General features: G+C 37.6%; 4 protein-coding genes across 4 annotated transcripts; all 4 read right to left on the bottom strand.

Moving 5' to 3' along the window:
* Window positions 1–16,605: 16,605 nt before the first annotated feature.
* Window positions 16,606–17,523, bottom strand: LOC122482716 (olfactory receptor 4A15-like). Its single transcript, XM_043579015.1, has one exon. It carries the CDS (start codon window positions 17,521–17,523, stop codon window positions 16,606–16,608), a length of 918 nt encoding a protein of 305 aa, XP_043434950.1.
* Window positions 17,524–32,595: 15,072 nt separating this feature from the next.
* LOC122482715 (olfactory receptor 4A15-like) lies at window positions 32,596–33,513 on the bottom strand. Its single transcript, XM_043579014.1, has one exon. It carries the CDS (start codon window positions 33,511–33,513, stop codon window positions 32,596–32,598), a length of 918 nt encoding a protein of 305 aa, XP_043434949.1.
* A 19,272-nt stretch (window positions 33,514–52,785) lies between these two features.
* Window positions 52,786–53,655, bottom strand: LOC122482714 (olfactory receptor 4A47-like). Its single transcript, XM_043579013.1, has one exon. It carries the CDS (start codon window positions 53,653–53,655, stop codon window positions 52,786–52,788), a length of 870 nt encoding a protein of 289 aa, XP_043434948.1.
* A 9,278-nt stretch (window positions 53,656–62,933) lies between these two features.
* On the bottom strand, window positions 62,934–63,878 carry LOC122484318 (olfactory receptor 4A47-like). Its single transcript, XM_043582282.1, has one exon. It carries the CDS (start codon window positions 63,861–63,863, stop codon window positions 62,934–62,936), a length of 930 nt encoding a protein of 309 aa, XP_043438217.1. The 5' UTR covers window positions 63,864–63,878.
* Window positions 63,879–72,089: the final 8,211 nt, after the last annotated feature.

The raw sequence follows: 72,089 nt of genomic DNA, 5'->3' as shown, positions 1-72,089 counted from the left end.
GCAAATATCGAATGAGCCCTGCAGTTCATTGACACTCATATTACACTAAAACCACAGGCAAGAAAAGAAAAATATATAAATTACTTTATCAAATTTAAGAACTTCTGTACATGAAAGGACACTATTAACAGAAAAAAGACAACTCACAGATGAGAGAATATATTGACAAATTTTATAGCTGATAAGGTGTTAAAATCCAGAATGCATAACAAATTTATTCATCTCAAAAATACACACATCAAAACACCATATTGATTAAAAATGAGCAAAGGATGCTATAAAATTTGAGGTCAGCCATAAGAAAATATATGGAAAGACCTCAGGACAATGGAGGTTAAAGAACATCCTGGTAAAGAATGAATTGTTAACCAGGAAATTAAAGAAGAAATTAAAAATACATGAAAACAAATGCAGATGAAAATATGACAGTCCAAAATTTGGGACACAGCCAGGGAAGTCTTAAGAGGGATGTACGTTACAATTCAGGCCTCTCTCAAGAAGCAATAAAGGTTCCAAATATACAACATAACCTTATACCTAAAGGAGATCAAAAAGGAACAGCAAATAAAGCCTAAAGCTAGCAGAAGAAGGGAAATAATAATTAGACTAGAAACAAATGATATAGCAAAAACAACAACAACAAAACAGTAAAACATATCAACACAGCTAAGAGCTGGTTCTTGGAGGGAATTAAAAAAATTGGTAAGTCCCTAGCCATACTTCTCAACAGTAAAAGAGGAAGGTCCCAAATAGACAAAATCATGAATGAAAGAGGAGAGATCACAATCAATACCACAGAAATACAAACAATTAGAAGAGAATACTATGAAAAATTATGTGCCAAGAAACTGGGAAATCTGGAAGAAATGGACATCTTCCGAAAAACTCACAAACTACCAAAACTGAAACAGAGAGAAACAGAAAATGTGAACAGACCTATAACCAACGAATAAATGGGTTCAGCAATCAAAATCTCCCAAAAAAGATGCCTGGGCCAGATGACTTCCCAGAAGAATTCCACCAGATATTTAAGAAGAGTTAATACTTGGGGCGCCTGGTGGCGAGTCGGTTAAGCGTCCGACTTCAGCCAGGTCACGATCTCGCGGTCTGTGAGTTCGAGCCCTGCATCGGGCTCTGGGCTGATGGCTCGGAGCCTGGAGCCTGTTTCCGATTCTGTGTCTCCCTCTCTCTCTGCCCCTCGCCGTTCATGCTCTGTCTCTCTCTGTCCCAAAAATAAATAAACATTGAAAAAAAAAATTTTTTTTAATTAAAAAAAAAAGAAGAGTTAATACCTTCTCAAACTGTTCCAACAAATATAAATATAAGGAAAATATCCAAAAAAATTTTTGAGGCCAGCATTACCCTGATTCCAAAACCAGATAAAGACCCCACTAAAAGGGAGAATTATAAGTCAATATCCCTGATGAACATGGATGCAAAAATTCTCAACAAGATACTAGCAAATTTAATACACGAGTACATTAAAGGAATTATTTCCCAAAATCAAATGGGATGTATTCCTCAGATTCAGGGTTGTTTCAATATTCACAAATCAATCAACATGATAATAAAAGGAAGGATAAGAACCATATGATCTAGTCAAAGGATGCAGAAAAAATATTTGGCAAAATACAACATCCATTCTTGATAAAAGCCATTAACAAAGTAGGGATAGAGGGAACACACCTCAACATCATAAACGCCATATGCTAAAGACTCACAGCTATCATCATCCTCAATGGGGAAACACTGACAGTCTTTTCCCAATGCTCAGGAATAAGCCAAGAATATCCACTCTCTCCATTAGTATTTAAGATAGTACTGGAAGTCTTAGCCTCAACAACAAGACATAAAAAGTAACAAAAACCATCCAATCAGCAAGGAAGAAGTCAAAATTTCATCATTTGCAGACAACATGCAGATGACACTATTTTCTACATAAAGCTTCTATGCAGAAAACTCAAAGTGCACCAAAAAATCACGAGAACTAATACATGAATTCACGAGAGTCGCAGGATATAAAATCAACCTGCAGAAATGTGTTGCATTTATATACACCAATAGTGGAGCAGCAGAAAAGGAAATCAAGGAATCAATCCCATTTACAAGTGGACCAAAAATAGTACGATACCTGTGACTAAACCCAAGTAAAGAGGTGAAAGTGCTATACTCTGGGGGTGCTGGGATGGCTCAATTGGCTAAGCATCTGACTCTTGATTTTGGCTTAGGTCATGATCAAACAGCTTGTGGGATCAAGTACACCCTCAAGCTCTGCACTAACAACAATGATCCTGCTTGGGATTCCCTATCTCTGCCCCTCCCCAGTGTTTGTTTGCACTCTCTCTCTCTCGCTCTCTCTCGTTCTCTCTCTCTCTCCCTCTCTCCCTCCCTCCGTCTCCATCTCCATCCATCTCCATCTCTATCTCTATCTCTTATTGCCTATCTCAAAGTAAATAATCATTAAAAAATAAAAGATCTATACTCTGAAAACTATAGAACACTGATGAAAGAAATTGAAGAGGACACAAAAAAATGCAAAAGCATCCCATGGTTATGGGTTGGAAGAACAAACAGTGTTAAAATGTCTATATTACCCAAAGCAATCCACACCTTTAATGCAATCCCTATCAAAATAACACCAGCATGTTTTACACAGCTAAAACAGACAATCCTAAAATTTGTATGGAATCACAAAAGACCCTAAGTAGCCAAAGAAATCTTGAAAAAGTAAAACAAAACTGGAGACATTACAATTCCAGAATTCAGGCTATACTAAAAAGCTGTAGTCATCAAGACAGTATGGGACTGCTACAAAAATAGATATATATATCAATGGAACAGAGTAGAAAACCCAGAAATGGACCCACAACTATATGGTCAACTAGTCTTTGACAAAGCAGGGAAGAATAGCCAATGGAAAAAGGACAGTCTCTTCAAAAAATGGTGTTGGACAAACTGGGAGGCAACAAGAAGAATGAACCTGGACCACCTTCTTACACCACACACAAAACTGAATTCAAAACGGATGAAAGACCTATGTGAGACAGGAAACCATCAAAATGCTAGATGGGAACAGAGTCAACAACCTGTTTGACCTCAGCCACAACAACTTCCTACTAGTCATGTCACCGAAGGCACGGGAAACAAAAGCAAACATGAACTATTAGGACTTTATCAAGATAAAAAGCTTCTGCACAGTCATGGAAACAATCAACAAAACCAAAAGGCAAACTACACAATGGGAGAAGATATTTGCAAATAACATATCAGTTAGTATGCAAAATCCATAAAGAACTTCTAAAACTCTACACCCAAAAAACAAATAACCCAGTTACAAAATGGGGAAAAGACATGAATCGACATTTTTCCAAAGAAACATCCAGATGGCTAGCAGACACATGAAAAGATGCTCAACATCACTCATCATCAAGGAAACACAAATCAAAACCACGACAAGATACCACCTCACGCCTGTCAAAATGGCTAAAATCAGAAACACAAGAAACAGAAAGTGTTGGCGAGGATGTGGTGAAATGGGTAGCCTCATGCATTGTTGGTGGGAATGCAAACTGGTGCAGTCTCAATGGAAAACAAAAGGTTCTTCTCAAAATGTTAAAAATAGGACTACCCTATAATCCAGGAATCACACTACTGGGTATTTACCCCAAAATACAGAAACACTAATTCAAAGGGATACATGCACTCCTATGTTTATTGCAGCATTATTTACAATAGCCAAATAGTGGAAGCAGCCCAAGTGTCCATCAATAAATGAACAGATAAACAAGTAGTGTAGGTGTGCGTGTGTGTGTGTGTGTACATACATATGCATGATGGAATATTAATCAGCCTTAAAAAGAAAGAAATCTTGCCATTTGCAATAATATAGATGGATCTAGAGAGTATAATACTAAGTAAAGTAACTCAGTCAGAGAAAGAGAAATACCATATGATTTCATTCATATGTGGAATTTCAGAAACAAAATAAATGAGCAAAGGAAAAAGAGAGTGAGCAGAACCAAGAAACAGACTCTTAACTATAGGAACAAACTGGTGTTTACCAGAGGTGGGCAGGAGGATAGGTGAAACAGGTAATGGGGATTAAAGAGTACTCTTCTCATGATGACCACTGAGTAATATATAGAAACATTGAATCAGTATCTTGAACACCTGAAACTAATATAACATTGTCTCTTAACGATACTGGAGTTAAAATTAAAAACTTAATTTAAAAAAGTAAGATTCAGAAAACTATGCAATACTTAAAATTGTTTTAATAATAAAGGCAAGGAACATGAAACTCCCTTGCTTGGAGTACTTGGAATGCTTTTTGTAAAGGCAATACAGGCTCCCCATAGGCAAAGTTCCCAGCAGACCCTGGAGTGCAGCCATGTTTGCTGATATTTGGACAGAATCACCAGACAGTGATAAAACTCTGCAGGGAGGTACCACCTGGCAGACAGACAGCTTGGACAATGACATTGTAGAGGCAGGGAGTGGACAGAGTGAGACAAATGAGGGGTGCTTGATTAGAGGCCAGTGACAGCACGAAGTTCCTGTGCCAGAAACTAGGGAGTTTGCTGAAGCATTTTCTACCTCTCCCATGTAGGTGCACAAACATGCCACACTTATCTACCCTGGTAAGGTAAGCAGCGCCACCTAGTGGAGAATGGAGACATCACACCAAGCCCCACCCAACTGTGCCCTCCAAGCACATCTCCTAGAATCAGCACAAGGACACCACCTGTTTAGTGTATGGACTGTAGACAGCTTCATAATTTCAGTTCAAGGGAAAACTGGATGTAACTGCATCACAGTTTCATTATGTTTTCTACTTCATTTATTCATTGTCTTTGCTTCTGTTTTTTGCTTAAACTGGTTTCTTTTTTTTTCTATCTTTTCTTCATTTGTGGATAGATAAATAAAAGAGGTTTTTTTATTTTTTTAAATAGTTTATCCCATTTTTGTTTATTTCGTATTTATATTTTATGATATATTTATGATACAATTTTTTATTTTTAAATTTTTTCTTACTTTTTTTTCTTCTCTTTCCCTTTTTTCTCTGTTGTATCGACCTGCCCTCAACAAGCAAACAAAAAGACGCCTAGGATCTAGCTTTCCTTATTTGAATTTTGTTTTGTTTCTAATTTTTTATTTTTAATTTTTAGTTTATTAATTTTTCTCTCCCTCCAAAATAAAAAAATGAAAGAATGCACCCCAAAACAAAGCACAGGAAGAAATGACAGCCAGGAGCTTCATCAACACAGATATAAAAAATATTTCTGAACCGGAATTTAGAATCATGATAAGTATACTACTTGGGGTTGAAAAAAGCATAGAAATCCCTCTCTGCAGACATAAAAGAAATAGAATCTAGTCAGGATGAAATTCAAAATGCTATAACTGAGATGCAATCTTGAATGGATGCCACAATGGCAAGAATGGAAGAAGCAGAGCAGCGAATCAGTGATATATAAGATAAAAATATGGAGAATAATGAAGCAGAAAAAACAGAAGGGAACAAAGGCAAAAGATCATGGTACAAAACTTAAAGAACTCAGTGACTTATTAAAAAATGAATAACATCCAAATCATAAGTGTACCAGAAGGTGAAGTGAGAGAGAAAAGGGGGCAGAAGGCATATGGGAGCAAATTACAGTGGAAAACTTCCTAATCTGGGGAAGGACAGAGATTCAAAATCCAGAAGCACAAAACTCCCATTAGATTAAAAAAAAGAAAAAAAAACTACGACTATCACTAAGGCATATCATAGTCAAATTCACAAAATACTCAGGCAAGGAAACAATCATGAAAGCAGCAAGGGAAAACAAGTCCTTAACCTATAAGGGAAGACAGATCAGGTTTGCAGCAGACCTACCCACAGAAACTTGGCAAGCCAGAAAGGAGTGGCAGGATATATTCTACATGCTGAATCAGAAAAATATGCAGCCAAGAATTCTTTATCCAGCAAGGCTGTCATTCAAAATAGGAGAGATAAAGAGTTTCCCAGACAAACAAAAACTAAAGGAGTTTGTGACCACTAAACCAGCCCTGCAAGAAAGGATAAGGGGGTCACTTTGAGTAGAGAAAGGGCACAACAAAACAAAAAAAGACCAAAAGCAAAAAAAGATTAGAAAGGACCAGAGAACACCACCAGAAAAACCAACTCAGCAGGAAACACAATGGTGCTAAATTCATATATTTCTGTACTCACTACAAATGTCAATGGACTAAATGCTCCATTTAAAAGACATAGGGTATCAAAATGGACACGAAAATAAGACCCATCTGCATGCTGCTTACAACAGACTCATTTTAGACCTAAAGGCACCTACAGATGAAAGGTAAGGGGATGGAGAATCATCTATCATGCTAATGGTCATCAAAATACAGCTGGTGTAGTCACACTTATAACAGACCAACTAGATTTTAAAATAAAGATTGTAACAAGAGATTAGCAAGAGACTTCATTGTAGTTAAGAGGTCTATCCACCAAGAAAATCTAACAATTGTAAATATTTACACCCCCAATGTAGAACCCAAAATATATGGGTACAAATTAATCACAAACATAAACTCACTGATAATAATACCATAATAGTAGGACACTCCAAGCATCCAATTTAGAGCAATGGCCATTGCTCATCATCTAAGCAGAAAACCAACAAGGAAACAATGGCTTTCGATGACACACTGGACCACATGGACTTAACAGATATATTCAGAATATTTCATTCTAAATAAGAATACACATTCTTCTCAAGTGTACACATGGAACATTCTCCAGAATAGATTATATTCTGGGTCAAAAATTAGCCCTCAAGATGTACAAAACGATTGAGATCATATGTTGCATATTTTCAGACCACACTATGAAACTCAAAAACAACTAGGAGAAAAAACTGGAAAGACCATGAATACTCAGAGATTAAAGAAAATCATACTAAAGAATGAATGGGGAGGCGCCTGGGTGGCTAGTCGATTAAGCGTCCGACTTCAGCTCAGGTCATGATCTCATGGTTTGTGAGTTCGAGCCCCAGGTCAGGCTCTGGACTGACAGCTCAGAGCCTGGAGCCTGCTTCAGATTCTGTGTCTCCCTTTCTCTCTGCCCCTCCCCCACTCACGCTTTGTCTAACTCTGTCTTTCAAACAATGAATAAACGTTAAAAAATTTAAAAAACATTTAGAAAAAGAAGAATGAATGGGTTAACCAAGACACTAAAGAGGAAATTAAAAATTACATGGACTCCAATGAAAATGAAAGCACGACAGCCTAAAATCTCTGGGATGCAGCAAAGGTGGTCTCAAGAGGGAAATATATATTACTCCAGGCCTTCTGAAAAAAAGGAAGAAAGATCTCAATAACACAACCTAACCTTACACCTAAAAGAGCTGTACAAAGAACAGCAAATAAAGCCCCAAACAAGCAGAAGACAGAATAAGAAAGAATAGAGCAGAAATCGGTGATATCGAAATAAAACAAAACACAACAAAACAAACAACATAAAAAAAAAAACAGTAGAACAGATCAATGAAACCAGGAGCTCATTCTTTGAGAGAATAACAAAATTGATAAAACCCTAGCCACATTGATCAAAAAGAAAAGGAAAGGACGCAAATAAATAAAATCATGAATTAAAGAGGAGAGATCACAACCAACACTTCAGAAACACAAAAAGTAATAGGTGAATATTAAGAGAAATTATATACCACCAAAACATGGGAAATCTCAAAGAAATGGATACATTGCTAGAAACATATAAACTACCAAAACTGAAAAAGGAAGAAATAGAAAATTTCAACACACCCATAACCAGTAAAGAAATTGAATCAGTTATCAAAAATCTCCCAACAAACCAGAGGCCAGGGATGGATGGCTCCCAGGGGAATTCTACCAAACATTTAAAGAACTCTTAACACCTATTCTTTTGAATATCTATTTCAAAATATAGAAACGGTAGGAAAACTTCCAAACTCATTCTACAAGGTCAGCATTACCTTGATTCCAAAACCAGACAAAGACCCCACTAAAAGGAGAACTACAGACCAATTTCTCTGATGAACATGGATGCAAAACTTCTCAACAAGATACTAGCAAACCGAATCCAACAATACATTCAAAGAATTATTCACCAGGATCAAGTGGGATTTATTCCTGGGATGCAAGGCTGGTTCAATATCCACAAATCAATGTGATACATCACATTAATCAAAGAAAGAATAAGAGCCACATGATCCTCTCAATAGATGCCTAAAAAACATTTGACAAAATTCAGCATCTCTTGATAAAAACCCTCAAGAAAGTAAAGATACAAGGATCATACCTCAAGATCATAAAAGCCATATATGAAAGACCACTGCAAATATCTTCAATGGGGAAAAACTGAGAGATTTTCCCCTAAGGTCAGGAACAGAACAAGGATGTCCACTCTCACCCCTGCTATTTAACATAACGTTGGATGTGCTAGCCTCAGCAATCGGACCACACAAAGAACTAAAATGTACCTAAATCAGCAAGGAGGAAGTCAAACTTCCACTCTTTGCAGATGACATGATATTATGTGTGGAAATCCCAAAAAAGATTTCACCAAGACACTGCTAGAACTGACACATGAATTCAGCAAAGTTTCAGGATATAAAATCAATGTCCAGAAATCGGTTGCATCATTTCTTCAATACGAAGCAACAGAAAGAGAAATCAAGGAACTGATCCCATTTGTGATTGCACCAAACCCCACAAAATACCTAGGAATAAACCTAACCAAAGAGGTGAAAAATCGATACACTGAAAACTATAGAAAGCTAATGAAAGACATTGAAGAAGACACATGCACATGCAAGCACACACACACATACACACACACACACACAGGAAAAATATTCCATGCTCATGGGTTGGAAGAGCAAATATTTTTTAATGCCGATATTATCCAAAACAAACTACATATTCAATGCAATCCCTTTCCAAATAACACCAGGATTGTTCAAGAGCTAGAACAAATAATCCTAAAATTTTATGAAACTAGAAAAGACCCCAAATTGCCAAAGCAATCCTGAAAAAGAAAACCAAAGCTGGAGGCATCACAATCCCAGACTTTAGCCTGTACTACAAAGCCCTAATCATCAAGACAGTATGGTACTGACACAAAAACACACATTTAGATCAATGGAACATAATAGAGAACCCAGAAATGGACCCACAAATGTATGGCCAACTAATCTTTGACAAAGCAGGGAAGAATATCCAATGGAGAAAAAACAGTCCCTTCAGCAAATGGTGTGGGCAAAACTGGCCAGCGACATGCAGAAGAATGAATCTGGACCACTTTCTAATGTCATACACAAAAATAAACTCAAAATTGGTGAAACACTGATAATAAGACAGGAAGCCATCAAAAGCCTAGAAGGAAAAAAAAGGCATTGAACTCTCTGACCTCAGCTGCAGCAACAACTTAATGACGTGTCTCTGGGGGTAAGGGAAACAAAAGCAAAAATGAACTATTGGGACCTCATCAAGATAAAAAGCTTCTGCACAGCAAAGGGAACAATCAACACTAAAAGGCAACTGACAGAATTGGAGAAGATATTTACAACTGACACATCAGATAAAAGGTTAGTATCCAAAACCTATAAAGAACTTACCCAACTCAACACCCAATACAAATAATCCAGTGAAGAAATGGGCAGAAGACACGAATAGCCACTTTTCCAAAGAAGATATCCAGATGGCTAATAGACACATGAAAATATGTTTAACGTCACTCATCATCAGAGAAATACAAACCAAAACCACAAAGAGATACCACCTCACACCTGTCAAAATGGTTACAATTAACAACTTAGGAAACAACAGATGTTGGTGAGAATGCAGAGAAAGGGGAACACTTTTGCACTGTTGGTGGGAATGCAAAATCGTGCAACAATTTGAAAACAGTATAGAGGTTCCTCAAAAAATTAAAAATAGAACTCCACTACAACCCAGCAAATTGCACTACTAAGTATTTATCCAAAGGATACAAAAATACTGATACGAAGGTTCACATGCACTCCAATGTTTCTAACAGTATCCAAATTATGGAAAGAGCCCAAATGTCCATCAACTGCTGAATAGATAAAGAAGATGTGGCATATATATATATATATATATATATATATGCATATATATATATATATATATAATGGAATATTACTCAGTGATCAAAAAGAATGAAACCTTACTATTTGCAGCAATGTGGTGGGAACTAGTGTATTATGCTAAGCAAAATAAGTCAGTCAGAGAAAGACAAATATCACATGATTTCACTCAATGTGGGATTTAAGAAACAAAGCAGATGAACATAGGTGAAGGGAAGGAAAAATAAGATACAAATGGAGAGGGAGGCGAACCATAAGATACTCTTCAATACAGAAAACAAAGTGAGGGTCGCTGGAGGGGAGGTGGGGGGAGAGATGGGCTAAATGGGTGATGAGCATTAAGGAAGACACTTGTTGGGATGAACACTGGGTGTTATATGTAAGTGATTACCACTAAATTCTACTCCTGAAACTATTACACTATATGCTAACCAACTTATACTTAAATTTTAAAAGTCTGACTATCCTGACTGTGGTCCTACATTTAACTGGATAGGGAGAAGGACCGGTGGGTTCTTTCCAGTCACCATTTCCAAGCCACTTTGAATAGGAATGAAGCTGCCCTGAATCCTGTAGACCCCTCAGTTATCTGTTGAATACCACAGAGGGACTCCAGTCCATGCCACATGAAGCAGAAAAAATACCCAGCTAACCTCTGCCAGAATTGCTGGTCCACAAGATTGTGAGGCAAATTTAAATGGTTGTGGCTTTAAGTCACAACATTTCAAAGTCTTATGCCATGTAGCAAAAGATAAGCAGAGCAAAGAGTGGAAGCTGGAACTGTGGTGCTTCCATAACAGAAATGTAAAGTACATGGCATTGACCCTGGCCCAAGGAGTTGCTGGGGCTGTAAGGGCTTCGAGGCATCTGTAGGTAAAGCTTTGTTGAAGGACAGGGTGGACTGTGCTTGGAGGCTGAAGAGAAAGTGATTCATGTTACCAAGTGCTAGCAAAGTTTGGTAATACCCTCACCTGTAGTAGTGTGGAAAATAGGAACAGGTGGGGGAGCAGGTGGATTTGACTGTGATTTCCAAGCATAATACTGAATATGCCAGCTGGTTCCTCAGCCGTGTATGATATGTTGAAGGATGGATAAAGAGAGGTGAGGGGTGCCTAGGTGGCTGTCAGTTGAGAATCTGACTCTTGGTTTCAGCTCAGGTCATGATCTTGTGGTTTTGTGAACTTGAGCCCCATGTTGAGTCTTGGAATTGTCTCTCTCCCTCTCTGCCCCTCCCCAACTCATGGTGTCTTTGTCTCTCTCAAAAATCAATAAATTAACCTCAAAAAAAGAGATAGAGAGGTGAGTTAAAAGCATAACGGTTCTCAAGTTCTCAAGCAGAATTCAGGAGAAACATGTAAGGATTCAAGACCTGCTGGGTTCTGGTATAAAGCTGGTTCTCATCCATAGCGTCTCCAAAGAGCAAAAAAGCTCTCAGAGTAAGAAATGGCACCAAAAGAAAAATCATCTCAGTGTTGTAGATGTAAGACCCTAGTGAGACTTCGGAAAGATTTAAGGTGTGTCTCATAAATTCTCTTAACTAGGTTGTCCACCTCCAAAACATATGCAGGACACAGGGAAGAAAGAGCAAGTTTCTAGTTCTTAGACTTTCTTTTTTCAATTCACAAAGTCTAATTTCATTTACTTGTGTTTTCACAGGGTTATTCGACACAACTGATATACAACCTTGTGTAAGTTTAAGGTGTACAACATGTTGATCTGATATATACATATATTGCAAAATGATTACCACAATAAGGGTAGTTAACACGTATGTCACCTCACATAACTGTAATTTTTGTGGGGGATGAGCACATTTAAGATTCGCTTGCTCAGCAACTATTTCTATATAATACATTATTAACTACTGTACCCTGCTATACATAAGCTCCCCAAAACTTATCCAACTTATAACTAGAAACGTGTACCCTTTAACTAACATTGACAAATTTCCCCCACCCGCCAGGCCCTGGAAACCACCATTCTCTTGCCTTCTACAAATTGGGTTTTTCAATACCACATATAAATGAGATGATAGAGTATCTGTCTTTCTCTGTGTCGCTTATTTCAATTAACATAATGCCTTCAAAGTCTATCATAGTGTTGCAATTGGCAGGATTTTCTTCTTTTTTACGCCTTAATATATTCTCTTGTATGTATATACCACTGTTCTTTTCCATTCATCCATCAGTGGATGCTTAGATTGTTTCCATGTCTTGACTATTGTAAAAATACTGCCACAAACATGAGAGTGAAGATATCTCCTCAAGATTCTGATTTCATATCTTGGATATATGCACAGAAGTGGAATTTCTGGATATTATGGTAGTTCTATTTCACTTTTTGAGGAATCTCCATACATTTTGAATTGCATTTCCATAATGATTAATAATTTTGAGCACGCTTCCATGCTCCTATTGGTCATTTGCATGTCTTCTTTGGAAAATGTCTATTCAGATCCATTGCCTAGTTTTTAATCAGTTTTGTTTTGTTTTGTTTTTCCTATTGGTTCTAAGTTCCTCATACATTTTGGATACTAACCCCTTGTGAGGTATAAGACTTGCAAATATTTTCCCCCATTCCATAGGTTGCTTTTTCATTTGGTCAGATGCAGTCTGGATATAGAACTTGAGATTCTGAACTTCAAGGATGGGATGAGATCTTAACTGGCTTAAGACCTTCTGTGTCCTCCCTCCGGAAGTCCTGAACTATCTTTTTACAAGTCTGAAAAACTCACTGGAGAGACAGGCCAAATGGAGAAGAAGAAGGGGCCAGAAGAGCCTGGTCGGCTAGCTATCCCTGCCAAGGCACCACTCAGATGAGTAAAGTCATCCTAAATACTCGCTGAAAGCCCATCTATCCACTGAATACCAGCGAGGGACCTCAGTCCATGCCACATGCAACAGAAGTATTCTTCAGTCAAGTCCTGCCAAAATTCATACGTGCTCAGATTCAGACCTGTGTATGGCAAGATATAGCTCTGTGTGTAGACAGATACAGGCCTGTGTGTGATCAGATCAAATGCATATATATACACGTATGCATTCATATGTGTAGTCACATACTGATCCATGGTCTGTCAGATACAGGCCTCTGTGTGTTCACATACAGATACATGTATGAAGCTGCATACGACCTACATATCATTGAATATGTACCTACATGAGTTCAGATACAGATCTCTGTGGTTGAATATATACTTGTGTATTGTCAAATGTAGGCCTATCAACATTGCATACAAACAAACACCAATGCCTTTGAGGACTGTGCTATAATTCATGCCAGCAAAAGACACTCAGCCCTTTCCAGTCAGCTCTTTGAAAATGTGAATTAGGGGCGCCTGGGTGGCACAGTCGGTTAAGCGTCCGACTTCAGCCAGGTCACGATCTCACAGTCCGTGAGTTCGAGCCCTGCGTCGGGCTCTGGGCTGATGGCTCAGAGCCTGGAGCCTGTTTCCGATTCTGTGTCTCCCTCTCTCTCTGCCCCTCCCCCGTTCATGCTCTGTCTCTCTCTATCCCAAAAATAAATAAACGTTGAAAAAAAAATTTAAAAAAAAAAAAGAAAATGTGAACAAAGGTAAATAAGACAAGCCACTTTTTAAATAAGAAAAAGAAAAGGCAAGGTTCCTGTATGCTCTATGGAGATGATTACAAATTTTTATTGAGACATTGATCAAGCCTTCATAATACATGTCTCATTCTGAGTGGGAAAACAAGATATTAAAACATCCATTTTCCTCAAAATCAATGTGGAGGGTCATGAAATTTTAAATATATCATTATGGGAAGCTTTCAGACTTAAAAAAAATAATCCTAAAGTGTATCAGGACACATAAATATCTAGAAATTGCAAGAAACTTGAAAAGGGTGAGTATTTAAGAACAATTATCCCCATGAGGTATAAAACACATGAAAATCCTTGACTACTGACAAGGATGTTGGTGGTAGGCAACGACACCAGAGAAAAAGGGGGAGGAGGTGGAGGACACAACAGCAGAGGAGGGGAAATGGCCCCAAATCAAACCTACTATTTGTATAAAGTTTGACATATTACATACATAAATTGAAATTATTACTGAAATTAATAATAACATTGGCAGATTACATATCCTGTTTGAGGAAAACAAGATTAGATGTGTCTCATCACAAATAGAAACAAATGGTGGATAATTTTAAAAGAAAGATTTTCTGAGCCCTTGGGTGGGTCAGTTGGTTGAGTGTTCAACTCTTGATCTTAGCTCAGGTCTTGACCTCAGGGTCTTGAGTTTAAGCCCTGCATTGAGCTCCACACTGGGGGTGGAGCCTACTTTAAAAAAAAAAGGTAGTAATCTTGAAAAAACCTTTTTCCAGAGTTATTTTTTAGAAAGATGTTAAAATGTATAAATTCACTGACAAAGATGTATATGAAATTTTCCAAGAGTGATGGGATAGAAGAAATCAAAAAGTAAAAGAATAATACAATATAATGTCTTTATAGCAAACACACATAATGCTACCAAAGCAACATATTTGTAGAAAATATCAAAGAAGACTAAATATCTATAGAAAAAATATATATTTAATGAAGAAAAGACTCAAAATCCTTACTCCAATAGATCAAGACTTCAAGAATGTAACTAATAGACAAAGTTCATGGAGTGAATTCTATGTCCCTCACACTGCACAAATACAGACTACATAGACAATTAAGTCACTGTTCCTGACTTAAGAGAACTTACAGACCAATGAACACAGACAACCAAGATTTTATCTCCTCACTTGAAATAACAATACACGTTGGAGATAACATAAAATATGTCTAAATCCATTTGAGCTGCTGTAACACAATACCACAGCCTGAGTGGCTTCAACCACAATCATTTATTTCTCAAAGTTCTGGCGTCTGGGTAGTCCAAGATCAAGGCACTGGCTGATTCTGTGTCTAGTGAGAGCCCACTTCCTGGTTCATAGCTAACCATCTTTTCATTGTGTCCTTACATGGCAGAAGGGGCACGTGAGTTCAGACACTCTCTGATTCATAAGAGCTCTCCTCTCATGACGTAATCACCTCTCAAAGGCCTCACCTCCAAACACCACATATCATAGAGGACATAACATCTGAACATTGGGGGGTGGGTGGGGAGACACAAATATTCAGTCTAGAGCAACATCCAAAAGTTGATGACTTAATTATATAATTCCCGCTAAAATCAAATGTTTAATCTTATTTAATGAAAAGCACTATGTTGGGAAGTCTTTGAGATGACATAAGGAATCTTCACATAATAGTAATAGGGATAACACTCAGGATATAAAGTCTCTCATACACTGTGATTTACCAGGGAAAAGGCTCCATGCCCCCATAGCCTGGGCACCTCTTGAATCCAGAGTAACTGAAGGAGGCAGAACCATGAATTTCTTTGACACATGCTTCCTACTGTAGTAGAGGCAGATTAATATTTTCTTTGAAGCCTAATTCAGAGAAAGGAAAGCTTATGAAAGAGGTCTCTGTTAAATAAATCAATATATATTATGGCCTATTTATTACTTAACAATCTGTATTCCATTAACAGCAGAGGTCAGAATGGCATGCCATATTGTCAGCACCTTTCCTACCAATGATATCACCCAAAATATCTCATCTCAGGTTCTGTGTTGTATATGTAAATCTCATGGATTATGGATTATGGTAATTTTATATATGTAAGGAGGGCCTAGGTCCCTTTAGAAGGCTATGAAACACTACAGGCAAAAAAAAGAGATGGGGATAATGAAAAATGGCAGAGATATTATCAGATATACTAAGCTATCTGGGAAGATTAATTAATCATTTTATGAAAATATAACACCAAAGAAAGTTGTTTCTCTTCAGGAGGCAATAGGATCCCCCACTCAGAAATATGAGTAGGTCTTACTTACTATATCTATCTCTTTTGTTCAGATTTTTTTCCTACACTTAGCTTATGATTAATATTCAACCTTGGAAGCAGCATTCCTCCTCAACCTTAATGTGTTAAGCAATACGAACAAAATTATATACTTAAAATTGTTTCTGATATAAAAATAAGATCCATACTTTAAGTATTAATATGGGTTGTCTTTGTGTGGAAGGAATGAACCAAAGGTTTACGTCCTGTTTCAGAAACATGGAATGAGCACTATGATTTCTGAAAGTGAACACTTATGTAAGAGCGAAAAGTGAAAAATGTCAACTAACAAAAATAAATTTATAGTATTAACTATAGCATGACTGATCACATAGAACTTAAACCTATAGTTTCAATAGAGACATTTTATATGCAAAAGGTACACATCTACTTTCCTAAGAAATTATGAAAACCTTAGAAATACATTTTGACCATTGGAAATACTTACATCTTTAATGCTTTTCATAAGGCACAACTTTAAACCTCAGGAGAAACTTACTATCAATAAATAATTCTTTACTGGATGGAGCAACTATTCACTGAAAAGAGGTGATATATTTCTCTTCTGCCTCATTTTCTTCTTCTGGTCCAGAGCTTCTTCATGGCATTTTTCATCTCTCCATTTCTCAGAGTGTAGATTAGGGGGTTCAACATAGGTGGGATAACAGTGTAAAATACAGTCAAGGATTTATCAATGGGTAAGGTAGAAGGAGGTCTCACATACATGAAGATGCAGGGGACAAAGAAGAGGACCACCACTGTAATGTGGGAGCCACAGGTGGATAAGGCTTTGCGCCTCCCTTCCTGACTAAGGTTCTTCAGAGAGTGCAGAATGACCCCATAGGAGATGAGCAAGACCGTAAAGATGACCACACAGATTGCCCCATCATTGGCAACCACAGTGAGGCCAATAACGTAAGTGTCAGTGCAGGCAAGTTTTAATAATGGGTACATGTCGCAGATGAAGTGGTCAATGACATTGGGACCACAGAAGGGAAGGTTGTAAACAAAGACAAGGTGAACAACAGCATGCAAAAAACCTCCAACCCAGGCCAACAGCAGCAACAAAACACACACCCGTTGATTCATGATGGTCGAATAATGCAAGGGTTTGCAGATGGCCACATAGCGGTCATAGGCCATGGCCACCAGGAGTAAAATCTCTGAACCACCAAACAAGTGCCCTAGAAAGAGCTGGGACATGCAAGCTTGGAAGGAAATGGTTTTCTTCTCACAGAGTAAGTCTATAATCATATTTGGAGTGACTGTAGTAGAATACACAGCATCCATAAATGATAAGTAACCAAGAAAGAAATACATAGGGGAATCCAGGGTTGGACTGACCACCACGGTCACCACAATGAGGAGGTTGCCCACCATTGTCACAATGTAGATGAGCAAGAACACAACAAATAATATTTTCTGACCTTGGAGGCTCTGAGTGAGCCCCAAGAGGACAAACTCAGTCACATTGATCCTATGTTCCATATGTCCTTTTGCATGTCCTTATTTCAGAGTTCAGGACAAAATTAGTTACAAATGTAATTATTATTAGTGACTTCCTGAAGCCTTAATAGAATCTGTTTGTTAATTCAACAAATATGCATTACAATTTATTATCTTCCAGTACCCTCAGAAATTCCAAGAATTCAAGGCTGATTAAAAAACATGCTTAGTAAGCTCAGCAATCTGCAGACCAATAGAGAGACAAGAAATTAAAGACATATGTGGGAAAAAAACATATTAAAAAAAATAGTTTGCTGCAACCAGCTTTCCATCTGGAAGTTAGTACAATTGTACCTATAGCAGATTCTACATATAACATTTTTTAATGGACTAAGGTTTAATATAAAACTAAAGCAAGATTTATATTTACTCCCCAGTTAATAAAAGAAATGACTGGCTATATTCAAGAATCCTTTTAACTAATAAATTAAATCCCAAATTGATGTATTTTACAATTTCAAAACATCTTAAGGATTTAAAAAGGATATCATAACATCGATAGACAAAAGTACTTAGGGAAAAGATTTACATTTTATAAGACATACACAGAGTTAATGTCAAAATGAACACAGAACTCTAAGCATTTAAATAAAGGACAAATGAATCAATGGCAAAGTTAGTAAATGATATAAACAAGTAATAAAAGGAGTGCCCAACACAGGTATGCTCTCATGCTGAAACTCACTTATGAACAGAAGCACAGGAACTGAAGTCACACTTGGGTAATGAAATCGTTACTTGGACGCTTCAAAATCACTCTTTCAAGACGTGTGGTTGCTACATCATCCTCTAAACTTTCACAGATTAGCAAGCAATGTTCAGAGAACATATCAGTTGAAACTATCATGAGATTTACAAGGATCTGCCCATTAAAATATCCCTAAATAGTGACACCTGAAACTAATGTGTAGAAACACTGATGTTAGAGGAAGAAAATTTATTCTGGATCTTGGTATGTGAAAATAACCAAAAGAATATTACAGAACTGAGTCAATCCTCATATATGTTAGTAATCACAAAGAATGTCTAACATGGATGATTATCAGAACCACACAGAGGAACTTTTAAAGGACTGTGAATTCCCTCACGACCAAAATCGAAAATGTAAAGCCTAGGCTGCAATCTTACATCTAATTACCCTTCCTGGGTTACCTGCATACTAAGACAGCCGTTCAGTTCAACGTGTGGGTTGCAGTCCACTCTCCCTTGTCTTTGGTACACGGGTGCCACCTCTGTGCACACAAAGCAGGAAAACAAACGCACCATCACTGGACCTTGAACCATTTCCGTGTAAACAAGGCTTTCCATGCTCTCAGAAAGCCATGCATTCCAGTCTTTCAGAAAAAGGCTACCTCTTAATTGCTGGGTTTTTCAAAATGACTACAAAGTCCTGTAACCTAATCAAGTTTGGATCTTGACTGGGATAAAAGAGACCCCAAGTCTTCATTGTTGGCAGAATTTGTCCTAACAACAAATGAATGTTACACCAACATTGTGAGCTTACACAAAAGGGAGGGTTCAGCTGTATGGAAGAGAAAATTGTGATTTGTTTAAACAAAGATTTTTATATGGTTTGGTTGTTATGTCAATGTAAGTAAAATAGTGAAATATCCTTGACAACATTCCACTCTCAACCAATTATACTGACCTGTCTTCACAAAGTACAGTTAAATTTTGGATTCCCTTAATGATGGAGAATAACTTAATATACATACTTAATTATGTTCTAAGTCCATTGTTTCACATCCTGAAAGAGCCAGTTGTGTGAACAGTGATACAAACACTCTCTGAGGTCAAGACAAAGGTCCGTAAACCACCCCTATCTGGGGATGGACTACCATACATATGCATGAGTCATTCAGTTGGTACATCTCCAAGAGTGATGCTTTCCTAATTAAATTCATTGGGACCTTCTTCTAACTTTGATCTCCAGAGATGCCACCTGCATCTCCAGAGATTCCAACAGGATAATCACCATGTACAACAGGACTTCCAGAAACATGCCCTCTGGGGGTGGGATGCAGGGAAATCACAAAAGAACAGCCTGAGGTTGAATCATCAAAAGGGAAATGTCCAGTATGGGCAGAAATAAAATACGTTAAGAACTCTCTTCTTTAAAGCATGACTTTCAAAATAGGCAAAGCTATATCAGTTAGCTTTTAGCTACATCTTTGCACACTGGCACCTGAACTGACTTCCAGAAGACGATGAATTTCAGAACAAGATATTTAAACTAGACTTGGGGCACCTGGGTGGCTCAGTCAGTTAAGCGTCCAACTTCAGCTCAGGTCATGACCTCGTGGTTTGTGAGTTTGAGCCCCGCATCGGGCTCTGTGCTGACAGCTCAGAACCTACACTTGATTCGGTCTCACTCCCTCTCCCTCTCTCTCTCTCTCTCTCTCTCTCTCTCTCTCTCTCTCTTAAAAATAATAAAACATTGGGGCACCTGGGTGGCTCAGTCAGTTAGTTAATCGTTCGACTTCAGCCCAGGTGATCATCTCATGGTCTGTGAGTTCAAGCCCTGGGCCAGGCTCTGTGATGACAGCTCAGAGCCTGCTTCAGATTCCGTGTCTTCCTCTCTCTCTGCCCCTCTCAAGCTCATGCTCTGTCTCTCTCTCAAAAATAAATAAAAATGTTAAAAATGTTTTTTAATTTAAACTTGTCTCAAATGTAGATAAAACAAGCTTCCCCCAGAAAAGGAAGAGTTTGTCACATAGTGGCACACAGGCAAGTTGATAACATCTGTGTTAGTAAGGGAGGAGGGAGGGAGAAAAGAGTGTGGGAAGATTCCAGTATCTCTGAGTGCTCAGGAAATGCTCACAGAAATGGGCATTACAGGAGCCCAGAAAACAATTGGCAAAGCATTTCAATGGACTGATGTCACAGACTTTGAGTCTGGAGTTCTCTCTTGCCCAGCAAGAGAGCAGATGCAGAATTGAATATAAGAGAGGCTAATGTCAGGGAAGAGATAAGAGCCCTGAGTAAGGATCCTTGCTCCGTATTTATTGGATCAGAAGGCTTACAAACATGATGGACGTGCAGAATGAAACACGTGAGACAATGAAACAGTGATCATTAACTCAAGTGTGCGAGAGAAAGGGGGTTTCGAAGATATAGGGTGTTAGGGGTTTGGCTCAATACAAGACAAAATCCTGACAAGGAGCAGATAGCTGTTTACAGCAGGCACCAGGCACTGGGTCTGTTCATCTTAACTTGCCTAGGGGATAAGACAGATAGAGCATGCTACCTCAGGGTGAACAGGTCACTTTTTTTTTTTTTTTTTGCTAATTAGCTCCAGGCAATTTCACCCTGCTACGGCAGTCTATTTCCCTGTTTCCCTATTCTGGACGCTTTCGTCCTGTGGAAGGAGCTTTCTGCTCAACGCTTTAGTTCTATGCCGAGGCGCTTTTGCCTGTTTACTGATTCTCGGATACTTCTGCCCTAAGCCTTGTCAACCTATTGGTGCAAGCTCAGGGAATTCCTAAACGTATTTCCAACAGATTTAAATCATCCAGAATATATATAACAAAGTTCACTTGGGAATTGATAAGAACAATATAACAATGTTTCCTAATTATTTACAAATTAAGCAACGTATATATGAATTACCATAGATTAAAGAAGAAATATCAGTGAATAGGTTTTTAAATAAATTTTAAGCAGAGATAATGAGGGATGTGTGTGTGTGTATGTGTGTGTGTGTGTGTGTGTGTGTGTGTACTGGATACAGCTTAAGGAGTGCTTAGAAAGAAATGTATAGTTTCAATAGAAGTATTATAAGACAAGATATATGACAGAAATGAAGTAAGCTTACTAGAAACCTAAAAAATGGAAAAGCAAAATAAACACAAAGAACATTGTACAATGGAAATAGTAAATAAAAGAAAGAATCCAAAGAGAAATTAATTAAATAGAAATTAGCATAGTATTAAAATAGAACAGAGAAAAATCTATAAATCCAGGAATTTGTTCCCTGAAAGATTCATAAAATTGACGTTCCTAGCAAAATGGATTAAGATAAACTAAGAGAAAAAAGAGATCAAAATCAGAATGAAGGGAGAGTCATTACTGCATTCTACTGACATGTAAAAGATAAAAAAGAATACCATAAATGGATTTACGTTGGTAAACTTGCCAATTTAGAAAGTGGACAACTTCTATGAAAGAAACAACGTGCAGGTGTTGACCATGGTAAGTTCTTTGTAGATTTTGGAACCTAACCCTTTATCTGATATGTCATTTACAAATATCTTCTCCCATTCTGTCGGTTGCCTTTTAGTTCTGTCGATTGTTTCCTTTGCAGTGCAGAAGCTTTTTATCTTGTTGAGGTCCCAATAGTTCATTTTGCTTTGATTTACCTTGTCTTTGGAGACATGGAAAGTAAGAAGTTGCTGTGGCTGAGGTCAAAGAGATCATGCCTGTTTTCTCTTCTAAGATTTTGATGGTTTCCTGTCTCACATTTAGGTCTTTCATCCACTTTGAGTTTATTTTTGTATATGGTGTAAGAACGTGGCCCAGTGTCATTCATCTGCATGTTGCTATCCAGTTCTCCCAGCACCATTTGCTAAAGAGACTGTCTTTTGTCCATTGGAGACTCTTTCCTGCTTTGTCAAAGACTAGTTGGCCATACATTTCTGAGTCCGCTTCTTACTTCTGTATTCTATTCCACTGACTATGTGTCTAGGTTTTTGCCAATACCATACTGTCCTGATGATTACAGCTTTGTAGTACAGGCTAAAGTCCAGGATCGTGATGCCTGCAGCATTGGTCTTCTTTTTCAGGACTGCTTTGGCTATTTAGGGTCTTTTGTGGTTCCATACAAATTTTGGGATTGTGTTTTCTAGCTCTGAGAAGAACGCTGGTGCTATTTTGATAGGGATTGCATTGGATGTGTAGATTGATTTGGGTAGTATTGACATTTTAACAATATGTGTTCTTCCTATCCAGGAGCATGGAATGTTTCTCCATTTCTTTGTGTCTTCTTCCAATTTCTTTCACACATTTTCTATAGTTTTCAGAGTACAGAACTTTTACCTCTTTGGTTAGGTTTATTCCTAGGAATTTTATGCTTCTTGGTGCAACTGTAAATGGATAGATTCCTTCATTTCTATTTATGTTGCTTCATTATCGGTGTATAGAAATGCAACCGATTTCTGGACACTGACTTTATATCCTGCGACTTTGCTGAATTCATGTATCAGTTCTAGCAGCTTGCAGTGGGGACTTTTGGGGTTTCCATGTAGAGTATTATGTCATCTGTGAAAAGTGAAAGTTTGACTTCTTCTTGCCCACTTTGGATGCCTTTCATTTCATTTTGTTGTCTTCTGATACTAGGACTTCCAATACTATGTTAAACAACAGCGGTGAGAATAGACATCCGTGTTATGTTCCTGGTCTCAGGGGTAAGCTCTCAGTTTTTCCCCCTTGAGGATGATATTAGCTGTGGGCCTTTCATATGTGGCTTTTACGATGTTAAGGTATGTTCTTTCTGTCCCGACTTTCTGAAGGGCACTTATTAAGAAGAGATCCTGTATTTTGTCAACTGCTTTTTCTGAGTCTATTGACAGGATCATGTGGTTCCTATCGTTTCTTTTATTAATGTCATGTATCACATTCATAGATTTGCAAATATCGAATGAGCCCTGCAGCTCATGACACTCATATTAAACTAAAACCACAGGCAAGAAAAGAAAAAATATATAAATTACTTTATCAAATTTAAGAACTTCTGTACATGAAAGGACACTATTAACAGAAAAAAGACAATTCACAGATGAGAGAAAATATTGACAAATTATATAGTTGATAAGGTGTTAAAATCCAGATTACATAACAAATTTCTACATCTCAAAAACACACACATCAAAATACCATATTGATTAAAAATGAGCAAAGGATGCTCAGTGATATAGAGGACAAACTTATAGAGAATAATGAAGTAGAAAAAAAGAGGAGATTAAGGCAAAAGAGCATGATTTAAGAATTAGAGAAATCAGTGACTCATTAAAAAGGAACAACATCAGAATCATAGGGGTCCCAGAAGAGGAAGAGAGAGAAATAGGGGTAGAAGGGTTATGTGATCAAATCATAGCAGAAAAATTTCCTAACCTAGGGAAAGACACAGACATCAAAATCCAGGAAGCACAGAGGACCCCCATTAGATTCAACAAAAACCGACCATCAACAAGGCATGTCATAGTCAAATTATCAAAATACTCAGGCAAAAAGAGAATCATGAAAGCAGCAAGGGAAAAAAAGTCGCTAACCTACAAGGGAAGAGAGATCAAGTTTGCAGCAGATCTATCCACAGAAACTTGGCAGTCCAGAAAGGAGTGGCAGGATATGTTCAATGTGTTGAATCAGAAAAATATGTAATCAAGATTTCTTTATCCAGCAAAGCTCAAAAAAGGAGAGATAGGGGCGCCTGGGTGGCTCAGTCGGTTAAGCGGCCGACTTTGGCTCAGGTCATGATCTCACGGTCCGTGGGTTCGAGCCCCGCATCGGGCTCTGTGCTGACAGCTCAGAGCCTGGAGCCTGTTTCAGATTCTGTGTCTCCCTCTCTCTGACCCTCCCCCGTTCATGCTCTGTCTCTCTGTCTCAAAAATAAATAAATGTTAGGGCGCCTGGGTGGCGCAGTCGGTTAAGCGTCCGACTTCAGCCAGGTCACGATCTCGCGGTCCGTGAGTTCGAGCCCCGCGTCGGGCTCTGGGCTGATGGCTCAGAGCCTGGAGCCTGTTTCCGATTCTGTGTCTCCCTCTCTCTCTGCCCCTCGCCCGTTCATGCTCTGTATCTCTCTGTCCCAAAAATAAACGTTGAAAATAAATAAATAAATAAATAAATAAATAAATAAATAAATAAATAAATGTTAAAAAAAATTAAAAAAAAAAACAAAATAGGATAGATAAAAAGTTTCCTAGACAAACAAAAACTAAAGGAGTTTGTGACCACTAAACCATCCCTGCAAGAAATTTTAAGGGGACTCTCTGAGGGGAGAAAAGAATAATATATATATTCCAGTGAAGAAATGGACAGAAGACGTGAAAAGACACTTTTCCAAAGAAGACATCCAGGTAGCCAACAGACACATGAAAAGTTGCTCCACATCACTCATCATCAGGGAAATACAAAGCAAAACCACAATGAGATACCACCTTACACTTGTCAGAATGGCTAACATGAACAACTCAGGCAACAACAGATGTTGGCAAGGATGTGGAGAAAGAGGATCTCTTTTGCACTGTTGGTGGGAGTGCAGACTGGTGCAGCTACTGTGGAAAACAGTATGGAGGTTCCTCAAGAAACTAAAAATAGAACTACCCTATGACCCAGCAATTGCACTACTAGGCATTTATCCACAAGATACAGGTGTGCTGTTTTGAAGGGACACCTGCACCCCAATGTTTATAGCAGCACCATCAACAATAGCCAAAGTATGGAAAGAGTCCAAATGTGCATCAATGGATAAATGGATAAAGAATATATGGTGTATATACATACAACGGAGTATTCCTCGGCAATCAAAAAGCATGAAATCTTGCCATTTGTAACTACGTGGATGGAACTGGAGGGTATTATGCTAAGTGAAATTAGTCAGAGAAATACAAATATCATATGACTTCACACATATGAGGACTTTAAGAGACAAAACAGATGAATATGAGGGAAGGGAAACAAAATAATATAAAACAGGGAGGGGGACAAAACATAAGAGACTCATAAATATGAAGAACAAACTGAGCGTTATTGGAGGGGTTGGGGGAGGGGGGATGGGCTAAATGGGTAAGAGGCACTAAGGAATCTACTCCTGAAACCATTGTTGCACTGTATGTTAATTTTTATGTAAATTTTAAAAAATTAAAAATAAAATTAAAAGAAAAATGAAGACCCCCCCCCCAAAATAATAGCCAAAGTATGGCAGAGCCCAAATATCCATCAACTGATGAATGGATAAAGAAGATATGATATGATGTGATTTTATATATATATACATATAGAATGGAATTATAGTATATTATAATTATATATATTATATAATGGAATATATATACATATATATATATAATGGAATATTGGTGAACAAAAAGAATAACATCTTACCATTTGCAACAATGTGGATGGAACTAGAGTATATTATGCTAAGCAAAATAGTTTAGTTAGAGAAAGACAAATATCGTGATATCACTCATATGTAGAATTTAAGAAACAAAACAGATGAACATAGGTGAAGGGAAGGAAAAATAAGATAAAAACAGAGAGGAGAGCAAACCCTAAAAGACTCTTAAATACAAAGAACAAACTGAGGGTTGTCGGAGGGGATATGGGTGAGGGTAGGGCTCCATGGGTGATGGCCATTAAGGAGAGCACTTTTTAGGGTGAGTGCGGCATGTTATATGTAAGTGATGAATCACTAGATTCTACTCCTGAAGCCAAGGAGAAACATACTGTATCGAACATACACTGTATGTTAACTAACTTGAATTTAAATAAATAAATTCTTTAAAATATATAAAAATAGTGTGTATATATATATAAATATAAATACAAATAAATATCTGTATGTATAAATAAATATACAAATAAATAACTGAAGATCTTTCTTACATGCTAAGCCACACAAAATTGCTTACCTAAGTGTATTCATAGCTTACCTAAAATGTATGTATAGCTTTATGCTTGCGTTAAATATAAAGCTCAAAAAGCATCTAAGCTTTTATCTTAAGAAGCTAGACAAAGACATCTAAAGCCAAAGTAAAAAAAAAAAAAAAAGATGTAATGAAGAAAGATAAAAATTAATGAAATTGAATACATAGAGTAAACTAAAATAGCCAAAGTTGTGAGGTTGGGTATTTTATATTACAACTGATAACATTATAGCAGGTGAAATCAAGAGAAAATTACCAATATCAGGAATTGAAAAGCACATAAAATTGCACTGATGTCTCAGAGTTTAAAAAGTTCCAATTATTCTATAAATTTGAATCCTCAGATAAAATATGTAAAATAAAGGAAAAAGACAACCTTCTGAAAAAGACTCAAAAATAAATAGAATTACAAAAGCTAAATACTCCTATATCTCTCCAAGAAATGAAATGTCCCTTTCTTGTAAAGAACATGGTTGTGTCATAGAAAACCCTAAAGAATCTACAGAGATTACTAGAAATAATAAGTGGATTTAGCGAGTTTTCAGGAACACAAGGTCCAAATAAAACATTCAATTGCATTTCTATTAGTATCCATAACAACTGAAAACTTACACAATGCTAAACAGCTTTTACATTAGTATCGGAAAAGAAAAGTACTCAGGAAAAAATGAGCAACATCCTCCCACTAAAAATTTCAAATATTTATGAAGCAAAATTTTGAAAACACCCCAACAAATAGATATCTTGTGTTCAGGAGCTAGAAAATTCAATATTGTTAAGACGCAATTCACTCCAAAATGATCTATAACGTGAAACCTCCAGCATGCCCTTTCAGGGATGTGGACGGTTGTATCTTCCAAAAAGGAGACAATGTCTTCCATCCTACATGCTGTTCCACAGTGTGACTTTGCTACCAAGCATTTACCTCCACACCACGTGTCATCATCTAGTTCTCCACCACCACAAATCTGGGTGTGCCTGCTCTAACCAGTATAAGATGGTGAAAATGACACTGGGCTGGTTTTGGATATAACCCTTAACCTGACTCCTTCTGCTTTCTACCACTGAGGTTCCTGAGCACCATGTAAAAAGTCTGATTGTCCTGCTTGTGGTCCTGCATCTAACTGAATAGGGGAAGGTACCTGTTGGGTTGCTTCCAGTCGCCATTTCAAAGTCACTCTGAACAGGAATGAAGCTTCCCTGGATCCTACAGACCCCTCAGCTATCAGATGAATAACACAGACTGACTTCAGTCCATGCCCCATGAAGCAGAAGAAATATCCAGCCAACCTCGGCCAGAATTGCTGGCTTACAAGCAAAATGATTACCATAATAAGAGTAGCTAACACATATGTCACCTCACATAATTAGAATTTCGGTGTGGGATGAAACTATTTAAGATTCACTCTCTCAGCAACTATGTCTATATAATACATTATTGTTAACTACTGTACCCCACTATACATTAGCTCCCCAGAACTTATTCATCTTATAACTAGAAAATTTTGTGCCCTTTGACTAACATCTCCCTATCTGCCCCACCCTCCAGGCCCTGGCAAGCACCATTCTCTGGCTTCTATCATCTGGGTTTTTAATTCCACATATAAATGAGATCATACAGTATTTGTGTTTCTCTGTCTGACTAATTCTGCCTAGCTTAATGCCTTCAAAGCCTCTCATGGTGTTGCAATTGGCAGGATTTTCTTCTTTGTTTTATCTAATAATATTCTCTTGTGTATATATATTATATATATATTATATTATATTATATCTGATATTATATATTATGTATTATATATTATGTATTATCTGATATATATGTATTATATATTTATATAAATATATATATTTATGTTTCCATTCATTAATCGATGGACACTTAGGTTGTTTCCATGTCTTGGCTACGGTGAATAATACTGATGTGAACATGGGAATGCAGATATCTCCTCAGCGTTCTGATTTCATATGCTTAGATATACACACAGAAGTGGAATATGTGGAATGTATAGTAATTCTATTTCACTTTTTTGAGGAATCTCCATAGAGATTTCTAGAGTGCTAAAACAATTTATATACCCAACAGCAAACTGGACTCCCTCTTTTTTTAAAGTTTTTATTTATTTCTTTTGAAAGAGAGAGCAAGAGAAAGAGAGAGCATGCACACAAGTAGGGGAGGGTCAGAGAGAGAGGTGGAGAGAGAATCCCAAGAAGGTTCTGACCTGACAGCACATAGCCCGACCTGAGGCTCAATCTCACGAACCATGAGATCGTGACCTGAGCCCAAATCAAGAGTCAGACTTAACTGACTGAGCCATGTAATCTCTTTTCTCTTTGATAACATCCATCCTAACAAGTATGAGGCAATATCTCATTGTGGCTTTTAATATTTTTAATGTTTATTTATTTGTGAGAGAGAGAGAAAAAGAGAGAGAGAGAGAGCACCTGCAGGGAAGGGTCAGAGAGAGAGAGGGAGACACAAAATTGGAAGCAGGCTCCAGGCTTTGAGCTATCAGCACCGAGACTGATGGGGGGCTTGAACTCAGGAGGCTTCGAGCTGTGAGATCATGACCTGAGCCAAACTCAGCCACTAACTGACTGAGCCACCCAGGCGCCCCTCATTGTGGTTTTGATTTGCATGTCCCTGATGATTACTAATGTTGAGCACCCTTCCGTGTTCCTATTGGCCATTTGTATGTCTTCTTTGGAAAATGTCTTTTCAGGCCCATTGCCTAGTTTTTTAACCAGGTTTTTGTTTTGTTTTGTTTTTTGCTATTTGGTTGCAAAGTCTTTCATACATTTTGGATATTAACCCCTTGTGAGGTATAAGACTTGCAAATATTTTCCGCCATTCCATAGGTTGCCTTTTCGTTTGGTCAGATGCAGTCTGGATTTACAACTTGAGATCCTGAACTTCAAGCTGAGGTCAGGATGAGATGAGATCTTAACTGGCTTAAGACCTTCTGTGTCCTCCCTCCGGAAGTCCTGAACTGCCATTTTACAAGTCTGACAAACTCACTGGAGCGACAGGCTACATGGAGAAGAAGAAGGGGCCAGAGGAGACTGGTCTTCCAGCCATCACTGCCAAGGCACCACTTACATGAGTAAATTCATCTTAAATACTTCCTAAAAGCCAGGCAACCTACTGAAAACCAAAGAGGGACCTCAGTCCGTGCCACATGGAACAGAAGAATGGTTCAGTCAAGTCCTGCCAAAATTCATATGTGCTCAGATTCAGACCTGTGTATGGAAAGATATAGCTCTGTGTGTAGACAGATACAGGCCTGTGTGTGATCAGATCAAATGCATATATATACACGTATACTGATCCATGTGCTGTCAGATACAGACCTCTGTGTGTTCACATACAGACACATATATGAAGCTGGATACGACCTACATATCATTGAATATGTACCTACGTGAGGTCAGATACAGATCTCTGTGGTTGAATATATACTTGTGTATCGTCAAATGTAGGCCTATCAACATTGCATACAAACATACACCAATGCCTTTGAGGACTGTGCTGTAATTCATGCCAGCAAAAGACACTAAGGTCTTTCCAATCAGCTCTTTGAAAATGTGAATCAAAGGTAAATAAGGCAAGCCACTTTTAAAATAAGAAAACCAAAAGGCAAGATGCCTGTATACTCTATGAAGATGATTACAAATTGTTATTGAGACATTGATCAAGCCTTCATGATACATGTCTCTTTCTGGATGGTAAAAGAAGATATTAAAACACGCCATTTTCCTCAAAATCAATGTGGAGGGTCATGAAATTCTAAATATTTTAAGTGAACTTTTCAAACTAAACAAAATAAGCCTGAAGCTTATCAGGAAAAATAAATGTTTATAAATGGCAAGAAACTCAAAAGGGTGAGTATTTAAGAGCGATTATCCCTATGAGGTATAAAAACAAGTGAAAATCCTTGAGTACTGATATAGAATGTTAGTGGTAAAGAATGACACCAAAGGTAAAGAAGGAGGAGGCGGAGGAGTCAGCAGCAGAAGAGGAGGTGAAATGGCCCCCAAATCAAACCTACTAGTTGTATAAAATTTGACATATTAAATAGAAAATTTTCAATTACTAAAATTAATAATAACACTGGCAGATTACTTATCCTGTTTGAGGAAAACAGGATTATACATGTCTTCATCGCAAACAAAAGCAAATTCTAGATAATTTTAAAAGAAAGCTTTTTGGAGCCCCAGGATAGCTCAGTTGGTTGAGTGTCCAACCCTTGATCTCAGCTCAGGTCTTAATCTCAAGGTCTTGAGTTCAAGCCCCACACCCAGTGTGGAGCCTACTTTAAAAAAATTAATTGATTAAGATAAAAGCAGTAATATAAAAGGAAACTTTTCTGAGAGCTATTTTTTTAATGTTAAAATGTATAAATTCAGTGAATATAAATGAAATTTTCCAAGAGTGATGCAATAGAAGAAATCAAAAAGTAAAAGAATAATACAATATAATGTCTTTGTATAAAAACACCCATAGTTACAGCAAAACAACATATTTGTAACAATATCAAAGAATACTAAATATTTGTAGAAGAAAAAATATATATATATTTATGTTTAATGAGGAAAAGACTCAAATTCTTACTCCAATAGATCAAGAATTCAAGACTAGGCTCTTTTTGCTGTGCCCTTACATGGCAGAGTTCTATCAGGTCTGTTTTTACAGAGACACTAACCTCATTCATGAGAGCTCTCCTCTCATGATGTAATCACCTCTCAAAGGCCCCACCTCCAAACACCACATATCATAGAGGACGTAACTCATGAATTTCGAGGGGAACACTAATATTCAGTGCATAGCAACATCCAAAAGTTGATGACTTAATTATACAAATTCTGATAAAATCAAATGTTTAATCTTATTTAAAGGATAGTGTTATGTTTGGGAAGACTTTGCGACGACATAACAAGTCTTCATGTAATACTAATAGGGATGAAAATCAGGATATAAAGTTTCTCATACACTGTGATTTACCAGGGAAAAGGTTCCATGCCCCATAGCCTGGGTGCCTCATGGATCCAGACTAAGTAAAAGAGGCAGAACCATGAGTTTCTTTGACCACATGATTCCTACTGTAGTAGGGACAGATAATATTTTCTTTCAAGCCTAATTGAGAGAGGGAAGCTTATGAAAGAGGTCTCTGTTAAATAAATCAATATATATTATGGCTTCTTTATTACCTAATAATCTGCATTCCATTAAGAGCAGAGGTCAGAATGGCATGCCATATCGTCAGCACTTTTTTTTTCTTTTTATTTTTTGTGTTTATTTATTTTTGAGAGACAGACAGAGAGCAAGGGAGGGGCAGAGAAAGAGGGAGAAAGAGTTCCCAAGCAAGCTCCCTGCTGTCAGAACAGAGCCTGATGTGGGGCTTGAACTCACAAACCCTGAGATCATGACCTGAGCCAAAACCAAGTGTCGGACGCTTAACCAACTAAGCCACCCAGGCACCCATTGTCAGCACCTTTCTTACCAATGATATCACCCAAATATCTGGTGTCAGGTTCTGTGTTGCATATTTAAACCTCATGGATTATGTACTATGATAATTTTATATATGAAAGGTAAGGCCTGGGTCCCTATAGGAGGCTACTAAACCCTGTAAACAAAAAAAAGATGTGGGGGCACTGAAAAAATGGCAGAGAATTATCAGATATACTAAACTATGTAGTAAATTTAATGAATCAATTCTATGGAAATGTGTTCTATGGAACACTAAGCAAAGTCATTCCATTTTAGGAGATAATAGGATCCCCCACTCAGAAAAATGAGTAAAACTTACTTATTATATCTATCTCTTTTGTTCAGATTTTTTTTCTACAATTAGCTTCCTTATGATGAATATTCTACCTAGGAAGCAGCATTCCTCCTCACCCTTAATGTGCTAAGCAACATGAACAAAATTATATACTTAAATGTCTTGCAGATACAAAAATAAGATCTATACTTCAAGTCTTAATATGAGTTGTTTTTGTATGGGAGGAGTGAACCAAGGATTTATGTCCCATTTCTGAATTTCTTTCTCTGAAATATATAAAGAGCACTATGAATTCTGAAAGTGAACAATTATGTAAGAGCGAAAAGCAAAAAATGTCCACTAACATAAATAAATTTATAGTGTTAACTACAGCATAACTGATCACATAGAACTTAAACCTATAGTTTCAATAGAGACATTTTATATGCAAAAGCTATACATCTACTTTCCTAAGAAATTATGAAAATCTTAGAAATATGTTTTGACCATTGGAAGTACTTACATCTTAAATGCTTTTCATCATGCACAACTTTAAACCTGAGGAGGAACTTACTACAAATAAATAATCCTTTCCTGGATGGAGCAAACTCTTCACTGAAAAAAAAAAGGTGATACATTTCTCTTCTGCCTCATTTTCTTCTTCTGGTCCAGAGCTTCTTCATGGCATTTTTCATCTCTCCATTTCTCAGAGTATAGATTAGGGGGTTCAACATAGGAGTGATAACTGTGTAAAATACAGTCAAGGATTTATCAATGGGTAACGTAGAAGGAGGTCTCACATACATGAAGATGCAGGGGACAAAGAAGAGGACCACCACTGTAATGTGGGAGCCACAGGTGGATAAGGCTTTGCGCCTCCCTTCCTGACTAAGGTTCTTCAGAGAGTGCAGAATGACCCCATAGGAGATGAGCAAGACCGTAAAGATGACCACACAGATTGCCCCATCATTGGCAACCACAGTGAGGCCAATAATGTAAGTGTCAGTGCAGGCAAGTTTTAATAATGGGTACATGTCGCAGATGAAGTGGTCAATGACATTGGGACCACAGAAGGGAAGGTTGTAAACAAAGAGAAGTTGAACAACAGCATGCAAAAAACCTCCAACCCAGGCCAACAGCAGCAACAAAACACACACCCGTTGATTCATGATGGTCAAATAATGCAAGGGTTTGCAGATGGCCACATAGCGGTCATAGGCCATGGCCACCAGGAGTAAAATCTCTGCACCACCAAACAAGTGTCCTATAAAGAGCTGGGACATGCAAGCTTGGAAGGAAATGGTTTTCTTCTCATAGAGTAAGTCTATAATCATATTTGGAGTGACTGTAGTAGAATACACAGCATCCATAAATGATAAGTAACCAAGAAAGAAATACATAGGGGAATCCAGGGTTGGACTGACCACCACGGTCACCACAATGAGGAGGTTGCCCACCATTGTCACAATGTAGATGAGCAAGAACACAACAAATAATATTTTCTGACCTTGGAGGCTCTGAGTGAGCCCCAAGAGGACAAACTCAGTCACATTGATCCTATGTTCCATATGTCCTTTTGCATGTCCTTATTTCAGAGTTCAGGACAAAATTAGCTATAGATATAATTATGACTAGTGACTTCCTGAAACTTTAACCTAATCTTTTTATTCATTCAACAAATAAATATTATAATTTCTTATGTCCCTCTACTTTCAGAAATTATAGTATACAAGGCTGATTAAATCATGCTCCCTAGGCTCAGCAATATTGCAGATTAATGGAGAGACAAGTAATTAAAGACATTTGTGGGGAAGGGGAATATTAAATAAATGGGTTGCTACAAGCAGCTTTCCATCTGGAAACTAGTACAATTTTACCAATAGAGATTCTTCAAATAAAAAATTTTTAATGGATTAAGGTTTAATGAAAAACTAAAGCAAGATTTATACTTACTCCCCAGTTAAAGAAGAGGTGACTATATTCTAGAATCCTCTTAACTAGTAAATAAAATCACAAATTGATGTATTTTACAATTTCAAAACATCTTAAGGATTTAAAAAAAGATACCACAACATCAATAGATGAAAGCATTTTGGAGAAAATATTTACATTTTAGAGGACATACACAGAGTTAATATCAAAATGGACACAGAGCTCTAAACATTTAAGTAAATGACAAATGACTCAATGGCAAAGTGAGTAAATCATATAAGCAAGTAATAAAAGGAATGGCCAACAAATGTATGTTCTGATGCTGAAACTCACCTATGAACAGAAACATGAATTGAAGTAACACCTGGCTTATGAAAGTGTTCCCTTGGACTCTTCAAAATCACATTTTCAAGATATGTGGATGCTACATCATCTTCTAAACTTTCACAGGTTAACAAGCAAAGTTCAGAGAACACATGAGTTGAAACTATCATGAGATTTACAAGTATCTGCCCATTAAAATATCCCTAAATAGTTACACCTGAAACTATGTCTAGAAACACAGATGTTAGAGAAAGTGCATTTATTGTGGATCTTTGTATGTGAAAATAGCTAAAAGAATATTACAAAACTGAGTCAATCCTCACATATGTTAGCATCCCAAAGAGTGTCTAACATGGCTGATTTTAAGAATCACACAGGAGAACTTTTAAAGGACTGTGAATTCCCGCACCACCAAAATCTAAAATGTAAAGCCTAGGCTGGACTCTTACATCTAGTTAACCTTCCTGGGTTACCTGCAACTAAGACAGCCGTTTAGTCCAAGGTCTGGGTTGTTGTCCCTTCTCCCATGTATTTTGTACGCTGATGACACCTCTGTGCACACAGAGCAGGAAAACACATGCACCATCACTGGACCTTGAACTGTTTCCATGTGAACAATGCTTTCCATGCTTGCAGAAAGTCTCAGTCATTTCAGTCTTTCAGAAAAAGGCTACCCCTTAAATTGCCGGGTTTTTTCAAAACAAATACGAAGGTCCTGTAACCTAAACAAGTCTGAATCTCGACTGGGAACAAAGAGACCCCAAATCTTCATTGTTGGCAGAATTTGTTCTAACAACAAATGAATGTTAAACAAACATCGTGAGGTTAAAGAAAAGGGTCAGCTTTATAGGAGATAAAATTGTGATTTGTTTAAACAAAGGTTATGTGGTTTGGTTTTTATGTCAATATAAGTAAAATAGTGAAATATCCTTTGACAACATTCAATTCTCTATCAATTACACTGGCCTGTCTTCACAAAGCACAGCAAAATTTTGGATTTCCTGAATGATGGAAAATAACTCATATACGTACTTCATTATGTTCTGAGTCCATCATTTCAATTCCTGAAAAAGCCAGTTGTGTGAACAGTGATACAAACACTCTCTGAGGTCAAGACAAATATCTGTAAACACTTTATCCGGGGTTGGACTACAATACATATGGATGAGTCATTCAATTGGTGCATCTCCAAGAGTCATTTTTCCCTAATTAAATTCATTGGGACCTTCATCATAATTTTGAGAGTAGACCCTGCATCTCCAGAGATGCCAGCAGAATAATCACCATGTACAACAGGACTTGCAGAAACACGTCCTTGGGGTGAGGGGACGGGGTGGATCACAAAAGAACAACTTGAGATTGAGTCACCAAAAGGGAAATGTCCAGTGTGGGCAGAAATAAAACATGTAAACACTCTCTTCTTTAAAAAAAATTTTTTTAACATTTTATTTATTTTTGAGACAGGGAGAGACAGAGCATGAACATGGGAGGGTCAGAGAGAGGGAGACACAGAATCTGAAACAGGCTCCAGGCTCTGAGCTGTCAGCACAGAGCCCGACGCGGGGCTCCAACTCACGGACCGCGAGATCATGACCTGAGCCGAAGTCCGCCGCCTAACCGACTGAGCCACCCAGGCACCCCAACACTCTCCTCTTTAAATCATGACTTTCAAAATAGACAAAGGTGTGTCAGTTAGTTTTAAGCTACGTCTTTGCCCACAGAAACTGCACTGACTTCCAGAAGATGATGAAAACAAATTTCATAATGAGCCATTTAAAACCTATCTCTAATGTAGATAAAGCAAGCTTCTCCCCTAAAAGGAGAGTCTTGAGTTTGTCACATAGTGGCACACAGGTAAGTTGATAGCATCCGTGTCAGTATTGGGGGGGGGGGGGGAGGGAGGGAAAAAAAGAGTGTGGGAGGATTCCACTATCTCGGGGTGCCCAGGGAATGCTCACCAAAACAGATACACAGGAGCCCAGAAAACAAGTTGCAATGCATTTCAAAGAACTTAAATCATACAGAATATATATAATGAAATTCAGCTGGAAATTGATAAAAATATAACAATGTTTCTTAATTATTTACAAATTGAGCAACATAAATCTGAATTACCATGGATTAAATAAGAAATACCAGTGAATAGTTTTTAAAATAAAATTTCAACAGAAAGATAATGAAAGATGTGTGTGTGTGTGTGTGTGCGCGCGCGCGCGTGGATACAGCTAAAGGAGTGCTTAAAAAGAAATATAGAGCTTTAGCTAGAAGTACTAGAAAACAAGAGATATTACAGAAATGAAGTAAGCTTCCATCCTAAGAACCTGAAAAAAGGGAAAGCAAAATACACCCAGAGAACATTGTAGGATAGAAATAGTAAATAAAAGAAATCGTGGAAAGAGAAATTAATTAAATAGAAAGTAGAAGAGTATTAAAACAAAACAGAAAAAAAACTATAAATCCAGGAATAGGTTCCTCAAAAGATTCATAAGATTGATGTTCTTAGCTAAATGGATTAAGAAAAACTAAGAGAAAGAAAAAGGATCAGAATCAAGAATGAAGGGAGAGCCATTACTGCATTCCACTTATGTGAAAAAGATAAAAAAGAATATCATAAATGGTTTTATGTTGGCAAACTTGTCAATTAGAAAGTGGACCACTGCTATGAAATATATGGCTTTCTAAACAGGCACAGAAAAATAATTAAAAATGAATAACCTGGGGCACCTGGCTGGGTCAATCAGTAGAACCTGCCACACTGGATCCCAGAGTGGTCATTCTGACCACTTCCACCACTTCCCAGTTCCAGCCCGCCATTGGTGTAAAGGTTACTTAAGTCAAATGATAATATTTTTAATGGAATATTCTAATACCATTAAATTATTTCTTTAAAATTCTTCCCCTCCCAGGGTGACTCCCTCTGTTGGGGGAGCACGTAGCTCTCAGTCTTGGGGTTGTGAGTTCAAGCCCCATGCAGGGTGTATAGATTATTCAAATAAACCTAAAAAAAATCCTTCCCCTCCAAAATAAAATTTCACTCCTATACAGCTTTATCAAGGATTCCATATAAAAATTAATCAAAATATAGTACCAATCTTATATAAACAAGTTCAGGGAATGTGGGGAAATTAAAATACTTCGACTCATTTTATGCACTCAGCATAACCCTAATACCAGAAAGAAACAATAATAAGAAGATATTAAGGGGATTATAAGAAAAATAATCAGACTAATATCTCACATTAGCAGAGACACAAAATCTTGAATACAATATTTAGTTTCTTTTGGATTTTTTAAAATTCTTACTGTTAATGTTTACGAGGCAGGTTTGGAACAGCGCTCAGCATAGTGCTAATTACATCCCACTACTGGGGCACGATCTTTGTAATTTACTCAACCCAGTGCCCTGCCCTGTGAACTAGGAGGTTGTCCAGCTGGGAGAACAAGCACACTCCTGGACCAATGAGTACCGGGCACTCCTCCCTAATGTACCCAGGAAAACTCCACCCAGGTTCAAGTAGTTTCCTCAAATGCAGCACTGGTCCCTACTCTGATGAACAATCCAGGGGGGATCCTAACAGCTCTTTAGAATTTTCTCTCTCTTAGTATCTTTCTGTGAGAAGGAGAGGAGAAGGAGAATAATAATGAGACTTCAGCACTCACAACATGCGTGGTACAAACAAGCTACCTTTCCTGTTATTTTATTGTGTCTAGAAGGATATTTCCCTCTTATGGGCGCAAATATCAGTTGAAAGTAGGGAAAGATAGGGGTGCCTTGGGGGTTCAGTCTGTTAATCTTGTTAGTCTTGATTTAAACTCAGGTTATGATCTCACAGTTGTGAGATCGAGCGCTGTGTCAGGCTCCATGAGTGTGGAGCCTGCTTGGGATTCTCTCTCTCCCTCTCTCTCTCTCTCTCTCTCAATAAATAAATGAACACTAAAATAAAAGAAAAGTAGGAAAGGGAAAGCTAAAACCTGGACTTTCCAAATATAAATAACCCTTGACCCTTTACAATTTTGTTGTTCAGACTTCTAGAATAAATAGGGCTGCATAAGTCTGAAATTATGACAGACTTATCATATTTTTTTAATTAAAAAACTATAAAGAGGAGGGGCGTGCCTGGGTGGCTCAGTAGCTTAAGCAACCAACTTCGGCTCAGGTCATGATCTCAGGGTTTGTGAGTTTGAGCCCCGCATTGGGCTGTGGTGACAGCTCAGAGCCTGGAGCCTGCTTCGGATTATGTGTCTCCCTCTCTTTCTGTCCTTCCCCTGCTCGTGCTCTGTCTCTCTCTGTCTCTCAAAAATAAATAAAGTGTTAAAAAATAAAAAAGAAGATACATCTCCAGGCACAGCAAAAAATAAGAGTCATTAGATACTATCCACTCAATTTATGCAAAAAAAGTTGAAAGCCTGAAGAAATGGACAATTATCTAAGGAAATATAATTTACCTAAACTAAAAAATGGTAAAGAAAGAAAAATTAATGGACTGATGTCTGTGAAAGAAATCAATGAGGTGGACCAAACACTTGGGAGAATTCCACCTAAGAAGCAGCTGTAGGTTGTGATTAACAACACATTGAATTGATTCTGGCATTGACACTCTCTCAGGGTGGTGGCCATCAGTAAGTTACTTAACCCCCCAAAACCTCCAACTCTACAAGAAGAAAATGGGCCCAATTATATTATCAATATCGTGTCATTATAAGGAACAAATGAGTAAACATACATGTGCTTAGAAAAGTTCCCCAAAAATAATCGACAATAAATGCTAGGTGTAATTGTTACTCACAAACCTTCAAATAAAATGTCATCCCAAAGCTGTTTAAACTGTTCAAGAAAATAGATTATTTTAAAAGAAAACTCCCAATTCTCTGAGTCCCCAACCATCCCCATACGCATATTGCTTTTCTAGCCCTCTGTGATGCAGTATGCCTCACCACACATGGGGACCGAGGTCTGGTACTGAGAGCCCTGTATCCCAGGAAACAGGGCATGGCCAGAAAGGTACCACCCCCTCACCTGTCACGCAAAGCACATTCATGGAGAAATTTGTACTAAACCATTTATAGATGACCCACTTCTAGGTCAAGGCTTCATACATAGCACAGCAGCTCTCTCACGGCAATCTACTGAAAGTCAGCCCTCGGACACCCAGTTTGTACTAAAAAATAGTAATACGGAGACAAAATGCAATGTCTAGTCATGAGAAACACCCTTGGCAGATTAGGAATAGAAGTTAACTTTTCCAATATGTTACGAGGCATCTCCAAAACCCTATAGTTAACCTCATACTTAATCACGGAAACCTAAATGCTTTTCCTAAGATCATGAACAAGGATGGCCTCTCTCACCATTCCTACTCAACACCAGATGTAAGTCCTAATGGGAGCAAACAGGCAAAATAAAGAAATAAAATGCATCGTACTGGAAAGAATGGAATTAAAATCTCCCTATTCACAAACAAAATAGTTGATTACCTAGGAAATCTCAAAGAACCTACAAAAACAACTACTATGAGTATAATAAGGTCATAGGATACATACATGGTCAAAAAAATTAATCATATATCTATAAACTAACAAAAAAAAGCAATTTGAAATTGTAATTTTTAAATGCACCATCTAAACTAAGAATACAAATTGTGGAATCCTTAGGCAAAAAATACATAAATATATGCTGTAAGATGCTTAAACTACAAAATACTGATGAAAATGACAAAGGAAAACTAAATATGTGGAGACATATACCATAGTCAGGAACTTGAACACTCATTATTATTAAAATCTCAAATCTCCTCATATTGATCTGTAGACTCAAGGCAATTCTCAACAAATCCCACTAAGTTGTGTGTGTGTGTGTGTGTGTGTGTGTGTGTGTAAAAATTAACAAGCTGATTCAAAAATTTATATAGAAAGGTCAAATAACTAGAATAGCCAAAATTAATTTTGAAAAGAATAATTTTAAGAACTTGTACTATCTGCTTTCTAGACTCAATATACAGTATTGGAAAAAAGATACATATGAGATCAATGAAATGGAGAAGTTTACAGACAGACCCTCATATTTAATGACTTATGACAAATGCACAGAGGCAATTCAGGATAGAAATGATAGTTTTTTCAACAAATGGCTCTGCAATAATAAGATACCTATTTGCAAAAAGTGAACTTTTGATCAATAACTCAAACCATAAATAAAATTTAATCCAAAATGGCTCACCAAGTTAAATGTTTAACCTAAAACTATAGGACTTCTCAATGTGAACATCAGAGATGTTTGTGACCTTAAATCAGGCAAAGATTTCCTAGGTATGACAATAAAACCATGTTTAAATTTTAAAAAATGATAAATTGGATTCCATAGCACAGAAATTCTGCACTTCAGAAAATATTTTAAAGAAAATGAGTCACTTCTCCCAAGCCTTACAGAAAAGAAGTATTCTGGAGGTGCCTGACTGGCTGGTTCAGTGGGTAGTGCAAACCACTCTTGATCTCAGGGTTGTGAGTTCAAGCCCCACATTGGGCATAGAGCTTGCTTTAAAAAAGGGTGGGGACAGGAAGATGGTGACGTATGAGGATGCTGGGCTCACCTTGTCCTGCTGATTGTGTAGATTCCACCCACATTGGCCTAAATAACCCAGAAAACTGCCAGAAGACTAGCAGAACAAACTCCCTGGAGCTAAGCATAGACAAGAGGCCCACAGAAGAGGGTAGGAAGGGCAGAGAGGTGGTGCGTGCTACACGGACTGGCAGGAGGGAGCAGGGGCGGTGGAGAGGCAGTCCAACTGGCAAAGCAGAGCCCCCAAAGTCTGGAATGCAAAAGCAGAAGGTCCGGACTCTGTGAGTTCTGACAGCCAGCAGGACGTAACATCTGGAATGTTAAAAGTCAACATCTCTGCTGTCAGAGAGCAGGGAGGGCGAGAGGATACCAGGAGGGAGAGTTGTTGAGCCCCAAAAGGACAGAGCTCGGCTGGGGAACAAAGGGACTGACAAGCGCCATTTCCCTCTCCATCCCCCAGTTGAAATTCCAAAGGGAAGCAGTTCCCCTCACCAACTTGCCTACACCACGCAAACACTCAACACTGTGCTTCTGTGGATCCATCCCTCTCCCGGGCCTGCCTCCCTCCCGGTGCTGCAGGGCCCCTCCCCCAGGGGACCACCAACAGCAAAGCGAGCTACGCCTGCCCCTCCCACCTCTGTACACCTTGCAGATCCACCCCAGCTAATATGCCCTTGGCCAGATCCCATCAAAGTAGCACAAGCCTGGCAGTGTGGAAGCAGCCCAGACAGGGGCCACACCACTCCACAGTGAGTCCTGCCCCTGGGAGAGGGGAAGATAAGGTACACACTAGTCTGACTATGGCCCCAGCAGTGGGCTTGGGTCAGACATCAGTTCTGACTGGAGCCACACCCACCAACAAAATTTCTCTGGACAACACAGAGGAGGCGCCCTGCAGTTTGGAGCTACCACAGGCACTAGCCAAAATGACGAAACAGAAAAATGCACCTCAAAAGAAACTCCAGGAAGTAGTGACAGCTAACAAATTGATCAAAACCTATTTAAGAAATTAGAATAATTTAGAATAATAGAATAATAGAATAATTTAGAATAATAGTCATAAAATTAATCACTGGGCTTGAAAACAGCATAGAGGACAGCAGAGAATCTATTGCTACAGAGATCAAGGAACTAAAAAACAGTCATGAGGAACTAAAAAATGCTATAAATAAGGTGCCAAATAAAATGGAGGTGGCCATAGCATGGAATGAAGAGGCAGAGGAGAGAATAGGTGAATTAGAAGATAAAATTATGGAAAAAGAGGAAGCTGAGAAAAAGAGAAATAATAAAGTCCAGGAGTATGAGGGGAGAGTTAGAGAACTAAGTGATGCAATCAAACGGAACAATATCCCTATCATAGGAATTCCAGAAGAAGAAGAGAGAGAGAGAAAGGGGCTGAAGGTGTACTTTAACAAATCAGAGCTGAGAACTTCCCTGATCTGGGGAAGGAAATAGGCATTGAAATCCAAGAGGCACAGAAAACTCCCTTCAGACATAACTTGAATCGATCTTCTGCATGACATATCATAGTGAAACTGGCAAAATACAAGGATAAATAGGGAATTCTGAAAGCATCTAGTGATAAACAGGCTCTAACTTATAAAGGGAGACCCATAAGACTAGTGGCAGACCTATCTACTGAAACTTGGCAGGCCAGAAAACAATGGCAGGAAATCTTCAATGTGATGAACAGAAAAAATATGCAGCCAAGAATCCTTTATCCAGCAAGTCTGTCATTCAGAATAGAAGGAGAGATAAAGGTTTTCCCAAACAAACAAAAACTGAAGGAATTCATCACCACTAAACCAGCCCTACAAGAGATCCTAAGGGGGACTCTGTGAGTGAAATGTTGCAAGGACTACAAAGTACCAGAGACATCACTACAGGCATGAAACCTACAGACATCACAATGACTCTAAACCCACATCTTTCAATAATAACACTGAATGTAAATGGACTAAATGCTCCAACCAAAAGACATAAGGTATCAGAATGGATAAAAAAACAAGACCCATCTATTTGCTGTCTACAAGAGACTCATTTTAGACCTGAGAACACCTTCAGATTGAAAGTGAGGGGATGGAGAACTATCTCTCATGCTACTAGAAGTCAAAAGAAAGCTGGAGTAGCCAAACTTATATCAGACAAACTAGACGTTTTTTTTTTTGAAATTTATTGTCAAATTGGTTTCCATACAACACCCAGTGCTCATCCCAAAAGGTGCCCTCCCCAATATCCATCCCTCCCCTCCCTCCCACCCCCCATCAACCCTCAGTTTATTCTCAGTTTTTAAGAGTCTCTTATGCTTTGGCTCTCTCCCACTCTAACCTCTTTTTTTTTCCTTCCCCTCCCCTATGGGTTTCTGTTAAGTTTCTCAGGATCCACATAAGAGTGAAAACATATGGTATCTGTCTTTCTCTGTATGGCTTATTTCACTTAGCATAACACTCTCCAGTTCCACCCATATTGCTACAAAGGGCCATATGTCATTCTTTCTCATTGCCACATAGTACTCCACTGTGTATATAAACCACAATTTCTTTATCCATTCATCAGTTGATGGACATTTAGGCTCTTTCCATAATTTGGCTATTGTTGATAGTGCTGCTATAAACATTGGGGTACAAGTGCCCCTATGCATCAGTACTCCTGTATCCCTTGGGTAAATTCCTAGCACTGCTACTGTTGGGTCATAGGGTAGGTCTATTTTTAACTTTTTGAGGAACTTCCACACTGTTTTCCAGAGTGGCTGCAACAATTTGCATTCCCACCAACAGTGCAAGAGGGTTCCCGTTTCTCCACATCCTCTCCAGCATCTATAGTCTCCTGATTTGTTCATTTTAGCCACTCTGACTGGCGTGAGGTGGTATCTGAGTGTGGTTTTGATTTGTATTTCCCTGATGAGGAGCGATGTTGAGCATCTTTTCATGTGCCTGTTGGCCCTCTGGATGTCTTCTTTAGAGAAGTGTCTATTCATGTTTTCTGCCCATTTCTTCACCGGATTATTTGTTTTTCGGGTGTGGAGTTTGGTGAGCTCTTTATAGATTTTGGATACTAGCCCTTCAGACAAACTAGACTTTAAATTAAAGGTTGTAATAAGAGTTGAAGAAGAGCATTATATAATAATTACAGGGTCTATCCATCAAGAAGAACTAACAATTATAAATGTCTATGCGCCGAATACGGGAGCCCCCAAATATATAAAACAACTAACTACTCACAAACATAAGCAACCTTATTGACAAGAATGTGGTATTGCAGGGGACTTTAACACTCCACTTACAGAAATGGATAGATCATCTAGACACAGCATCAATAAAGAAACCAGGGCCCTGAATGATACATTGGATCAGATGAACTTGACAGATATATTTAGAACTCTGCATCCCAAAGCAACAGAATATACTTTCTTCTTGAGTGCACATGGAATATTCCCCAAATAGATCACATACTGGGTCACAAAACAGCCCTTCATAAGTATACAAGAATTGAGATCATACGATGCACACTTTCAGACCACAATGCTATGAAACTTGAAATCAACCACAGGAAAAAGTCTGGAAAACCTCCAAAAGCATGGAGGTTAAAGAACACCCTACTAAATAATGAATGGGTCAACCAGGAAATTAGAGAAGAAATTAAAAAATATATGGAAACAAATGAAAATGAAAATGCAACAATCCAAACGCTTTGGGATGCAGCAAAGGCAGTCCTGAGAGGAAAATACATTGCAATCCAGGCCTATCTCAAGAAACAAGAAAAATCCCAAATACAAAATCTAACAGCGCACCAAAGGAAATAGAAGCAGAACAGCAAAGGCAGCCTAAACCCAGCAGAAGAAGAGAAATAATAAAGATCAGAGCAGAAATAAACAATATAGAATCTAAAAAAAAACTGTAGAGCAGATCAATGAAACCAAGAGTTGGTTTTTTGAAAAAATAAACAGAATTGATAAACCTCGAGCCAGGCTTCTCAAAAAGAAAAGGGAGATGACCCAAATAGATAAAATCATGAATGAAAATGGAATTATTACAACCAATCCCTCAGAAATACAAGCAATTATCAGGGAATATTATGAAAAATTATATGCCAACAAACTGGACAACCTGGAAAAAATGAACAAATTCCTAACACCCACACACTTCCAAAACTCAAACAGGAAGAAATAGCAAACGTGAACAGACCCATAACCAGCGAAGAAACTGAATCAGTTATCAAAAATCTCCCAGCAAATAAGAGTCCAGGACCAGACGGCTTCCCTGGGGAATTCTACCAGACATTTAAGGCAGAGATAATACTGATCGTTCTCAAGCTGTCCCAAAAAACAGAAAGGGAAGGAAAACTTCCAGACTCATTCTATGAATCCAGCATTACTTTGATTCCCAAACCAGACAGAGACCCAGCAAAAAAGGAGAACTACAGGCCAAAATCCCTGATGAATATGGATGCAAAAATTCTCAACAAGATACTAGCGAATCGAATTCAACAGCATATAAAAAGAATTATTCACCATGATCAAGTGGGATTCATTCCTGGCCTCCAGGGCTGGTTCAATATTCGCAAATCAATCAATGTGATACATCACATTAATAAAAGAAAAGATAAGAACCATATGATCCTGTCAATCGATGCAGAAAAAGCATTTGACAAAATTCAGCATCCTTTCTTAATAAAAACGCTCGAGAAAGTCAGGATAGAAGGAACATACTTAAACACCATAAAAATCATTTAAGAAAAGCCCACAGTTAACATCATACTCAATGGGGAAAAACTGAGCTTCCCCCTGAATTCAGGAACACTACAGAGATGTCCACTCTCACCGCTGTTGTTTCACATAGTGTTGGAAGTTCTAGCATCAGCAATCAGACAAAAGGAAATCAAAGGCATCAAAATTGGCAAAGATGAAGTCAAGCTTTCATTTTTTTCAGATGACATGATACTATACATGAGAAAGCTGATAGACTCCACCAAAAGTCTGCTAGAATTGACACATGAATTCAGCAAAGTCTCAGGATACAAAATCAGTGTACAGAAATCAGTTGCATTCTTATACACTAATAATGAAGCAACAGAAAGACAAATAAAGAAACTGATCCCATTCACTACTGCACCAAGAATCATAAAGTATCTAGGAATAAACCTAACCAAAGATGTAAAAGATCTGTACACTGAAAACTATAGAAAGCTTATGAAAGAAATTGAAGAAGATACAAAGAAATGGAAAAACATTCTATCCTCAAGGATTGGAAGAATAAATATTGTGAAAATGTCAATACTACCCAAAGCTATCTACACATTCAATGCAATCCGAATCAAAATTTCACCAGCATTCTTCTCAAAGCTAGAACAAGCAATCCTAAAATTTGTATGGAACCACAAAAGACCCCAAATAGCCAAGTAATATGAAGAAGACCAAAGCAGGAGGCATCACAATCCTAGACTTTAGCCTCTACTACAAAGCTGTCATCATCAAGACAGCATGGTATTGGCACAAAAACAGACACATAGACCAATGGAATAGAATAGAGGCTCCAGAATTGGACCCAAAAAAGTATGGCCAACTAATCTTTGATAAAACATGAAAGAATATCCAATGGAAAAAAGGCAGTCTCTTTAACAAATGGTGCTGGGAGAACTGGACAGCAACATGCAGAAGGATGAAACTAGACCACTTTCTTACCCCATTCACAAAAGTAAACTCAAAATTGATGAAGGACCTGAATGTGAGACAGGAAACCATCAAAACCCTAGAGGAGAAAGCAGGAAAAGACCTCTCTGACCTCAGCCGCAGCAATTTCTTACTTGACACATCTCCAAAGGCAAGGGAATTAAAAGCAAAAATGAACTATTGGGACCTCATGAAGATAAAAATCTTCTGCACTACAAAGGAAACATTCAAAAAACTCAAAGGCAACCAACGGAATGGGAAAAGATATTTGCAAATGACATATCGGATAAAGGGCTAGTATTCCAAATCTATAAAGAACTCACCAAACGCTACACCCGAAAAACAAACAATCCAGTGAAGAAATGAATGGACACTTCTCTAAAGAAGACTTTCAATTGGCCAACAGGCACATGAAAAGATGCTCAACATCGCTCCTCATCAGGGAAATACAAATCAAAACCACACTCAGATACCACCTCACGCCAGTCAGAGTGGCTAAAATGAACAAATCAGGAGACTATAGATGCTGGCGAGGATGTGGAGAACCGGGAACCCTCTTGCACTGTTGATGGGAATGCAAACTGGTGCAGTCACTCTGGAAAACAGTGTGGAGGTTCCTCAAAAAATTAAAAATAGATCTATCCTATGACCCAGCAATAGCACTGCTAGGAATTTACCCAAGGGTACAGGAGTGCTGATGCATAGGGAAACTTGTAGAATGCATTGGGCATTCTACCCCAATGTTTATAGCAGCACTATCAACAATAGCCAAATTATGGAAAGAGCCTAAATGTCCATCAACTGACAAATGGATAAAGAAGATGTGGTTTATATATACAATGGAATACTACCTGGTAATGAGAAAGAATGAAACATGGCCTTTTGTAGCAACGTGGATGAAACTGGAGCGTGTTATGCTAAGTGAAATAAGTCATACAGAGAGAGACAGATACCATATGTTTTCACTCTTATGTGGATCCTGAGAAACTTAACAGAAGACCATAGGGGGAGGGAAAAGGAGAGGAAAAGTTAGAGAGGTTGGAAGGCAAACCATAAGAGACTCTTAAAAACTGAGAATAAACTGAGGGTTGATGGGGGAGTGGGAGGGATGGGAAAGTGGGTGATGGGCATTGAGGAGGGCACCTGTTGGGAGGAGAACTGGGTGTTGTATGGAAACCAATTTGGTAATAAGTTTATTTTTAAAAAATGAAAAGACAAGAACAGACTGCAAGAAAACATTTGCAAATTATATATCTGAACAACGGCTTGTTTTCAAAACCCATAAAGAACTCTCAACTTTCAAGAATAATAAACAACTCAGCATATAATAGTCCAAAGAACTGAGCAGACATTTCACCAAAGAAGATACATAAGTGGCAAAACAGTACATGAAAACTGTCCAAAATCATTAACTATTCAGGAAATACAAAGCAAAACCACAACAAGGTATCACTACTGACCTATTCAAAGGACAGAATTAAAAACTTGACAATACCAGGTTCTGACAAAGGTAGAGAAAACCTAGAAATGTTATTCTCTGCTGGTAATATGCTACCCTTTGGAAAACAGTTTAAAAGTGTTTTATGAAATTATACACTCACCATAAGACCCATCTTGCCTGCTCTTACGAACGTATCCAATTGTAATGGAACTTACATTCATGCAAAAACCCATACATGAATATTTATAGTAGTTTCACTCATAATTTCAAATATCTGAAAATAACCCAATACCTCTCAACCAAAAAAGGGATAAACAAACCCTCATATATCCATAAGATGGAATAGTACTCAGCAATAAAAATCAATGAACTGCTGATAAACACAGTGATATCCATAAATCTTAAATGCATAATAGTAAGAGAAAGAAGCCAGATTGAAAAGACTACATACTGGACATGATCTTATATATAAAGAACCCTAAATGTTCCACCAAAAACTGTTAGAACTAATAAACAAATTCAATGAAGTTGCAAAATCCAAAATCAATATACAAAATCCAGCTGCAGGGGCACCTGCGTGGCTCAGTCGGTTAAGCATCTGACTTCGGCTCAGGTCATGATCTCATGGTTCATGGGTTCGAGCCCCGCATCGGGCTTTGTGCTGACAGCTCAGAGCCTGGAGTCTGCTTCGGATTTTGTGTCTCTGTCTGTCCCTCTCCTGCTCACGCTCTGTCTCTCTCTGTCTCTCAAAAATAAATAAATCTAAAAAAATTTTTTTAATAAAAAAAATTTTTAAAAATCCCGTTGCATTATACATACTAGCAATTAACCATCCAAAAACCAAATTAAGAAAATCCCATTTATAATGCCATCAAAAAGAATAAAATACTTAGGAATAAATTTAACCAAGGAAATGAATAATTTGCTCCCTTAAAATGATATGACATTGATGAAGAAATTAAAGATACAAATAAAAGGAAAGATATCCTGTGTTCATGGATTGAAAGAATAAATATTATTTAAATGTCCATACTATCCAAGTTAATCTGCAGATTCAATACAATCCCTATCAAAACTCCAATGGCAATTTTCACAGAAACTGAAAAAAAAATTATAAAATTCAGAAAGAACCCCAAAGACCCCATGTAGCCAAAACAATCTTGAGAAAGAAAAAAGCTAGAGACATCACAAAATATATTACAAAATTACGGTAATCAAGAGTATAGTTCTGGCATTAAAACAGGTATGCAGACCCATGGAATAGAAAAGAAAGCTCAGAAATAATTACATGTATATACAGTCAATTGATCTTTGAAAACGGGGCCGAGAACATACTGTGGAGAAAGGAAAGTTACTTTGTTATGCTTGGAAAACTGGATATCAATATGCAAAAGAATGAAATTGGACCTGAGCTATTGTTTGAACATTTGTATTCCCCAAAACTCATATTTTCAAATCCTAATGTCCAATGTAATGGTATTAGGAGGTGTGCCTTTGGGAGGTGATTAGATCATGAGGGCAGAGCTCTCATGAATGAAATTAACCCTTATAAAAGAAGCTTGTTGGTGAGGCTGTAGAAAAGGTGAAACCTTTATAAACTGTTGGTGGGAATGTAAATTGGTGCAATCACTGTGAAAAACACTATGGAAATTCCTAAAATAATTAAAAGTAGGACTATTCCTATGATATAGCAATCCTACCTCTAGGTATATATATATCCAAAGGAAATGATATCAGTATCTTGAGATATCTGCACCCCCATGCTCATTGAAGAGTTATTCACAATAGCCAAGATACAAAAACAACCCAAGTGTCTGTTAATGATGAAGAGACAAAGAAATGAGGCATATATAAACAGTGGAATATTATTCAGTCATAAAAAGGGAAATTCTGCCTTTTGAGACATGGATGAACCTGGAGGACGTTAAGTGAAACAAGCCACGTTAAGTGAAATAAGCCAGATACATAAAGGCAAACACTATATGACCTCATTTATATGTGGAAGCAAAAAAAAAAGTCAAATTTATAGAGGCAGAGGGGAAAATGTTGATTGCCAGGGACAAGGAGTCGGCAAAATGATGTTCAAAAACTAGAAACTTTCAGTTATAAGATGAATAAATTCTGAGGATCTAATATACAGCATGGTGTCTCTGGTTAATAATACTCTTATTATTTACTTGAAATTTGCTAAGAGTACATTTTAAGTGGTCTTACCATTTAAAAAAAAAGAAAAAATATGTGAGGTAATAGATGTGTTCATGAGTTTGATTGTGGTAACCGCTTCACAATGTGTACATATATCAAATCATCACATATTGCATCTTAAATCTATACAATTTCAATCAGTCAATTAAACCTCAATAAAGGTAGAAGAAAAAAGGACTCTATCTGGATGATTCAATTCATATGACATTCTGGAAAAGATAGAACAATAGGGATAGAAATAGATCAGAATTGGCCAGGATCTAGAGGCTAGAGTAGAAGGGGCCTACAAAGATACATGGAGAAATGTTTTTGGTGATGAAACATTCACATACTGATGGTGATGGTGTTTACCATACCATACATAACTGTATGTATTTGTCAAAACTTGGGGGAACGTAGACTAAAAAGGATGAAATATGTACTATGAAGATTATATCTTATTTAAAAGTGGGGAAAAAACATTTTCTACACTGAAACAACAGACACTTGGAAAACATAATATAAGATTCTATTTGCAAAAGAGCATAAAAGAAATTTACTCAAAAAGACTACATTTACAAAGAAACACACTAGGTCTATATGAACATCAAAGAAGGTTTGTTAAATGAAAAGACCTACCCAGTTTTTGGATGAGAATTCTCAATTCTCTAAAGATATTAGCTCTTTCTAAATCAAATTGCATTGAAAATATTAATTAAACTTAGTTTTTACCAGAGTAACCTACTAAATTTTTATGTTAAAACATAAATATGAAAGAATAGACACAGTTCTGATAAGAAATAGTATGGAGTACTAGGCTTGTCAGATATCAAGGTGTCTTATAAATTAAGTGCAATTACATTGTATCTTAAATGGCACATGAATGAAAAAAATGGAAAATAACAGAGTCTTAATTGGATCTAAGCATATGCCATATTTTAGAATACAAACTTAGGATATCAAAGCAATGGGGGAAAAGAAGGATACATCTGTACAAATACCTAGAAAAATAAATACAATTTAATCTCTAGTAACTCCTTACATCAAAATGTAGATGGATCAAAAAATTCAATGTAAAATATATGATCACAAAACAATGAAAAAGTTAAACGTTGGAAAGCATGTGGAAGAATATTTTAACACTGAAATAGTGAAAGATGTTCTGAGCAAGATACAAAAGCCAAAGACATTATTAAGAGATTTGATTATATAAATGTAATAATATTTCTACGTGACCAAAAATATTCTGCATGCTATAATAATATCCAAACTGAATCATATCCAAATTGAATATACACATACAATGGTGAAAGGGATAGCTTCTTCACTGTATGACTAAATCACACAAATCCACATGGAAAAGATCAGCAATCAAATAAAGCAGGTAAAAGTCATTAATATATAATTCACAAAAGAATAATATAATAATTTTAAACATATGAATAGATGCTCAAGTTCAATTATAGTTACTGAATTTCAATTAAAGTAATGAAACACAAGTCCTTTAATCAGATTCTAAAATACCATAAATGTTTGTCAAGCACTGGTTGATGAGAATGTGCACAAAAAGGTGTTTTCTAGACCAAGGGAAGTAGTGTAATTTGGTCCAAGCTCATGGATGATATTTGGGCAATAACTCCATTATCAACGATTTCAAATACACATAACAAATGATGGAACAATTCCACTTCTAAAACTCATACTTGAAAATTTTCACAAAGACAGAGTTATTGACCATAGAAAAAGGCTCAGGAACGTGAAAAGGACTGGAAACACTAATTTTACTGTATCTTTATAGAGAAGTTTTAGGCAGTATGAGGAACCTGAGAATGAATTACATCTATAGACTGATACGGAAAGATCTTCAGAGGCTGAGTAGTAAGTACACAAGTTATACACAGAGACATAAACACAAACACATATATGGAAATATGATTTTATTAGCAAAGATTATTAATTGAGAAGTCTTAGAAACAATGATACTCTTAGTATACTGATTACATATAGAACAGGGAGACTACAGTGAGAGATGGGGAGGATGTTTATTCCATACTATGTCCCCTTAGTATGGATTCTATTTTTAATGTTTATTATTATCTACTATACTTTCAAATATATATTAAAATGTTGGGGCACCTGGATGGTTTAGTTGTTTAAGTGTCCTACCCATGATTTCAGCTCAGGTCATGATCTTGTGATTCATGAGATAGAGCTCTGTGTAGGGCTTTGCACTGACAGCAAGGAGGCTGTAGGGGGTTCTCTCTCTGTCCCCCCACCTCCACTCTCCTCTCTCTCTCTCTCTCTCTCTCTCTCTCTCTCTCTCATAAAATGAATAAATAAACTTTTTTAAAGTAACTATTATATTAAAATCTCGTATGTAATGGAAAGAAATTAAATAGAGAAGAAAGTCTATATAGCAACAAATATTTTAACAATGAAAAGAATATAAATAAAAGACAAGAAACTGAATAGAAATAAAATTAAGAATGAAAATAAGAGTAATAAAAGTAAATGGAGCAACTAATTATGAATTAGCGTAACTCTGTATTTCACTTATGTTTTCATTGCAGATTATTTATTGACTCCAACTGTAAATGCATTTACAGTAAAAAGGACTTCAACACTTGAGAAGACTGGCCCTAATGCTAAGTTACTCCCTTCATGAGGGATGATACACTCACTTACTACTTCATGTGCACATTCTCCTCCACAGCTGCATTATAGCATTTGTCATCTCAGAATTTCTCAGAGTGTAGATCAGGGGGTTCAGCATGGGGGTTATGACTGTATAAAACACTCAATGATTTGTCAACGGGGAAGGTCTTAGCAGGTCTCACGTACATGAAAATACATGGCACAAAGAAGAAGACCACCACAGTGATGTGGGAACCACAGGTCTGGAGGGCTTTCTGCCTCCCTTCCAGACTAAGGTTCTTTAGAGAGTGCAAGATGACACCATAAGAGATGAGCAAGAGCACAAACACAATTGTGCACATCATCCCTCCGTTGGCCACCACCAACAGGCCAATGACACATGTGTCAGTACAGGCAAGTCTCAGTAAGGGGTACATTTCACAGATGAAATGATCAATGACATTGGGACCACAGAATGGGAGACTATAAATCGTGCTAACTTGAATGGCTGAATGCAGAAAACCTCCAACCCAGGACCCTACCAGCAGCACAACACACACCTCTTGCCTCATGACAACCAAATAACACAAGGGCTTACAGATGGCCACACAGCGGTCATAAGCCATCACCAGCAGAAGAATGACCTCTGATCCACCGAAAAGGTGCTCTGTAAATAGCTGGGTCATACAAGATTGGAAGGATATGGAGTTTTTCCCAAATAACAAGTCTGAAATCAATCTGGGGGAAATGCAAGATGAATAAGTGACATCCATAAAAGATAAGTTAGCAAGAAACAAGTACATAGGGGAGCCCAGGGTCTTACTGACAGCTAGAGTCACCACAATGAGCAGGTTGCCCACCACGGTCAAAATATAGAAGAGCAAGAATATAATAAAAAGGACCTTGTGTTCCTTTCCATCCTGTGTGAGGCCCAAGAGGACAAAGTGGGTTACATTGTTTCTGGATGCCATCCAGTCTGCATAGGAGCTGACTTCTCACATTAGAAGCAGGTGATCTACAAAACAAGGCGGGGAGGGGGGGGACACTTAAATGCATTATAAGATTAATTTTTTATTGATTAATTCAATTAAAGAATGTAGAAGGACTACCTGTTTGTGTGGAGTGTTTCATAGATGCTGCGGTTTCCAAGTTGAATAAGCCATGCTTTCATATACTCAGTGATAAATACATAATAATCACATCAATTTAATAAAAATATTATGAAAAGGGTTACACAATACAAAGGTCGTGGGTAAGAATATATCAACCAAGTAGTAAATGCAATCAGAGAAGTCTTCCCGGAGAAAACAAGGCTTTAACTGACTTTTAAAGGGAAAATGGAAGGACAAGAAAAGAGAACAAGGGAATTCACGACAAGATGCACAGTTTATAAAGTCACAAAAGTAAAATACTTGAGACCGATTTAAGGTAATTGACATATTCAAATTGAATGGATCAAATTAGGAATGGAAGGTCACTTCCCTGGTTGGATATGCCCCATTTTCCTGACCAATAAATGTGGAAGCATTCCACTATCGTGTCTCTCCCTTAACTTCATATATGCAACATCTCCAACTTTGGACATCTCCAATTGGGTATCAGTTCAGGACTTATAAAACCAATTTTTTACTTTTCAGCAACAAACATAGGTGGTCCCCACCTCATTAAATGGAATCATCTTCCACGTCATTGCTCAGACAAAAACCATCACAGTGCCCTTCTTGTTTTCTTGCTCTTATATCGCATATTGATCTCTTCAACAAATCTTTAACCTCCTTTAAAATATATCACAAATTTGGGGCACCGGTGGGGGGGAGCTCAGTCAGTTAAGCATACAACTTCAGCTCAGGTCATGATCTCACAGTTTGTGAGTTCAAGCCTCACGTAGGGCTCTGTGCTGGCAGCTTGGAGCCTGGAGCCTGCTTCAGATTCTGTGTCTCCCACTCTCTCTCTGCCCTCCCCAACGCGCTCTCTCTCTCTCTCTCTCTCTCTGTCTCTGTCTCTGTCTCTCTCTCTCAATAATAAATAAACATTTAAAAATATATGTATATATCACAAATTTAATCATTTCCCTCCCCTTCCCTCTTCTTATGGCCCACCACACTAGCCTTGTCCCTCCCCTTTCATTCTGGCTTCCATCAATTGGCTCTCTTGATGCAACTTAAATTTTTTTTTTTTTTAACGTTTATTTATTTTTGGGACAGAGAGAGACAGAGCATGAACGGGGGAGGGGCAGAGAGAGAGGGAGACACAGAATCGGAAACAGGCTCCAGGCTCTGAGCCATCATCAGCCCAGAGCCCGACGCGGGGCCCGAACTCCCGGACCGCGAGATCGTGACCTGGCTGAAGTCGGACGCTTAACCGACTGCGCCACCCAGGCGCCCCTCTTGATGCAACTTAAAAATGATCCTTTTTAAATATGATTCTGGTCTATTACTCCACTGCTTACAATGCCTACAGTGGATTCCAATCACACACTCACAACTTAATGAATCACAGTTCATCTTACAGTAACAGGAATTATAATCCCCATTTCACAGTTAAACAAACTGAGGCTCATCAGATCATCTAATTTATTTTCCCAAGGTCACCCATTTTTAAGTGATAAAATTAGAATTGGAATGAAAGTTTTCTTTATCTCCAAGTGATCTCACTTTTACATAATAAAGATAGTCAAACACAATTACAAAAGCTGGTTTCGACTATTTACTGTTAGTCTTATCTTGTGAAGGCAAATCCACAATCTGAAGGAACACTTTTTACTCATTTCCAACCACCTGGATTTCCTCTGTCATCCAGTTTGACAAGAGAGGACAAAAAGTTGCATTATTACGTGAGGATATATTTTATTTCAATCAATTGTCTATCCATTTTCTCTGTAGAGTCTCCTTCTTATTCAGAAGGTTGTTTTTATTTGCACTGTAGATTGCATCCTAGGAATTTCATGGTCTACACAGAAAAACAAAAATTGATCGCATTAGGATAAAAAGACAAGGATCCTCTTATCCTTACATAAGGAGAGAGCCACCAGCCATTTCCCAAGGAGACCTTCTCAGGTAATTTCTTTCCCACTAATTTCTAAATAGAAAATACCATTCAGCTAGTGAGTCCTTATCATTCTATAGTATTGGTTTGGGCATAATAGTTGACTTGAAATTTGAGAGACACTCTTGTACTTTTTCTTAAGCAATATTTTAAGCCTAAGAAGGACCTCCTGAAAATTTTATCAGTTCTAGCATCTTCTGCCCCATACAGGCAAAGATAACTGGACATTTCATCCCTTCTGACCACATTCCTCCTTAAATTATAGGATTGGAAAGTGTCCAAGACTGATTCTTGCTTAATTACATAATTCACTCAGATTTTCGCAAAAGTTTGAAAGCACATCTAAACGTAAGATACTACTAGACTAAATCACATAATGAAGGCCTATAAGATATAACATGGAGCAAAAACAAAACAAAACAAAAAAAGCTTTAAAACCATTATGAGACCTTTGCCAGTCAAGAATAAAATTTCAGCCATTATTTTGTTCCAGTAAAGATTAATTTATCATATATTTCCCCACTTGTCGTATAATGTTTTTCCTTCACTTTATTTAATACTCAATTAACTCTGCCTAGAAGTGTTGTTACATATTTTAAATATTTATTCATAAATTTTAATGTAATCACTATTCAAGTTTTTTTGTTTAAGTATTTTTCTTATATGGAGCAACTCTTTAATGATAGGAAATGTACTAAGAGTGAGGATCCAGCAATTAACGATGGGAAAAATCATGTATAAGGTCCTTCCGGAATGAAGTCTATATTCTCATAATAAAGTCAGACAGTAAATAAGGGGACAATTTAGTAAGCTAATTACAGTCTTCATCAGTGCTAATAAGAGAGCAAACAGGGTACTCAGAATTCTACTATGGAGGTGACCAGGGAAGGCCTTTCTTTAAAGTTGATGCTTAAGCTGAGATCCACAGGATAGAAAGCGGCTACCATCAGAAAAACTGTTATAGTAAAATTTAGTAAAAATTAAGTAAGCAAAATAACCTCATGTCACTAAAAATGTCACAGGGATTTTTATCCCAGTGCCATGTTGAAAAGGAGGGGTATCATGGGCACTTTCATCTTGTTCCTGATTGGGAAAGCTTTCAACATTTCCCCGTTGAGTGTGATGTTACCTGTGGATCAGTCATACGTGGCCTTTCTTATGTTGAGGTACATTCCTTCTACACCCAATTTGTTGGGAGTTTTCTGGTTTTGGTTGTTCTGTTCTGTTTTGTTTTGTTTTCACAGAAAGACGCTGAATTTCTGTGCTACCAATGACAACCCAGAGAGGGAATTAAGACAATACTTCCATTTACAATAGCTTCAAAGAGAGCAAAGTACTTGAGAATAAACTTAAACAAGGAAGCAAAAGTTTTGTACAATGAAAAACTACAAAATGTTGCTGAAAAATATTCTAGAAGACACAAATAAATGGCAAGAACTGATGTGGCTCATGTTATTAAGATGTTAACGCTACCTAAAGTAATCTACATTTTGAATGCAATCCCTATCAAAATTTAAAAAAAAAAAGTTTTTTGTTGAAATAAATAAATCCATCCTAAGATTCTGGTGGAAACTCAATGCAGCCAAGATAACCTTGGGAAACAAACAAACAGTTTAGGACTTCCTGGTTCTAAAACTTATTACAAAGCTACAGTAATCGAAACAGTATGATGTTGGCATAAAGATGGACATAACAATGAAATAAAATACAGAGCCTATAAACTTTTCATATGTCTTCAAATGATTGTCAACAGGTGACAAGAACATTCATGGGGAGAGGACAGGTGGTTAAAAAAAATGGTGCTGTGAAACTGGATATCCACAAAAAAAAAAAAATAAAACTGAACCCTTAATGCACAGCATATACAAAAATTAACTTAAAATGGAACAAAGACCTCAACTACTAGACAGAACTATGAGACTCTTGGAAGAAAACGTGAAAGAAAAATTCATAACTTTGGGTTTGGTCATGATATCACAGTTTGTGAGTTCGAGTCTCACATGAGTGGCTGCAAGGACAAAGCCTCTCACACATGCTACCTGAAAGAGGAAGCCATATCCCAGTCACTCATGATGATGTCATAGTACAGGGGTTTGCAGATGGCCACATGGATGCTCAGCAAAGACTTAAGTCGTGTATTTCCTGACAGAGATGGTTTTGTTACAGCAAAAGTGCCAGTGCCTGAGAGCGCAGAGCATGCTTGGGATTCTCTCTCTCCTCCTCTCTCTGCCCCTCCCCCACTTGCTCTCTCTCCATCTCAAAGTAAATAAATAAACATTAAAAAATTTTTTTTTAATGAGAAAAGGACTTCAGTAGACATTTCTCCAGAAGAGACGCATGAATGCCCTATAAGCACATGAAAAGATGTGCTTACATTACATTAATCATTTTCCTTAGGAAAGGTACTTCAAAACCATCGTGCAATACCATTTCACATCCAACGGGAGAGCTATTACCAAAAAAATGTAATGATAACAACACATGTAAGAAAGTGGAGAAATGGGAACAACCATGCATTCTGGTGGGAATGTAAAATGATGTAGCTGCTATGGAAAATGTTATGGTAGTTCCTAAAAAATTAAGCAAAAAATTATTATATGATCCACAATTGGGGTATATACACAAAATCATAGAAACCACAGTCTCAGACAGATATTTCTATATCTATATTCATGGCACTATAATTCATAATAGACAGAAAGTAGAAGCAGCCAAAGTGTCTACTGACAGATAAATGTATGAACAGTGTGAGGTTTATGTACACAACGGGTTATTATTCACCCTTAAAAATGAAGGAAATTCTGACACATGCTAACACATACATTCACTTATTAAGTGAAAAAAGTCACAAAAAGACAATTTAACGTATGATTCCACTTACATATGGTGCTTACAGTAGCCAAATTCATAGACAGAAAGTAAGTAGAATGGTATCTTCTAAGGCCCAGAGAAAGGGAAATAGAGAATTAATGTTTAATGAGTGGGGAATTTCAATCTGGGAAGATGAAAAAGCTTTGGAGGCAGATGGTGCTTGTGTTTGCATAACCAAGATGAATTAACTTAACTAACCATCATGACAATGTGAATTAACTCAACACCCCTGAACTATGCACTTACAAATGGCTAATACTGCAAGTTTGTTATTTGTATTTTACTACAAGTTAAAAACTAAGTGTAAAAACTAAGTTGACTTCATTAAAAGGTGCATGATGTCAACACAAAGCACAGCACAATAGCAAGAGTACATGCAGAACTCTTTGGCTTTACGTACACCTCTTTATTTTTTTTATTTTTTTTTATTTTTTTTAATGTTTATTTATTTTTGAGACAGAGAGAGACAGAGCATGAATGGGGGAGGGGCAGAGAGAGGGAGACACAGAATCGGAAGCAGGCTCCAGGCTCTGAGCCATCAGCCCAGAGCCTGACGTGGGGCTCGAACTCACGAACCATGAGATTGTGACCTGAGCTGAAGTCGGACGCTCAACCGACTGAGCCACCCAGGCGCCCCACATACACCTCTTTAGAAAGTAGTATGTCATTCAACAACAAAGCTAGTAAATGAAAATCTCCAGAGCTGTGTCCTGATAATCTGCATTTACAAGAACTCTAATTCGGATAGTACGTTAAACTTTGACAATCAATTAGACATACATAAGTCTAAATACGCTATTTTTACAATGATAAATAATTTCCTGCCTGGACCTTTCCTCACAGTGCCTATATGTGAAAATAAACATACTTGGGACAAATAGTGTTCATGTGCCTCTGCACCACAGAAAGTATCTTCTTATCTCTTTTCCATTAAAGAGACCAACATTTAATAAAGTTACGGATATCTCTCAGTTACCTTTTTTCCTCCAGAACTTCCTCACGGCATTTTTCACCTCCAAATTTCTGAGTGCACAGGTTTAAGAAGTTTAACAAGGGAGTTACTGTGGTATACAACCCAGCCACAACTTGATCAGTGGAAAAGGTGGTGATTGGGTGCAAATATATAAATATATGGACACAATACTAAGACCACCACAGTGACGTGAGGGACACAGGTGGACATGGCTTTGTGTCTCCTCTTGAAGCTATAGGTCTTCAGGGAGCAAGAGTAGTAGAAGATGACCACCTATGAGACCATCAAGAAGAAAACGTTAACAGGTCAATGAACCCACTGTCGACAGCAACAAAGAGACCAAGGGTACGATTGGGTCCATGCAGACAACTTTCAAAAATGGGTTTACATCACACACAAATGGTCTATGACATTGGGGCCACACACACACAGCCGCGCTGTGAAGAGGACCTGAATGGCTGCTGAGACAAAGTCTCTAGCACATGCCACCTGAAAGAGGAAGCCATATCCCTGTCACTCGTGATGATGTCATGGTGCTGGGGTTTGCAGATGGCCACATGGATGCTCAGCAAAGACATAAGGCATGTACTTCCTCAAAGAGATGGTTTTCTTACAGAAAAGTGCCAGGCAGCATTTCAGGGGTCATGGAGGATGAACAGCAGACTTCTAGAAGGGATAAGTCATACAGGTGGAAAATGGAAGCAGTACCCAATGTTAAATGTCAAGACCTGGTGGGGGATAACAGTTCTCAGCACTCGGAAGAGGTAAATTTCCTTAATCTTCTCTAATTGAATCTTCTTGAAAATCATAACTGACTTTTGTTTTATAACTATGCTATTTTAAACCTGTTTAACTTCATTGTAAACTTATTGTAATGTTAAACTTGTATTATCTTATTTAAATGTAAACTTACTATTTCATTTTAAACTTGATTTGGAAATGTAAATATGCAAAACTAGACATAATTCTGAAAAAGCATATTAAGGAGGGACTGCTGGTCTCATCACATATCAAAATGTGTCATTGTATCAAAGCAACTATATTTCATATCAACTGGGACATGAATAAAGAGATCAATGAAACAGAATTGATTCTTGAATTGGATACAAACATATATGGGGCTTAGGAATATAATATCAGGATTTCAAGTCAATGGGAAAAAGAAAAATATGCAACTATTAAAAAAATCTTAAATTTTAGAAAATCCACTAAAATTCTCTCTTTTCAACTCATAGATCAAAATAAATTCCAAATGCAACAAAAGTTCTAATGCATGATACATAACCTCAAAAATACTTTAAAAATTAAGTGCTCAAATATAGTTGAAGAATATTTTGGTATGAACAAAGAGTCTTTAAAAAAAATCCTTATTGGATTTAAAAGAAAACATTGGGCACCTGAGTGGCTCAGTCAGTTAAGCATCCGACTTTGGCCCAGGTCATGATCTCACAGCTAGTGAATTTGAGCCCCACACTGTGCTCTGTGCTGACAGCTCAGAGCCTGGAGCCTGCTTCGGATTCTGTGTTTCCCTCTCTCTCTGCCCCTTCCCTGCTCAAGCTCTGTCTCTGTCTCTCTCTCTCACAAATAAGTAAACATTAAAAAAATGTTTTTAAAGAAAACATCATTACACACCAAAAGCGTTCTACAGAGTATACAGAAGCTACAAACACACCAGTAGTCAGAAAGATAATACTTACATTCACAATAGTAAAAGGGATCCTTTCTTAGAATGTAATCAGTAAGAATCAGTATGGAAATGAGCAACAATTGAATGAAATAGGTAACGGTATTAATAGATGATTCCCAGAAAAAGAAATACTAACCATATTCAATATCTGGAAAGATAAACAATAAGAAAGATTACAATTTAGTCAGATTGTTCTATGCCACAAATATTCGTCAGCTACAGGTGGTTAAGAATGTGGACTGAAGTACCCTCACAGACGGTGAGCATCAGTGTAGCTACTGGGGCAATCTCTAGGACGGCACTTTGGCGATACCTATGAATATCGACATTTAACTATGTGATCATTGTTTCAAATACATATCTCAACAATTCCACTCCTAAGAACTCATACTTGCACTTATTCACAAGCATACAATTATAGCAAACTTCTTTGTCAAAAAAACAAGGTTAGTAAAAACATGAACAGGAATGGATATATTTATTTTAGTATATGTTAATAAGTAAGGTGCAGTACAAGAAAAACTAAGAGAACTCTATGGACTAGTATGCAATATCTTCAAGATGTTGCAAATGATTTCACTTATACGTGGAATTTAAAAAAAAACAAAAACAAAAACAAAAACAAAAACCAGGAACAAACTCACGCATACAGAGAACAAACTGGCAGTTGCCAGAGTTGAGGGGGATGGAGGGATAGGCAAAATGGGTGAAGGAGATAAAGGGTACAGAGTTTCACTTATAAAATAATTACATCACAAGAATGAAAAGTATAGCATAGGGAACACATCCAATATGTTGTAGCAACTTGTTATGTTAACCAGATGGAAGCTACAATGATCATAATGAGCATTTCTTAGTGTACATGATAGTTCAGTCGCTATGTTGTGTACCCGAAACTAGGATAATATTGTAGGACAATTTTTCAACTGAAAAATCAAAAATAAACAAAACTATCCTAAACTTAAAAGTTTATTTTAAAAAAAGTAAGTTGATAGTAAAAACAAATATTTAAATACACAGAGAAAAATTTGCATACATAAATACAAATGATGTTAATACCTCAAGAGGCTTAAGAAACAGATTAAGTGACTTCCTCTGGGGAAAGAGGAATAGAGACCGTGTTGAGAGATGAGTAGGTAATTTATTCACATTTTATCCCATTATGTAAGGTGTTCTCTTTTACTATTCATTATTATCCATTACACATCAATTTTCTTGTAAAAATAAAAGTGTTACACAAAATATTTTGCAGATAAGGCAACAGAAATTTACTGAACAAGACAGTCTATATATCATTAACATTATAATTATCATAATGAAAAGAATTACCTGAAATAACAAGAATATAACTAAAATATTACTAAGTATCAAAAAAATTAAAAAACATAAATTGATTGAAAATTAACCATAAAAATTTACTAAATAATCACGTATTGTTGATACCTTGCTATGAAGGTATTGCACCTTTCTAAATGAAGCAATCTCCAAGGGATAATGGACTATAGATTCTACCAGGGAGGGAAATTGTTATTAAAGCACAATTATCCAGTTCATACTTTAAAAATAATTAAGTTCTTTGAACAAGGGAACTCAGAATCATTTTAAAAAGACATCTGCATTCTTATAAAATGGCATCCAATGTCAAATAATTCTCTTCATGGTGGATAATGCACTTATACACCAACTGATACGACATTTCTCATCCAGAGCTTCTTCATCGCATTTGTCATCTCAGAATTTCTCAGAGTATAGATCAGGGGGTTCAGCATAGGGGTTATAACTGTAAAAAACACACTCACTGATTTGTCAATGGGGAAGGTCTTAGCAGGTCTCACGTACATGAAAATACATGGCACAAAGAAGAAGACCACCACAGTGATGTGGGAACCACAGGTCTGGAGGGCTTTCCGCCTCCCTTCCAGACTAAGGTTCTTTAGAGAGTGCAAGATGACACCATAAGAGATGAGCAAGAGCACAAACACAATTGTGCACATCATCCCTCCGTTGGCCACCACTAACAGGCCAATGACATATGTGTCAGTACAGGCAAGTCTCAGTAAGGGGTACATTTCACAGATGAAATGATCAATGACATTGGGACCACAGAATGGGAGACTATAAATCGTGCTAACTTGAATAGCTGAATGCAGAAAACCTCCAACCCAGGACCCTACCAGCAGCACAACACACACCTCTTGCCTCATGACAACCAAATAACGCAAGGGCTTACAGATGGCCACATAGCGGTCATAAGCCATCACCAGCAGAAGAATGACCTCTGATCCACCGAAAAGGTGCTCTGTAAATAGCTGGGTCATACAAGATTGGAAGGATATGGTATTTTCCCCAAAGAACAAGTCCGAAATCAATCTGGGGGAAATGCAAGATGAATAAGTGACATCCATAAAAGATAAGTTAGCAAGAAACAAGTACATAGGAGAGCCCAGCGTCTTACTGACAGCTATAGTCACCACAATGAGCAGGTTGCCCACCACCGTCAAAATATAGAAGAGCAAGAATATAACAAACAGAAACTTCTGTTCCTTTCCATCCTGTGTGAGGCCCAGGAGGACAAAGAAAGTTACGTTGTTCTTTGATTCCATCCAGTCTGTATAGGACCTGATTCACATATTAGATGTAGGTTTCCTAGAAAACAAGGAGGGAAACTTAAATGCATAATAAGATTAATCTTTTATTGATTCATCAATTTAAAAAAAGTAGAAGACTACCTGTTTGTGTGGAGTATTTCACTGATGCTGTGATTCCCAAGTTAAATAAGCCATGGTTTCCTACACTCTGAAAGAGCATACATAATGATCGCCAATGTAATAAGTGACACACAGTGTAGGAATATATCAGTCAAAGAGCAATCAATGAAGACATGTCAGAGGAAGCAATGCTTTAGCTGAGTTATCTAAAGCAAAAGTAGAAGGACAAAAAAGGAGGACAAGAGAATTCCACGGAAAGGTGCACAGTTCATGTCACAAGACTGAAATACTTGAGAACCATGTAAGATAACTGGCATATTCAAAGTGAGGGGATCAAATTTGGAATGGAAGGTCACCACCCTAGAGTGTCTCATCCCTCTTTATTAGGGTCTTTGGTTGGATATCCCCCTTTTTCTGACCAATAAATGTGAAAGCATTCCACTCTTATGTCTCCCCTTAATTTTTAAACTTCACATATGCAACATCTCTAACTTTGGACATCTCCAATAGGATATCAATTCTGTACTTATAAAACTAAATTTTTCATTTTTCACCATAAGTCCAGTGTTCCACAATTCATTAAATGTCATTGCTCAGACAAGAAATATCACAGTGCCTTTATGTCTTCCTTATCTTCATGTCACATATTGATACCTTTAACAAATGCCATTAGTGCCCTTTAAAACATATCACAAATTTGATCATTTCCCTTCCCTCCCCACTTCTCCTGGCCCACTCCATTGGTTTCCTGCCACATCCCTCCCCTTGTACTCTAGCCTCCATCAGTACATTCTGCTCATGCAGCCCAATTGATCCTTTTTAAATCAGATTCTGACCTATCACTCCACAGCTCACAATGTCTACAGTGGATACCAATCACACACTCACAACTCAATGAATCACAGTTCATGTAACCATAAGATGAGCTATAATTCCCAGTTCACAGGTGAACAAACTGAGGCTCAGATCACCTAGTTAATTTTCCCAAGGTCAGCCATTTTTAAATGATTAAACCAGAATCGGAATCAAAGTTTGCTTCATCTAAAGATGATCTCACTTTTACATAATAAAGAGAGTCACACAATTGCAAAGGCTGGTTTCCAGGACTTACTTTTAGTCTTAACTTGTGAAAGCAGGTCTACAATCTGAAGGAACGCTTTCTACTCATTCCCAGCAACCTGGATTTCTTCTGTCATCCAGTTTGACAAGAGAGGGCAAAAGCTGCCTTATTACTTGAGGATATATTTTATTTCATTCAGCTGTCTATCCGTTTTCTCCATAAGGTCTCCTGGTTATTCAGAAGGTTGCTTTTAAATTTTAGATCACTTCCTAGGAATTCCATGGTCCACAGAGAAAACAAAAATTTATCACATTAGGATAATATATCAAAAAGGTAGTGAACTAACTATCCTTATGTAAGAAAAATAGCCACCAGCCATCTCCCATTTTTCTCAAGCAATTTCTTTGCTTCTAATTTCTAAATAGAAAAATACCATTCAACAGCTTAGTCATCCTCACTCTATAGTGTTGGTTTGGTCAGATTGGCCGACTTGATATTTTAAAGAGACATGCTTGGGCTTCTCCTTAGGTAATGCTTTAAGCCTAACAAAAACGTCCTCAAAAATGTGGATCAGTTGTTAAGAGCATAGCCTCTTCTTCCCCATGCAGGCAACCATCACTGGACATTTTATTCCTTCTAACCACATTCCTCATTAAGTCCTACAATTGGAAAGCTGCCAACACTGATTCTTGCTTAATTAAATTCACTGGGAATTTCCACAAAAACTTAAAAAAATACCTATATAAAGATACTATTAGGCCAAATCACATAATGAGGGTCAGAAAGATGTGACACAAACAAAACAAAACAAAACAAAACAAAACAAAACAAAACAAAACAGCTTTAGAACCATTGTAAGACTACTGCCAGTCAAGAATAAAATTTCAAGCCAGTCATTTTGTTTTAGGAAAGATTAATTTATCATATATTTCCCCACTTGCCATAGCAAGTTTTTCTTTCCATTAATATTCAACTTATGCTGCCTTGAAGTGTGGTTAGATGCTATAGATATTTATTCACAGATTTAGACATAACAACTATTTATTCAATTAGTAATTTTTTTTCAAGTTGGACCTCCTATTTATTGCTAGGAACCATGCTGTAAGTGAGGACACAGCAATTAATGAAATACGGGAAAGAATTATGCAACAGGTCCTTCCTGCTTGGACCTTACATTCTCATAGCAGAGTCAGGAAGTGAATAAGGGGACAATTTAGTAAGCTAATTAAAGTCTTCATCAGTGCTAATAAGAGACCAAACAGGGTACTCAGGGAGAATTCTACTATGGAGAAGGTGACCAGGGGAAGGCCTTTATTCAAATTGAATGATTGATCTGAGATCCACAGGATAGAAAATGGCTACCATCAGAAAAATTGTTACAAGCAGTAAAATTAAGAAACATTACAAGCAATCTGTTCTCACTTTACTGATGGCATGACCTATAAGTAGAAATGCTGACAATTTCACAGGGATTTTTATTCCAGTGCTATTTTGAAAAGGAGAGGTGAGCGTGGGCACTCTGATCTTTTTTTTTTTTTTAACGTTTATTTATTTTTGAGACAGAGAGAGACAGAGCATGAACGCGGGAGGGGCAGAGACAGAGCGAGACACAGAATGTGAAGCAGGCTCCAGGCTCTGAGCCATCAGCCCAGAGCCCGACATGGGGCTCGAACTCACGGACCGTGAGATCGTGACCTGAGTTGAAGTCGGACGCTTAACTGACTGAGCCACCCAGGGGCCCCTGATCATCTTGATTGTAGTGGGAAAGCTTTCAATCTTGCCCTGGTGAGTGTGATGTTACCGTGCATTGCTCATATATGGCCTCAATTATGTTGAGGTACATTCCTTCTCTCTTTTTTTTTTAAGTTTATTTATTTATTTTGAGAGAGACAGAGGGGTGGGAGAGTCAGACAGAGGGAGAGACAGAAGCCCAAACAGGCTCCACACTGTCAGTGCACAGCATGACGTGGGTCTGGAGCCCACAAACTGTGAGATCGTAACCTAAACCAAGATCAAGAGTCAGACACTTAATGGACTGAGCCACCCAGATGCCCCAAGGTACATCCCTTCCATATACAACTTGTTGAGATGCTTATTTTATCATGAAACATAATGAATATCTGTGCTACCAATGAGCAACCCGCAGAGGATTAAGGAAACAATTCCTTTTAGCGCAGCATCAAAAAGAACAAAGTACTTAAGAATAACTTAAACAAGGAAGTAAAAGTCTTTATACGGAAAACTAAAAAATGTTGCTGAAAGTTATTCTAGAAGACACAAATAAATGGAAGAGTTTCATGAACTGATACAGTTCATATTAAGATGTCAATGCTACCTAAAATAATCTACAGATTCAATGCAATCCCGATAAAAATCCAAAAAGTATATTTTTTGCTGAAAGAGATAAATCCATCCTAAAATTCAGGTGGAAACTCAAGGCACTCCAAGCAGCCAGAATAACCTTGGAGAACAAACAAACAAACAAAAAAAACGGTTGGAGGACTTCCTGGCTCTAAAACTTACTACAAAGCTACAACAAACAAAACAGAATGATATTAGCATAAATAGGGACATAACAATGGAAGAAAATACAGAACCTGGAGAGAGACCTTTGCATATGTGATCAAATGATTTTCAACGGGTGACAAGAACATTCATGGGGAGAGGACAGGTAGTTCAAAACATGGTGTGGTGAAACTGGATATCCACATGCAAAAGAATGAAACAGAACTTTTCATGTACACCATTTACAAAAATTGACTCAAAAGGGATCAAAGACCTCAACTGTCAGCTAGAACTATGAAACTCTTATAAGAAAACATGACAAAAAAGTTCATAACTTTGGATTTGGCATTGATTATTTGGGTACAACATGAAACCACAGGCAAGAAAAGAAAAAACACAGAAATTACTTGATCAAATTTAAGAAATTTTGTACATCACAGGACACTATCGACAGAGAGATAAGGCATCCCACAAACAACAGACAATATTTTCAAAGGATATAGTTGATGATGTGTTAATATCCAGAATATATAACAAATTTCTACATCTCATTAACACAGAAAAACACCATTGTGATAAAAAAAAAAATGGGCAAAGGACTCTAAAAAATGGGCAAAGGACTCTATGAAATTAGAAGACAACCACAAGAAAAATTTGGTCAGCCCTCAAACACATGGAAGTTAAAGAAAATTGTACTAAAGAATGAATGGTTACCTCGAAAATTAAAGAAGAAATAAAAAATATATGGAAGCAAGTGAAAATGAAAACATGAAAGCCCAAAACCTTTGGGATTAGCAAAGGCAGTCTTAAGAGGGAAGTATACTGCAATCTAGGCCTTTCTCAAGAAACAAGAGAGGTCCCAAATACACAACCTAATGTTACACCTAAAGGAGCTAAAAAGGGAACAGCAGATAATCCTAAAGCCAGCAGAAGGGAAATAATAAAGAGCAGAGCAGAAATAAATGATATACTAACAACACCCCCCCCACCCCCCGCGGTAGAACAGATCAATGAAAATAGGACCTGGTTCTTTGAAAGAATTAATAAAACTGATAAGCCCTTAGCCAGACTTTCAAAAGAAAAGAGAAAGTACCCCCCAGAAATAAAGTCATGAATGAAAGAGGAGAGATCACAACCAACACTTCAGAAATATAAACAATTATAAAAGAATATTATGAAAAATCATATGCCAACAAAGTCAGCAATCTGGAAGAAAAGGATAAATTCCTAGAAACATATAAACTACCAAAACTGAAACAGGAAGAAATAGAAAATTTGAACAAACCAATAACTGGCAAAGAAATGGAAACAGTATTGAAAAAATCTCCCAACAACAACAAAAAAATCCAGGGCTAGGTAGCTTGCCAGAAAAATTCTACCAGACATTTAATTTTTTTTAAATGTTTGTTCATTGTTGAAAGACAGAGACAGAGCATAAGCAGGGGTGGGGCAGGAAGAGAGGGAGACACAGAATCTGAAGCAGGCTCCAGGCTCTGAGCTGTCAGCAGAGAGTCTGATGTGGGACTTGAACTCATGAACTCTGAGATCATGACCTTGTGGGACCCAAGGAATTTAACAAAAATCCCCTACCCCTGGACAAGCAGAGCAAGACTAACTCCATTTTGTGCTACACCCACCATCTCGTGTATAACCCCCACATGACCTACTTATTGCTTAAGACACTCCCCCACCCTAGTCAAGCCGCTGAGCACACCCTTACTGGAAACCGGCTCAAATAGGAATGCGGAACCCCTAACCACCAAAGAATGTAAACCCCGCCTTTTGCCCGCCAAACTTGCGCGCCAATTCTGACCAGAGTGATAAGCTAGTTCAAACAGTTACTATAGGGTAAACTGTAGTTCAATTGGCTACCTGCGTGTGGACTGACATGACTATGCAACTTTCTGTGTGTGTTACAATCTCATTGGCCACTGGCCCCTATAAAACTGCTACACCTTTTAACCTAGGTGTCCAAGTCCCTGCTCCGCTGTGTCGGGTATACTTGGGCCCAAGCTCGAGCTTGCAAATAAACCCTTGTGCGTTTGCATCGGTATTGGCTCCTTGGTGGTCTCTTGATTCGAAATTGGGGGCATTACACACCTGAGCTGAAGTTGGATGCTTAAACTACTGAGCCACCCAAGTGCCCTCTACCAGGCATTTAAAGAAGTTAATATCTATTCTCAAATTGTTCCTTAAAAGAGAAATGGAAGGCAAACTTACAAAACTCATTTTACGAGGCCAGCATTACCTCGAATCTAAAACCAGACAAAGACCCCACTGAAGAGAATGATAGGGCAATATCCCTGATGAACATGGATACAAAAATTCTCAACAAGCAAATAGAAACCAACAGTACATTAAAGGAATTATTCATCACAATCAAGTGGGATTTATTCCTGGGCTGCAAGGGTGGTTTGCAAATCAATGAATGTCATACACCATATTAATAAAAGAAATGGTAAGAACCATATGATCTTGTCGATAGATGCAGAAAAAAATTTGACAAAATACAGCATCCATTCTTGATAAAAACCCTCAACAATGTAGGGATAGATGGAACATAGCTCCCAATAAAGGCCATAAACAATAGACCCACAGCTTATATCATCCTTAATGGGGAGAAACTGAGAGCCTCTAAGGTCGTGAACAAGCGATTTCCACCCTCACCACTGTTATTTAGCATAGTAATGGAAGTCCTAGCCTCAGCAATCAGATAGCAAAAAGGAAATAAAAGGCATCCAAATTGACAAGGAAGAAGTCAAGCCTTCACTATTCCCAGATGACATGATACTCTCTATAAACCTGAAAGACTCCACCAAACAATTGCCAGAACTGATACATGAATTCAGCAAAGTTGCAGGATACAAAATCAACGTGTAGAAATCTGATGCTTTTCTATTTATTAATAATGAAGCAGCAGAAAGAGAGAAATTAAGGAATCCATCCCATTTACAATTGCACCAAAACCCACAACTTACCTAAGAATAAATGTAAACAAAGAGGAGAAAGATGTCTACTCTGAAAATTATAACAATACCAATACTGATGCAAGTAATTGAATAGAAAGAAATGGAAAAAAAATTTCCATGCTCATGGATTGGAAGAACAAATACTGTTAAAAATGTCCATACTACCAGGGGCACCTGGGTGGCTCAGTGGGTTAAGCGTCCGACTTCAGCTCAGGTCATGATCTCACAGTTCGTGAGTTGGAGCCCTGTGTCAGGCTCTGTGCTGACAGCTTGGAGCCTGGAGCCTGCTTCAGATTCTGTGCCTCCCTCTCTCTGCCCCTCCACCCAACTTGTGTGCTCTCTCTCTCTCTCTCTCTCTCTCTCTTTCTCTCTCCCTCTCTCGCAAAAATAAAGAAACATTTAAAAATATATTAAAAAATGTCCATACTACCCAAAGCAATATATGGATTTAATGCAATCCCTATCAAATACCACCAGCATTTTTCACAAAGCTAGAACAAACAATCCTAAAATCTGTATGGCACCACAAAAGACACCAAATAGCCAAAGCAATCTTGAAAATGAAGAAAGCTGGAGGCATCACAATTCCAGACTTCAAGTTGTATTACAAAGCTGTAGTGATCAAGACAGTATGGTACTAGCTCAAAAACAGGCATGTAGATCAATGGGACAAAATAGAAAATCCAGAAATGGACCCACAACTATATGGTCAACTAATCTTCAACAAAACAAATTGAAAATGGAAAAGATGGAAAAAGTCCTCTTCAACAGAGTGTTGGGGAAACTAGACAACAACATGCAGAAGGATGAAATTGGACCACTTTCTTACACCATGTACAAAAATAAATTCAAAATGGATGAAAGACCTAAGTGTGAGACAGGAAACGATCAAAATCCTAGAGGGGAACACAGGCAGTAACCTCTTTGACCTCGACCACACCATGTCTTCTTACTGACATGTCACTGCTGGCAAGGGAAACAAAAGCAAGATGAACTATTGGGTCTTCATCAAGATAAAAAGCTTCTGCACAGCAAAAGAAACCATCAACAAAACTAAAATCCAACTTAAAGAATTGAGAAGATATTTGAAATGACATATCTGATAAAGGGTTAGTATCTAAAATTTATAAGGAAATTATCAATCTCAACATCCCCCGAATAATCCAGTTAAGAAATGGGCAGTGAGATGTGAATAGACATTTCTCCAAAGACTTCTAGATGGCTAGCAGATGCATGAACAGGTGTTCAGCATCACTCATCATCAGGGAAATACAAATGAAAGCCATGATGAGATACCACCTCACACCTGTCAGAATGGCTAACATTAACAACACAAGAAACAACAGATGTTGGTAAGGATGCAGAAATATACTGCTGGTGGGAATGCAAACTGGTGCAACCACTCTGGGAAACAGTATGGAGGTTTCTCAAAAAATTAAAAGCAGAACTACCCTATGACCCTGGAATTGCACTACTAGGTGTTTACCCAAAGGATATAAAAATAGTGATGCAAATGGGCACGTGCATCCTGATGTTTATAGAAGCATTACCAACAATAGCCAAATTGTGGAAAAAGCCCAAACATCC

This window comes from Prionailurus bengalensis, chromosome D1 (assembly GCF_016509475.1).
Source record: "Prionailurus bengalensis isolate Pbe53 chromosome D1, Fcat_Pben_1.1_paternal_pri, whole genome shotgun sequence".
NCBI lineage: Eukaryota > Metazoa > Chordata > Mammalia > Carnivora > Felidae > Prionailurus > Prionailurus bengalensis.
The sequence above is the reverse complement of the archived record's forward strand: the minus strand, read 5'-3'. Positions and strand labels throughout refer to the sequence as shown.

Coding starts and splice junctions, on each gene's coding strand:
- LOC122482714 (XM_043579013.1), bottom strand. CDS start 53,655: ATGGCATCCAGAAACAATGTAACCCACTTTGTCCTCTTGGGCCTCACA.
- LOC122484318 (XM_043582282.1), bottom strand. CDS start 63,863: ATGGAATCAAAGAACAACGTAACTTTCTTTGTCCTCCTGGGCCTCACA.
- LOC122482716 (XM_043579015.1), bottom strand. CDS start 17,523: ATGGAACATAGGATCAATGTGACTGAGTTTGTCCTCTTGGGGCTCACT.
- LOC122482715 (XM_043579014.1), bottom strand. CDS start 33,513: ATGGAACATAGGATCAATGTGACTGAGTTTGTCCTCTTGGGGCTCACT.